This window comes from Camelus dromedarius, chromosome 12 (assembly GCF_036321535.1).
Source record: "Camelus dromedarius isolate mCamDro1 chromosome 12, mCamDro1.pat, whole genome shotgun sequence".
NCBI classification, from domain to species: domain Eukaryota; kingdom Metazoa; phylum Chordata; class Mammalia; order Artiodactyla; family Camelidae; genus Camelus; species Camelus dromedarius.
This window is the reverse complement of record NC_087447.1, coordinates 18,036,201-18,108,289: the sequence shown is the minus strand read 5'-3', so window position 1 is coordinate 18,108,289 and position 72,089 is coordinate 18,036,201.

Genomic DNA, 72,089 nt, shown 5'->3' with positions numbered 1-72,089 from the left:
TGACCTTTCAACTGTCATGGTCAGGGAACTCTCCTTATTTCAACAGATCCCTCCCCTTACTGCAGTAGTCTTTTCGAATAAGACTTTCCTTATCCAAGTCTGGATTTATTCTTTCTTTGACACAAGTAGGACTGGGAGAGCCAACACACTGGGATAGTGGAGCAGAGAGGGAAGGAAAGAAGGATGGGGGAAGCGTCCTAGAGTTTTCTACGGTCTGAGGAACATTTGTCACCAGAGTAGGCCATGCCTCCCAGTAACAAGCCTGCTTTGGGAACCAGGCTGTGCTCAATCATTGGCTGGGAGCAGCTGTGGGAGGCATGTTCAAACACATAAATGGAATTCAGAGTGCATAGCTGGGCCCTTGTGAGTCAGTTATGCACCCTGAAGTTGAAGGCCTCAAAGCACATGCTCATGGCTGCTACAACATGTTTCAAACTATAATTCCTGAGCCCTTTAGGACTCCTCTGTCCTCCACATCCAATACAATAGCAGCAGCGAGTCACTACCAGAGATAGTTGTGGCCTCAAACACGTAGAGCTGGCAAAAAGCGAAGGGCCTTTCAGTATGGATTCTTGCTGATGTGAGTCTGTGACTATGCGACGACTAGAAGGCAGAATGGGCAATATATTGTGAGTTTCTAATGGGAAAATATCAAACAGATGCTTCTAGTAATTTTAAGTTATCTTCTGAGGCTGAGAATACTATGGGGAAAGATAGTCCAAAGTTTGTTTGGACTTCTGTCTCTACTCAATACGCTCACTTTGAGAAAAGCATAAATGAGGAAACAAGGTAATAGAGATGGGCAGTGACACTGCTGGTGTCCAGCTTTTGTAAACCTGGACAGCTCACTTTGCCTTGCTGGGAAAAAGAAGAGTACGCATCTATCACTCTGCCTCACAGGGATGTTGGAAAACAACATGACGTGTCTCTGAAACATTTCAATATTCTCAGGAAAAAGACACAGCCTAGATGCAGATTTGAAATCAGCTTGAGTTTTTCCAGAGATGAAAGCAAGACATTGTTTTGAGACATTGTTTTGCAGTTCATAGAAACTATAGGTCGTTTTTGAGTTATGCTGTGAAGTTGAAGTTTTAAATGTAGTAGCTAGAGATGGAAGGAATATAGGAAGAAAAAGAGGACGGGAAAGAGTGCTGAAAGAGGGGGACAATTAGGTTTCTAGATTTCCTACTCTGATGTCCTCACCTGTGCAAAGTACAGACTTGACTGCACATAATGCCAGTTCCGTTAGAGAATGAGCACCACCTTGATAAGGGATACTGCTGTTTGGACACTGACTCCCTTGTTTCCAGTATGGAGATGTTTTTCTTCCCAACACACATTAAGTAAATACAGTATAGAAGGTAATACTTCAACCTATGATTTCAGGCAAAGACATAGTCACCAGTTTACTTGACACCGAAGTTTCCAGTTAGAGAATATCATAAGGAGTAAATTTGATGAGTTACATTTTGAATAAAGTTAAATGGGTTTTCTTTGCATATAGATGCTGAGTCAGTGTGATGACAAGACAGCACTAAGACTCTCCAGTTTACTCTCAGTTTACTCAACATACACTCTGTGTGTATGTTGTTTCTATGTGTTTCAAAGTACCATGGTTGTAGCTTTTTATTTTGGTATAAAATAGTTTTTTTTTTCCTGTGCTATACACTTATTAAGTGTAGTTTAAGGGCAAAATCACCAAAATCCCCCAAATGGTAAAAATTCATTGAAAAAAATAGTTTTAAAATAATATATTTGGATATATATACCCAAAGGAAATGAAAATAGGATAGCAGGGAGATATCTGAACCCCCATGTTCACTGTAACATTATTCAAAATAGCCAGGTTATGGAAACAACCCAAGTATGCATCAATGGATGAGTGGATAAAGAGGATGTGAGATATGTATCTCTCTATGTATCTATGTATCTGTGTATCTATCTATATATAAATTTATATAAATACATGTTATATGTACACATATAATATATAAATGTATAAAAATATATTTAAATATGTACATATAACTCAACCATGAGAGAGAAGGAAATACTGCCACTTGCAACAACATGGATAGAATTCGAGGGCATTGTACTAAGTGAAATAAAGCAAACAGAGAAAGACAAATACTGCATTGTATTGCTTATATGCGGAAACTTAAAAAAAAAAGTCAAACTCATAAAAACACAAAATAAACTGGTTTCCGGGGGCTGAGGGATAGGCTAAATAGTGAGATAGATAAAAAGGTTCAAATTTTCAGGTAAAAGATGAATAAGGACTGAGGATCTAATGTAAAACATGGTGACTATAGTTTACAACACTGAACTGCATAGTTGATATTTGTTAAGAGAGTGTAAGTTAAATGTACTTACTATAAATAAATTAAGTAAGTAAATAAATAAATAAATGAGTGAGTGAGGTGAAGGATGTGTTAATTAATTAGATGGGGGAACTCTTTCAAACTGTATATGTGTACTTTAAATATCTTACTATATTGTATGTCAATTATGCCTCTCAATAAGGCTGAACTATAAATACATATATATATGAACAAATATAATGCACTTCTGAAGATCAACTTTTTGCACCTTCTTTTACAACTATCCGTTGCCCATCCACCTTTCCCTTACTTCTTCAGTAAGTAAACCTTTGTTACATTAAACTTTACATACAAATCATGTTAATTTACTTTCAAATAGTTATTTATTATTTTTTTCATTATGCAATTGACATATTTTTCTATTTCTGAAAATTGTCTGCCTTAGATTGGGACCAAAATCATCGTAACTTTCCCATTAAAATGAATAGAACTATATTTATATTTAATAGAGGCTATAATAGCTAGAGGCAGGGTTATCAAGAATGAATTTAGGTTATTAAGAAAATGACCTGTCATGAACACTCTTTCATTTAAACCTCACAGCAACCCTGTGGGTATATATTACCATTATTACCATTATTGTTACTATCATTATTGGCATTATTATCATCATCACCATAATTACTTTACTTTTTACCACAATTCCCAGATAAGGAAACTGACACATAAAGCAGTCCTGGGACTTGCCTAAGACCTCGCAGCTAATGAATCACGGAGCCACAATTCCATCTCAAATACACCTGACTCCAAGATCAATAGTGAGAGCAGACAGATCAATGTGAGCAAAACCTAACAGGGAGTCAACCAAGACCTTTAGTGTCTGTCTCATAAAAAGCTACATGACATAATTCATACTATGAAAAGTAGCTAACCAAATGCTGAAATACACAACAGATAGTGTAGAAAAGGATATAAAAAATAAAACAGATATGTGGCCTATAAACAAAATAAAACTTTGGGTGGCTCTGTTATCTGTGCTGTGTGGGGGAGTGGGGAAGAGGTGGAATGGGAACAATCTAAGGTGACAAAGGACCAAAGCAGTTTCTTTTCTGTATGTTTTATATGTCAGGATTTTCCCGTATTTTATTTGAGAAAAGGGTTGCATTGTTTTTGTTTTTTTTTTTTACAGAAAATAAATTTGGAAATTACTTGTAATAAATGAACTCTGAACACCTGCTCTGAACGTCTGTGCTTCTCTGATTCTGTGCAGCTTCCTAGAGCAGCGATTCTCACCCTTGGTAGCTACACACTGGAGGCTAACAATCAACTTTGAGGTCTTTTATTAAGAATAGCTAAAGCTTCATATGAGTGAAATATTTAAAATTTATTCAAGATTATCACATTCATTATGTCAACAATCATTTAGTTGAATTTTCATATACTTTATTAAATGGGAGAAAAACATGGAAGAATAACAGCTCTTAACTTGTATGAGTGACAGCCCTTTGAGAATCTAATAGGAGCTATAAATTTCCTCACCAAAAGAAAGCACATATTCCAACACACAATTTGTGTTAGTGTAAGTGTGTGAGTGTGTGTGCACTCATGCACATGCAGCTAACTGCTCAGGAACATCCACAAGTGTAGGACGTATTTGTGAATACCATCTCTGGCTACCACTGGAATATAAATTTATACTTTGCACATATATCTGATGGTTGAGATGAAAATGATCTTCCTAAACAGGTATAAATTGCTAGTCTCATTTTAGCCTATGGCACAACTTTGTCACCATGAACGATTTCATTTACCATCTCCCAAGTAGCTTATATTTGGGGACTGCAAAGTGAAATGTGCTCATAAGCATCTAATTCCCCAAACTTTTCAGCAGTTGTGATTTCAGACTCCACCATCTACACAAAACTGTGCCATTCTTCTCACGACTGATAATGACATTGTGCCAAGAGAGACACAAGAGTAGATTTTTTGTCAGTTCATTATTACCCTTGAAAAATATCTCATTAGTGTCATTTCTAATTTCTGGGAAGAAAACCAGGTGGGAATCCTTTTGTTGTTCTTTCTTTCTAATTTGGTGTGAATGTGCTATTTCACTGATAAACAGATTTACCAATGAAAAAGAATAGAACATGACCATACTCAGGATGCAAAAATACATCTAGTGAGGAATTCCCACTAGGAGCGAAACACTGTGGTGGACTTGGGGATTGGATCAAGGCATTGGAAAGAGGATATGTGGTTCCCTCATCCAGAGAGAAAGGAAAAATATTGAAATGAAACATGTTAACCATATGGTATTAGTTGGTGTCATCAAAATCCAAAAGCTACCCTTTTTTTTTAGTTGCATGTGTTATTCATACACATCTTGGGAAACATATCATTAGACTTTTACTCTTTCTACTTATATTTCTCATACCCCAAGACAAAAAACAACTACATCTTTCCATTATATCAGGTAAGATCCTTAAGCTTTTCCACTTTTCAGTAAGTCTCCTACAACTGCATGGGGCAAACACTGTTACTCCTTTCAACTCTTACTTACACCCTCATTTCCACATCATCAACATAAGCATTCGGTCACATTCTGTTAGGCCCATACAGAACACATCCATTCTGTTTTCTTACTTGAACTTCACATCAACATGATATGTATTATTATTTCCCCTGTCAAAGAGAAAATAGAAGTTAAGTGACTTGCCAAGGTATTGGAGCCATCGTTTGCTATACAAGTCCTTTGTACAAATTATAAACTAGACTTTTTAATTTGAGCTCTTGCAAGACACAGCTTCCATCTATTGGGAAATTTCCATAATACTGAATTATTTTCTAGAATAAGACACTCTACTGCCATCATGCTATAGGAAAAGACTGAAAGAGCATTACTAACTCTGTGATCAATCTAAACTCCAAACATTTTCTCCATTGTGTTCACTAACTCAATGTTTAATGTCCTGTGGGCAATTGTCTGTTTGGCCAAGTTTATGTCCCTTGCTCACCCTCAATAAAAGGTAAAATACGTACAGGAAAAGTCAAGCTTCCCACTAGTCCCTTACAGTGAGTCATCAGGAGTCGTCGTCAGGAGGAGGCAGGGACCAGCACATTAAGAGAAAGTACCCCAGAAGGGATATCAGATAGCTAGTAGGCCAAGGGTTAGATGCTGAACAGTTAAAAGGAAAATATCAAACGTCTTTCAAAAGGAGTAGGCTAGCTGACATTTTCACATACATATTTCATTTTATCTCACTGCAACCCTTTGTGATCAACATGAGGAGGAGGAAACTGAGTTGCAAAGAAGGAATATGTTCAAGGTAGCAGAAATATCATCTGATCAGGTCATGATTTAAATCCAGACAACCTTGACTCCAGGGCCTATAATTTTCCCAAAATTCAACAAAGAAAAGAACGTGTCTTAAGTTCCACATACGTGACTCATATTACCCTTTAGAATTTTCATTTCTTGGAAGCAGGGAAAAAAACTACAAGTGTCTTCCTAATTATCTAAAGTTCAGGGTATACACTATTTGCTTAATCAATGTTATTTATTCTTTAAATGATCTATTCAGGTATAAAATAAATGCATAAATCTAACCAAAAAGTAGAGTATTATTTTTCCTCCATGTAATACCTTTTTTTTGTTCCAGGATGTTCTGAGATACGATGAGAGAGGTTAGTAAGCATACAAAGAAAATGACCCCACAACTTGAATCTATTAGAGACTAAATGGAAGACAAAAGGTCTAGGAATGCAGCAAAAAGAGACATCATCATTGGAAGGGCTGAAGAAGGAAATAAAGCATAATGGCCAAGACTAAATTGTAGAGAATTTAGAAGCTACTTGGTCTGGAGGAGATGATCCTGAGTCTTTCAGAACTTAATTAATGAACTTAGCAAATCACTAGCAATTAATGTTTAAAAGGTTATCTTGATACATAGCAACAGGGGGAAATTGGGTATAACACCAACAGTTAAGGGATATAGTTCATGGACTATTCATAAGAATATGACAGACTATTATCAGTGAAGCAGGAAGGTATAAAAAAACATTAGACTGGGGAACACCGTCATATTTCATAATCATACATACCTACAGATTTTTCCTGGGAGGACTGATACATTCTCTAAATATAAAATATTATGAATCCTTATGTCACGGCCATTACTTTTATGTGTCACTAAATTAGGCTTAGATGTCTCTGCTCTATAGACATGCAGAGATAAATAGATGGAATATCATGTCAAATGCGTACCCAAAATGGCTTCAGCTAAATCATCCCAGGAAAAATCCTGAGTTTACAGTTTAGCTTACGATTTTTTACTCTACTGTTCCTACCTGGCCAACTCTACTTAATGCTTTTTAAAATCCCTGAAAAGAGTTTGGCATTTATTTCCCATATCAGTTGGAAAGACAGTCCTTTATGGTGGCCTTTAGAATTAGATCTTGGGTGGAATCTCAACTCAGTTATTTCATGTCTATGAGATCTTGGGCAAGTTACTTCTTAGATTTTTGGTTTTCTCATTTGACAATGGGAACTATTATTACCTATGTCATAGAACTGCTCATAGGTCCTATATCATAGGATTGCATAATGTATTACATGCAAAATCTTAGCCATAGAGATTTCCTGGAGTTAAGGAAAGAGTTCCAGACTAGGAGACAGGAGACCTGGGTTCTAGCCTTGGTTATGCTTCATGCAAGTTATCTAGCTTCATGATACAAACTTTGTTAGCCTTGGTGTACCCACAACTAAAATGGAACTGACAGCATCAACTTTATATAGTAGCCAGTGGTTCTGATAATATACTTAAATGATGGATGTGAAAGCCTTTTGTAAACTGTAAAAGTGTTAGTCATTAATTCAAGGCAACATCATGCAAAGAACAGTTGACTATTCAGCTGACAAACACCTCAATGTCTATGTTCTCACCAGAGTTCCAATTATTACATCTCTATACTTATTATCCTTAAATCAACATTTTATATATATTTTAAGTGGAATTATGATTCTTTGCTCCTTATTGCATCATCACCAAATCAATAAGACAAATCCTAAAACGATGAATGTCTGCAACTTATGGAATATTAGAGTTGGAAAGACTGTAAAATACTACTTCTATGTTGTTATTTTTCTTTAATGTATGAGGATATTGAGGCCCAGGGACTCGTTTACTCAACAGAGCAACATAAGGGCAAGACCTGAATTAGAAGTCCCAGTTATATGTAACTTTCCTTTATTATACTATTCAAAAATCTGGGGTTTTGCCCCCTATGGAACTCCTGTAGTATGAAATACATCTTAAAATAATAGGACATCAGTCAGGGTTTAAAAAGTAATTTTTGGAAATAAAAAAAAAAAAAACCTCTGCAAGATTAATGTACTAGGTAATAGGACATGACCTGTACTCAGGGGCATTTAATCTTTTCTCTTAGGATGACTTGCTCGCCTCCCTCCAGTTAGCTTGCTTTTTAAGCTAATTTTGTAGCATCTGAGGTTACTATTTTCATTTTCCAATTTGTAAGCCCCTTTCCATTTTCCAGATCATTACCATTTAAGATGTTCTGATCATTCTTCTTGAGAATTCCTGAGGTAATTAAAAGAAACCCTCTGCACAGGTCCCAGACCTTTGGTGGTACTCATCAAATGCTATAGGGCTGGTGCAAGGCTCAAAGGCCTTATTTATACCCCTCCATTGCAGTGGCGCATAAGGGCATGCTCTTACTCATTCATTCAACAGAGATTTATTAAATGCTGACACTGTCAAGCACTTCGTTCATCACTGGGTTTACTTCCTACTTAGAGAAAGGGAAACAACAATTACAATACGTTCTGATAAATGCTGTGATAAAAGTATTCATAGGCTTCTGTGTAAGCCCAACATGATAGGGCCAGGCAAGAAAGGGTTCTCAGCAGAGCTGAGTGACCTTTACAGGGCACATCGAGTATAAGTCTTAGAAGAGGAGTGTTCAGGAACTCCATGATGTTCCAGGTGCCCAGAGAAAGGATGCTTGCCACCCTCTGTCAAGAAAATAGCAAACCTTCTATACTTTATGCCCTAAATATATTCAAAATTCACTCACTTCTCTTCCCCAATATTACCACTATTGTCCAAGCCTCCATTATCTCTCACTGAATTTTTTTTCCTTAGCATACTAATTGTTTTCTGTTTCCACTCTTGCTTAGTCCAATTTATTCTCCTCTTAGCAGCCAGAATTATTGGTTAAAACACAAATCAGATCATGCTAAACCCTTCATTGGTTTTCCACTGAACTGAGACTAAAACTCATATTCCTTGACATGACCTAGCAGATGCTGTGATCTTTCCTCTTGTTTTTTCTTTCCCTTACTGACACGCTCAGCATAAACAGCCTTCATTCTATTTCTAAAACATAACAAATCCTTTCTTTCACACCATAGGGACTTTATACTTATTATTTTCCTTTCTTGGAATGACTTTATCCTAAATATTTGCATGGGTGAGAATTTCTTGCTTGTAGTGTTCAAGTCACATCACCTTCTCAATGAATCCTTATCTAAAAATCCAGTCTAACCCTATCTGCCCAGACTATGTCACATCACCCTCTTTTTCTTTTTTTTTAATAGCAATTACCACCATACAGATTCATTTATTAATTTGTTTACTTATTGTTTGGTTTTCTGTGCTAGAATACCATATCTTATTTATGTTGTTTTCCAACATCTCCCAAATGCCTAGAAAGTACATGGCTTATAGTAGGTTCTCAGTAAGTCTTTGCCGAATAAGAATGTAGAAAGTAGGCTGGCACTAAATAGAAAAGCCTGGTATATGTTGCAGTCACACTGATAAACAGGATGGACCCTCAATGAAAATGTGGTTCAGATGTCAAAACTGATGATGCCACGCACACACCAAGAAGGTATGAAACTGTATCTTAGTTATATAATGCAACTTCTGAGAGAGAACAGAGAAAGCTTCCCAAGCTGGTCCAACATGGCTTGATAACTACAGTAAGTAAACTCACTTGAGGTTTTCATTGTGATTAGGATGCAGGGCTGGGGGTAAGGATTCTTGTACCTGGATTGAATCTTACATCACCAAAGGAGGTAGAACCCAGGCTTTCTTATAAGCTTGACTGGATATGAGCAGAAGGAGAAGAGGGAAGGATGAGGCTTAAATTTTATTAGTAGTCCAACCCCCCAAAATGGAATCAGACTCTATTACAGAATGCCATGGCAAAGCATTCAAACTGTATTAAAAGGTGTGCATATGAGACTCTTGAAGTATTTTAAGCATAATTAGGTTTATATTTTAGAAATACTGATTTGGCTACACTTGGGATAAAGTAACAGCGGCATGAGACAAAAAATCAGAAGAATATTTAGGCTATTGCACTGATGTAGATGAGAGTAATGGAAGCTCCAAAATGGAGGTTCTAAAGAGACAGTGTGGAGACATACGGGCAAATTTGAGAGACATATAATCCTTAGTGGGAAAAAGGTTATATTACCAAATTACATTTCATCAATATCATAACTGACTTGGATTTTGACAAAACAACCACAGTAAGTTCAATAAGTAGCATAACATAAAAATGGCTCCTCAACATGGAAAACACTGAACCCCATGGACCACTTTTGAAAATGGAATCTGTGACAATTATTTGATTACATCAAGTAGATCATACCTAGGAAGATATGTGTCACGGGGAAGTAACTCATAATTCAGGTGAAATTTTGAGCAGGCTCCAGAGACTTTTGAGATCCATTATTAGTGTTGGAATATTATTTGAGATGCTTAGATCCCATTTCAAGCTCTGCTTCCTATTGAATTCAAATCTTAGACTGCTCCACTGAAATATGCAGAGCTGTCCCTACACTTGCAATTGGTAGATAAGGAATTCTTAGAAGCTTGATTCAAACATTCAGTATGCTGGGAAGGGAAGAAGTCCCTATTGACTTTCTCATAGTGGTATGTTGTCAAAGATGACAAGAGCAATAAAGTTTAAAAAATATTCTGTTTATTGGCACTGTTGTGCTATTAATGTATGACTTTATAGCTAAGAGCCATGTTTCTTAAGGACTAGGATTTGTAGGTGGTCCCTCCCTTTTGACATCTACTATTCAAATAAATTGTCTTCTTTTCTCTGGACCATCCCTATAACACTTCTGTCCCCGTGGCCAGAAATCTGGCCGGTGTTGGTGTTTTCAAGTTAGTTTATTGGTTCACTTTATGGAGTCTTTCTCTTAACTGCAACGCTATTGTCTTATCATGGGGCTGCATCGTTATGGTGATAATAGTAAAACAATCGGTATAGATTAAGAGAAATCTTATCTGCTCTTAAAGTTGGCCATCTCTGGTTAGCGTAACTTTAACCCCAAGTGTGTCCTCAAAGACTATAAAGTATTGACCGTCCCCACTACTACTTTGCTGGGCTGGCTCTTCTGTAAAGCAATGTACGAGTCAGTGGAAAAGAAGCATGTCACAAGGCCAAAGGCAGAGGGAAGATATATGTAGCCAGTTTCATCTTGTTCTCATTAAATGTATTTTCAGATATTTTACTTCACAGATTCATTAAATTTACTCTCATCTTCAATAGCAGAAACAGGTACAAGCCATTTCACTATTCTGTAATTTTTTGCTTCTACCTTAAAATAAGTCACCTGTCTTAGACCAGAAACTTCCAAACACTTTACAACAAAGACAGCTTTTGTTGAAGTCACCACATTCTCCATATTTTGAAAGATGAAAACTACTAAGAAAACTCCATTTACTAAGCAACTATCTCACTTCATAATTTTTTATTCATCAAAATTGTATTTGTACTTTCAAAATGAAAGCTTCTAATAAGCTATGTGGGGTCTTCTTGCTAGATTTTTCAAAACACAAAAACTCAAATGTTATAAAGGAAAAGTATACATATATATTAAAGTGTATATATATGTATACACACACACACACACACACACACATATATATATAAAGTACACACAAATATAAGGACAAAATAACTATGTGTGCTTATGCGTATAGAAAAAAATAATAAAAAGTCATATCCACATATATTATTAGCCTAGAGAAAATTTGCAAAATATGTAACAAAGAAATTATTTATCACTCCATAATATACAAACAACGTGTCCAAACTGATCAGAGAAAGACAAACAAATCAATGGACATCTGATGAAAGAATATGTATTTGCAATTCACAAAAGAAAAATTTTAATTGACAATAAAAATAATATATTCAACTGGAATAGTCATCAGAACAAAGCAAATAAATAATAAAATTACATTTCCACACTTAAAATGGAATACTACATCACATCTTTGAAGATGTAGAGAAAAGGCTATTCATATATATATATATATATATATATATATATGTTGCTGGTTTGAAAATGAATTCCTACAACTTCTTTGTAAATTATCTAGTGGTATCTATTAAATTTAAAATAGATAAAATCTTTGATAGATAAGGCAGAGTTTTAGGACTCTGCCTTATTAAAATAAAAGTACAAATTGTCAACCCCGAAGTGTTAAGGAAAGTTTTATTGGAACATTGTTTGAAAAGGAGAAAAACTGGAAAGAATCTGAACAACATCAATAAATGAATGGTTAAAGTGTGGTACTTTATTACTGTGAAAACTTACACAGCTCCTTGAAATATAATGCTTTAGAATTATAACGACTGACATGCAGGGATGGTCATGACATATTATTCAGAAAGAAAATCAATTTTCAAAGTAACATGTAAAATATGATACTGTTCTGTCAAAAGAAATACCCCAAGGTGTCTCTATAAAATTTCATCTTTCTGTGATGGGAGAGGCAATGAAAATGGGGCGGGGGAAGATTTTATTTACAGCTTTGTGTCATATCAGCAGTTTCAGTAAATAAAGGTTTGTTGTTGATACTGTTGCTGCTGTTTGTACTGTGGGAGAGAAATTTAACAGAAAAATATGTTTAAAAAAATAGTTCATAGAAAACTCTCCATTTCCAGGATTCTGAAGGACCTAGACACCCTAGTTATAGGAGTAACTGGAGTAAATAATCCTGGGCCCCTTTTTTCTTTCTAAAATTCAACTTTACAGGTTATTGGTTTAATGTTAGCCTCCCAAAACTCTTCAGATTGATGCCATTTGCTCCATTTTTTGTTTGTTTTTTAGCAACCCTTCCATGCAGTTTGATTTCAGACTTTCCTCTAAGTGTATACTTCCCTCAATTATCATTTGATCTTTCTCTGTAAACACAAACTCTGTGATTATGGGTTTCAAGTAGAGGATATATTGATTCATCTAAACAGCACCTGCTTTTACGGGAGATGCAAGCTCTCAACCGTTTGGCCTCCAGGGAAGCATCAGCTTTTGTACAATATCGTCCTACCACATCTTTCACAGAGGGAAGCAACAGACCTTGGCGAGGAGGATGAGACCCTTCCTCCAGGTGTATATAGTATTTGGGCCAAAGAGAATAGCAGGATAGTCTCCTTTCAGGGATAAAACCATAAAATATAAAATTTGTGAGTTGTCTAAAACTAGGTTGCCTACCATGTGAATAAAAGCAAAACTGAGGAGAAAGAAAATGAAGCAAAATTCCCAAGAAAGGCAAAAGTATAAAATGAAGAGAGGAGTGATGGGACTTGAGTCCCTAGTTAAGTTGTGTCTGAGGCCCAGCACTGCCCTATACAATCAACTGATTATTCAACTTTCTTTTGGGTCTGCTATCAGTTACAGTTAAGAAAGCCCTAACAAATATAAATCACACATTTTATTTCCTTTGGAAAGTCCCCCAGAATCTAAGACAGAGTTTGATACACTGAAGACGTCTAAACCATTAGTATCTAATCCACAAATCTGGATTAATCTAAAATGAGCAAGGAGAAAGGCAGACTTCAGAAGACCCAATACCATCAGAGGAAGGAACCCATGCTAAGGGCAGATAAAGTTCAATATGAAATTTAAAAAGACAGGAGGATTTTTAAAAGCCATAAAATGAAGGGAATCTACAATGCAAAGAAGAAAATTTTAGCGAGGAAAACTGATACTCCATACAAAAACAAAAAGAAAAACGTTAAAGAGCTAATTGTGTAAGACTAAACTTCCCACTAAGGTAGCCTAATTTAATGAAGCATAAAAACTCATAAAGAAGGCAAAGATATTGGAGAGTTAATTACAGACATTTCTTGAAGATACTGTGGTTCAGTTTCAGACCACAGCAATAAAGTGAACATCATAATAAAGCAAGTCACATGAGTTTTTTTGATTTCCCAGGCAGTGCATACAAAAGTATGTTTATGCTCTACTGTGGTCTATTGAGTGTGGTCTATCATTATGTCTAAAAACATTATATACAAACCTTAATTTAAAAATACTTTATTGCTAAAAAATTCTAAACATCACCAGAGACTTCAGTGAATTATAGTCGCTTTGCTGGTGGAGGGTCTCGCCTCAATGTTGATGACTGCCAGCCAGCCAGGGTTGCGTTTGCTGAAGTCCCAGGCGGCTGCGGTAGTTTCTTAGAATAAGACAACAATGAAGTTCGCCACGTTGTTGGACTCTTCCTTTCACTTGAATACTCAGAGGCTATTGTACGGTCATTAATCAGCCTAATTTCAATATTGTTGTGTCTCAGGGAATAGGGAGGCCCGAGAAGAGAGAGACTGGGGATGGCTGGACAGTGGAGCAGTCAGAATACAAACATTTGTCCGTTAAGTTCACCATCTTATATGGGCACAGTTCTGAATGCAACAGAACGATGATAATAGTAACATGCAAGATCACTGATCACACTGCAGCAAATATTATCATACTGAGAAAGTCCGAAGTTTTGTGAGAATTACCAACACACAGACAGAGAGACATGAAGTGAGCAAATGCTGTTGAAAAAAATGGTATCAATGGACTTGCTTAATTCAGGGTAGCTGCAAATCTTCAATTTGTTAAAAAAAAAAAATCTGTGAAGCACAAAAAGCAAAGTGCAATAAAATGAGGATTGTCTGCCTGCAGAGGTGGTTTGATATAGTCTATCCCGGGGTGTACATGGCTAGTGCTATAGATGTTATTTCTTGTCTATTAAAAAAAAGTCCAACATTTTCCTCCTTTTTTATCTGCAGTGAGTTCAGATCAAGGTTTAGTTGTATGTTCCCAAAGGGATTAAGAACATATCATTGCATCCTCCAATAAATATTAACACTTGAGCATAGAATTACTTATATATCCATTAAAAAATATTAAGCACCTACTCTGTGGCAGATAATGCTCTAGTTATTACTTTGGAAGATACTAGAGAACAAACCAAAATGAACAAAACTCTCTTTCCTAAAGGAGCTTATCTTCTAGCCGACAGAGATGAAAAACAAGCAATAAACATATGACTAAAGTGACTAACATGTTCAATAATTATAACCGCTTTTGAAAAATGGGAAAAGTTCAACAAAATAAGGAGAATCAAGAGAGTCAGGTATGTGGAGGCCAAAGAAGTTCCAATTTTAAGAAAGGCAGTTAAAATAGGCCTTATTGAGAGAGTGGCATTTAAGGAAAGATCTGAAGAAACTGAATTAGTGAGCTATGTAGATGCTTAAGGGAAGAAAGTTCCAGTAGTATGTGTCCTGGGTGAGGGCTCTACTCCGAGTTTTTACAGAAAAGGGAATGACCAAGAGAAAGAGTGAGCGGTAATGAAGTCAGAAAGGTCATGGATGGGTAAAAAGCTATTACAAACATTTTGACTTACTCTTTTTTTTTTTTTTTAAATGGGGAGTCGCTGCAGGACTTTGAGCAGGAGAGTGACAAGATTTGACTTAGGTTTTTTTAAAAGATCTCTTTAGCAGTCACATGAGTAGACTGTGGGGGACACAGTAATAATGTAGTGAGACTACTTGGAAGACAAAGATAATAATGGCTCAGAGCATATTGGAGGCAGAGGAGACCGAGAGAAACAGAGAAAAGAGGGGGACACAAGGACAGAAGCAGAGAGATATAGACGTCCAGACCTTGGAAAAGAGGTTTTAGATAAATATATAAATTTGAGAGTAATGAGTATAGAACCATTGATATAATCCTGGATGAAATCATTAAAAAAGAGAGTATAGAGAATGAAGGGTTGATAAACAAGTAAAGTAAGAAGATAAAGAAAATGCTCAAAGAAGAGATTTTTAGAAATAGATGTTTTGCTGATGATAGACCACAAATTTCAGATGTCATAGTGGAAAACATTTGGCATCTAGGGAGGGTAAAGAGTTAGGTGGGAAAAGGAGGCTATGCAGAGCCTGAGAGGGAACAGAACAGGGAGGTAGAGAGTAACCAGTTTGTTTGGGGCTTCTTGTTATGACCGATATAAGGGATAAGGTGTCGGATGAAATCAGTGCTGGTCAGTGGAAAGCAGACAGTGTGGTAAGGCTCAGAGCATTGTGCAGTCAGGAGCTGTGATGTCTGGAGTTTTCCTTTTGTCCTTTTCCTTGGAGAAGTGGGCTTAGTCAGTCCCAGACTGTATGCTTACTACTGATCTATTATCATGGAAGGCATAAATCAAACAGACATAATCTAACAGTATGTACTTAGAAGGCATTAAAGTACCAAGGTGAAACAACATGAAATGACTGACTAGCTAAGCAGCCTCCAGACTGAAATCAGGGTCATCTGACATTTCCTAAAACTATGTTCCATTAATAGAAAATATCAACATTTAATTAAGCTTTTTACACAGAGGTACTAAGCACAGACTGACTTCATCTCTATGTAGATCAGTTTCCTGATTAGTAAAATGCAGGTTAAAATAGAATCTACCACAAAAGGGTCATTGGGAGGATTATGAATTGGTATTCACAAAGAATTTAGCACAAAGCCAGAAAATTTAAAGAGCTCAATAATGGTTAGTATTCTTGATGTTACATATCCCACCAAAATAGTTTTCAAATCTGCCACTTTTTCAATTCTATCTATTTCTACTGTTACCACCCTAGTCCTGGCCACCATCATTACTTGCCCTGAATTGCTGCAATTTGTCTCTAAATTGGCTCTCAGTATGTACCCTCTTGCCTCTCCAAACATATCCATGAAGTATATAAAGTAGTATTTTTGATAACATCTTTGAGATATCAAAATGCCAGAAGACCCACTGTTTTAAATTGTACAACTTTCTGGGTTTTGGTACATTTGCAGAGATGTGCAAATATCACCACTGTACAATTTTAGGACATATTCATCACCCTCAAAAGAAACCCCATACCCATTACCAGTCACTCCCCAGTCCCTTGACACAGTCCCTGGCAACTAATAGCCTACTTTCTATCTCTATAGATTTACTCATTCTGGACTAAACGGAATCATATGATATCCGACTGACTTTCAAAAATACTGTTTTCAAGACTCATCTGTATTCTAGTGTGTATATTAGTGTGTATTTAGCACTTCATTCTTTTTTATTATTGAAATAATATTCTCTTGTATGGATAAACCACATTTTGTTTATCCATTGATCAGCTGAGAGACACTTAGGATGTTTCTGCTTTGGGGAACTTACATATAATGGTGGTATGACATTCATCTACAAGTTTTTGTGTGGGCATATGTTTTTATTTATCTTAGGTATGTACCTAAAAGTGAAATTTCACAGTGATATAACTTTCTTAACATTTTGAGGAACTATCGAAATATCAAACTGTTTTCCAAAGTGGCAGCACCATTTTCCAATGCCATCAAAAATGTATGACAATTCCAATTTTCCTACAGTCTTGTCAACACTTCTTATTGTCTGACTTTTTGGCTTTCGCCATCCCAGTGAGTATGAAGTGGTATCTCATTGTGCACTTGATTTATATTTCCTTAATGACTGCTGATGTTCACCATCTTTTTATGAGATTATTGACCATGTGTATATATTCTTTAGCAAAATGTCTATTTGAATTGTTGCCCACTTTTTTGTAATTGGGTTAACTGTCTTTACTGCTGAGTTGTAAATATCCTCTGTATTTTTTGGATCAATGTCTCTTATCAGATTTATGATTTACAAATATTTTCTTCCAATCTGTGGGCTGTCTTTTCGCTTTCTTGGTGATATCCTTTGAGATAGATATGTTTTTAATTTTTATAAAATCCAATTTGTCTATTTTCTCTCTTGTCATTTGTACTTTTGGTATCAGAAGTAAGAAATGATTGCCTTCCAAAGGTCATGAAGAGCTACTCCTATGTTTTCTTCTAAGAGTTTTATATATTTAGCTCTTATATTTAGGTTTATGATCCATTTTAATTAATGTTTACATAGAATATAACATAGAGATCCAAATTCATCCTTTTGCAGTTGATTATCCAATTGTTTCCACACTATCTGTTCAAAAGACACTTCTTTTCCCTTAATGTGGTCTTGGTATCCTTGCCAAAAATCAACTGACCATAAACATAAAGATTTATTTTTGGATTCTAAATTCTACTTCATTGATCTGTATGTCTACCCTTATACAAGTATCACACTGTCTCATTTATTGTCACTTTTTAGCAAGTTTTCAAATTGGGAAGGGTAAGTCCTCAAATTTTGTTCTTTGTCAGAATTTTTCTTTTGTCTATTCTGGGTCCCTTACATTTCCATGTGAACTTTAGGATCAGCTTATTAATTTCTGTATGAATGTTAGCTGGGGTTTTGGTAGGGATTGCATTGAATCTGTATATCAATGCCATCTAAGTAATATTAATTTTTCTTTTCCATGAACATAGAAAGCCTTTATATTAATTAATTTTTCCTAATTTTATGTTTAGATTTTTCATAGTGTACAAAATTGCAATCAATTTCTGTATATTAATCCAGAATCTTCCAATGCTGAACTCATTTCTTAGTTATAATAGTTTACAATGGATTTCTTAGGATTCTCTATGCACAACTTCATGTCATCTGTGACTCAGGATAATTTTACTTCTTTCTTCCTCTTTGGGATTTGTTTTATTTCATTTTCTTATTAATTGCTCTGATTAGAATCTCCAGTTCAATGATAACATGTGATGAGAATGTACATCATTGTGTTTCTCTTGATTTTAGTTGGGAAATATTTAATCTTTTACTATTAAGTATGATGTTAGCTGTAGGTGTTCTGTAATTGAACTTTATTAGGTTCTAGAAATTCCCTTCTATTCCTAGTTGACTGAGCTTTTTTCTCATGAATTTTTTCAAATTTTTTTCTGCATTTACTGATATGATCATATGATTTTTTTCTTTTATTCTATTCATATAATATAGTACATTAATTAGTTTTCAGATGTTAAATCAATCTTTTATCCCCAGAATAAATATCACTTGGTTGTGATATAAAAATTATTTTACATATGTTGCTTGATTTTGGGTTTTCCAGCATTTTTCAAAGGATTTTTGCATCTAAACTTAAAAGAGATATTGATCTGTAGTTTTCTTCTCTTATGATGTCTTTGTCATGTTTTGATATCAGGATAATACTGACCTCATAGAATGAATTATAAAGTGTTCCCTCTTCTATTTTTGTAGGAGTATATGAAGGATTCACATACTTATGCATTTTCGAAATTTCTTTTTGTATTTGATTTCATTCTTTTGTGATTTTACATTTTATAATTTTGATCCTTTTCAGTTTATTGATGTTTATATAGTGATCTGACGCATTGTCTATTCTGGAGAATTTTCCCTATGCACTTGAGAAGAATGTGTATTCTGCTGTTGTTGGGCAGAGTCTTCTATAAATGTCTATTAGGTACAGTCAGGTTACAGTGTTTTATGAGTCTTTTATTCCCTTGCTGATCTTCTGCTTACTTGTTATATCCATTATTGAAAGTGTGGTATTAAAGTCTCCATTTATTACTTCCTCATTTTCTCTTGTTCAGTTTAAAGTTTTCTCAACTTCACTGATCTTTTCAAAAAACCAACTTTTGTTTTTCATTTCAATTCTGTCAATTTTTGCTTCACATATTTTGGGACTCTGTTGTTAGGGACATATACATTTACAATATTTTTAGTTTTGATTAACTGATCCTTTTACTATTATAAAATGTTCTTCTTTGTCTTTAGTAATCATTTTAGTCATAATGTCTATTTGTCTGATATTATTACTGCCACTTAGCTCTCTTTTGGTTACTGTGATGACATATCTTTTCCATTATGTTACAATCCAACCTATTTGTGTCTCTGAATTTAAAATGTATCTCTTGTAGAAACCATTTCTTCCATTGTTCTTATACTTCAATTTGTTAGACATGGTTTCCTTGGGTTCTTTGAACATATTCATAATAGCTGGTTTAAAGTCTTTGTAGTAAGTCTATTATCTGGACTTCCTCAGGGACAGTTTCTATTGACTGCTTTTTTTCCCCCTTTGTGTATCTTCTAATTTTTTTTTCTTGTTTAAAACTGGACACTACAAATAATGCGGCATATAAATAAATATACTGTGGCAACTCTGGAAATCAGAACCCTCACCCCTGCAGGGTTTTTGTGTTGCTGTTGCTGCTTTTGCTACAGTTTGGTGAATTTCTTGATCTAATTCTGCAAGCTCTGTATTCCTTGTTATGTCTGACCACTGACTGAAGTCTCTGCCTGGTTATCATCTCAGTGGTCAGCTAATGGTTAGAAAGAAATTTTCTTAAATGTCTTGAAGCACTAAGTCTCTCATTCTTTTCTCCGGGGCTCCATGTGTGTGGTAGGGCTCATCTGCAACATTCCAAAAGTTTACAAATCTGCCTTAGCCTTTACTTCCTGCTTGCACAAATCCTTAAGGTCAGCAGAGGTAAAAGATTAGGGCCTTCTTAGATCTGTTTTGGGTACGTGCACAGCCCTGTATATGTCCATGGCCTTCTAAATCCCCAGGAATATGTCAGTGCTTTTCAAAGCCCCCATAGACATCTTATTCCCCAGATTTACCTTTAAGTTTTTTGGTCAGTCTCTTGTTTGCCTCAACTGGAAAAATTGCCTTACGCAGCTGTGATTTTTTTTTTTTTTTTTAATGCCAATGATTGTCAGCAGATGCCCTGAAAAAACGGGGCTTTTCCCACTGAGTGATCTCTGAGTCAGATCAAATAAAACAAGCCCTGTGATTGTTTTTTGGGGTTTTTTTTTTTGTTTTGTTTTGTTTTTCCCAGGGAGATTCTAGGCAGGTCAAATAGTGACAACTCTCTGAAGATAAAGCTTTTTGAGAGGCTCCATATCCTGTGTGCCCGCTCCATTGGCTACCAGCCTTCTGGATTTCATAGCTACCATCATTGCAAGACTGCTGCTCTTCAGAAGTACTGAAGAGCTGGGGAGTGGTAATAGGAATAAGGCAAGTTAAAATACCACAATCTCACTGTTCTTACTGAGCTTCAATCATTTTTATTAATAAAACATTCCTCAAATTTTTTGCAAGCTTTGGTTAATTTCCACAGTTCTGAAAATGTTGACTTTTGCAATTCTTGCCACTATTGCTTTATAAAGGAGTAGGTTTTTGAGGGTCTTACCTTGTCATTCTAGAAATTCTCCTCCTAAAGTAGTGTCATTAAAAGCACAGTCTAAGCATTTAACTCCTCTTCTTAAAATTATGTAATAGCTTCCCCGTAATTTTCAGATAAAGTCCCCAAAATGACCTACAAAGCCCCGTGTAATCTGGTCCCTCCTTCCCTCTTAGCCCCAGACTTCACATTCTCCCCCTAGACCTCCTTTCAATACCTACAATAAACATTCTTCCCAATGGCCTTTTGCACAGACCATTCCTTCACCTACAACCCTTTGCCTCTTCCCAATTCCCCCTCCTATTCCTATCAATTAATTCCTATCTCTCAGGTCTGCCTGTAAGTGCCACTTCCTGAGGAGCCTTCTCTGACTCTCAAGCTAGATTCAGTCTCTCCATCAATTGCTCTCACAGCATCCTGTATGCTTCCTTCATAGCCGTTATCATAACTGTAACTAAACATAATTTGTGTATTTGTTGAACGTTTAAGATCTTTGATGGCAGAGATTTCATCTGGTTCAGAGGCAAATATTTAATAAATGTTTGTTGAAATAAACAAATGAATGAACAGAAGAATAGAATAAATGCATTATGCAAGTATCTGGCTACGGAAGTTTTTCTGTTCTGGGGAGATGTGACGAGGAAAGGGACAGGCAACCTCACTAACGCAGCCCTGAAACTCCACACACACATTACTGCTTCGACAAGTGCAGCTCCTTGAAATATCTAAGTCGGAAATTAAAGAGGATTATGATTTTACTATGAAAATTGCTTATCTAAGTCCCTCATTTCATAAATGAACATACCAATGCCAGGGGAGCAAGGAACTTTTCCAGAAGTTGTCAGACTGCAAATTACATGAAGAAATTTTAAAGTATCCATGTCCAGACTGCAGCTCCAAAAACTCAGTCATAATTAGCCTTTGATGTGGCCCAAGACCATGGGTGTTTTTTGTAACGCTCTTTAAATGATTTTTATATGTAGCCAGGTTTCAGAACCATTATAGGTAAAAAGGTACGTTTCTCAGGTTTGTTTCTGTCAATCTTCCATTCAAGATGCTCCAGTCCTTACAAGGAATGTAATAAGATTTGGGGGAGAGTCTGATAAATGATCATCTTAGAAAGATAGGAAGATAAGAAGCAACGTGGGTGTCTCTCAACCAAAAAACTAAAGCAAAGGTACTCTTCACATTTGAAGTAACAGTAAAAGCTTGTCACTGGGGAAGAGACAACCTATTTTCTGCTAATGAACTGTAGGTGGCTTTTGTGGCTGCCTTGATTAATTGGTGACGATGAAATAACCGGTGCTCAGGGATACATGAGACAGCAAAGGATTGAAAGTGACAATTTGCTGTTCAAATTCATCGGCCCCGGCAAAGCGCCTTGATTAATGAAGTCGCAGTGCCTGCCTCCGCTCTGAGGAGGGGGCCGCTGTGGGAAGGAAGGGAAAACAAATTTGTAAGGATGCTCTCGCTAAAGGGGTTCGGCACCCGGTTGCATTTAATCTATCCGCTGTTCCATTACGAGAGTACCTTCTCCCTCTCAACCGTTCACTGATGCTGCCATTAATCACAGACCACTGTAAAGAAAAGGAGAGTAGGGAGGAGGTAGGGGAGGCCGAGCTCTCCTTCCCGGCTTGTAGCGGGTGAGGAAGACAGGCAAGCAGGGGGCCCAGGAGGGGAACTGCTGGGTTATGACCAACCAGAGGAACTTAAAACAGTATTCACAGAGTTGAGCCTCAGCAGGCCCCAGCTGGAGGCTCCCCCGCCTGTCACTGTTCTTGGTGTAACATCGCCATCTACAGGTGGCTGTGCGAACTGCTCCGCGGGAGTCGCTGAGCTCCAGAAATGGCCCAGAAATCAGATCACTTGGAAATCTATCGGCTTTAACATGTCTGTGCGCTGGCCAGGGAGGCAGGACAGCATTGGCTTCCATGACACAGGGCTGCCTTCCTTGGTGCTTGGACCTACAGTATGTCATCCTGCACAAGGTTAAACTCGTGCCAATGCCATAAAGAACAGATTCCCTTGAAATCATCTGAAGGAACTCTTTTGTCCCTAGAGAAAAAAACAAGAGCCTGTCCCCGTATTCACAACTTACCCAGTTAGAGAGGGCTGCTGCAGTGTGTTGATCTTTCTTTGAAAACAGTCTTAAAAAGTTTCTAAAATCAGTGTTAAAATCTCTTTCTGTTACTATATTCATTGTAAGGAAATCTCAGTTTTAAAGGTATATAGTTATATTCTCCAAGTTGCATTTTGCTTAACATCTAGATACTTTCTAATACATGATGAATGACATCTCTATATTGGTACAATACAAAATTCTAATATGTTAGAAAGGGAAAGGTCTATTTGGAGTCTCTATACCCCTCCAATGTTCCTACAGTGTCCTAAGAGTTTATAAATATGATCTCATTTAACACACATAAAACCCGTAGAGATAATACAGGTACCCCCATTTATAAATGAGAATAATTCAAATGAGAGGTGTTCAAAAATATCTAGGTAGCTCTCCCAAGATCCCACAGCTAGAAATTACCTTCAAACTTTTGTTCAGTCAGTGAAATACCTCTGTCCTCCTAGGCTCCATGAACCCAGCTATTCCTCTATGAGGACAATGGGACTAATTCACCAGCAGAGGATGTCATCCCAGCTCTGCTGATATTAGCTGTGTGACTTTGAACCAGTCGCTTGACCTCTCTGAGCCTCCATTTTTTTCTGTCTATACATTGATAAGGTTGGGTGACAGGATCAGCTCTGGGATGCTAGAACAGAAGTTGAACATTTTTTTTTTAAAAAGATGTTGAAGTTTGAGGCCTCAGCTTACAAATTGGAAGTGACTCAGTGATTGAAAGGAGTCAGATACAGCCGGACTATTCCACTGTTTATGACAATACAAGGCACTGGTCATCCATAGACCACCCCCAACCCATCTCTCTCATTTGCTGTGGGCAGTAGGCGAATTATTGACCAGTCAAAGTGTCTTTCCATCCTTGCCTTTGACTTGCAGTAGAGGAAAGACCTTGGGTTTTGAATTTGATGGAGTAAAAAGCCTGTCTGCCCACATGGCCCACTTCTGAGAGGACTGCACATCAGGATCAAGACGTGGGGAGCAATTCCTCCCTGGAAATGTTTAAACAAAGAAATCATACATTCTAGGAATTTTAAACAAGATTTTTTAAAAAACAGTCTCTTTAATGAAGCCACCTTGGAATAGGACATGGTTGACAGCATTTCCCCAGACAGAATGTTAAATATAAAATTCAAACCAGAAAATTACTCATTGATTTGCCCTGTAAAAAGATAAACATCTATTCAACTCTGTTCTATTCCAGTGTGGGCTTTATTGTTTTTAGCGAAACAATCTGAGCCAGCTTCCCTAATGAAGCAGCACAGCATGTAAACACAGCAAGCACATGGCACAGGAAGAGCCCTTGCCAACCAAATGTAGCACCCCAGAAGGCCACCCACAGCGGCTGACAGGAGGGTGTGCACACCAGCTTAACAAGGTGGCTGTGCCACGCCAGCACCACAGCGGACACACAGTCCAGGAGCAAACAGACATGGCAGATGAAAACTCTGGCTGAGGATGGAGCAGAAGCAACAGCTTATAATTCACTGCCTCAAGAGCTTCTGAAGTCACTACCGTTTCGGCTTTGGCTAAAGACAGTTTTCATAATGACAGGTGACTGCCATCTGTAAGACCCTGCCAGACCACATATGCCTAATAATACTCTCTCATTTTTACCCAGTGTTTTACAGCTCACATAGGGCCGCCGCATGCCCAGTCTCATTTGATTCTCTTAACAACCCTATTAAACAGGTGGTGCAGGTACTCAGTGTACTGGCTGCACTTTGTTTTTTATAGAGATGCTGTCAAGTAGCACTGTATCCATTTTTTCACTCAACAAGCACATACAAAGACTCAGCTCTGTTCTAGGCACTGGGAGAAGACGGAGGAGCACAGAGAAGGAAGGAGAAATGCAGAGGTGAGTCAAATGTGGTCTCCAGGTTAATGTTTTCAAGGAGTTAAATCTCAAGAGGAGGCAGATGGGTAAACAGATAACTCTAATTCAGTCTGGACCAAGCTGAGGGAGGGATTCATAATCCCCAAGGGAAATGCTGGGGCATAGTGATGTGATTCCGAAGTGTTTTCTGAATGGTGAAAGGAATTTAAATATACTTTTCATTCTGATTCTTAGAGAAAAATGTTATAAAACATTTTTGAATATGTTTTTGAAACATACTATGAAACAATATGCATTTTGAGGTTTTAGATTACTTAATAAGCTTATGAAATATTTTATTATTGCTTATTTTCTTGAAACTAACAACAAAACCTCTAGATAAGACAAACAGGCACTTTTATCCTTATTTTACAGAGGCTCACAGAGGTTGAATGGCTTGTCAAAGACAATAGGTCAGGTATTCAAATCTAGGGAATTGCTCGATACTCAGTTCAAATCTGAATTCTAATCCAGTGCTTCTCAAATTTAATGTACATACAAACCACTCGGGGATCTTGTTCAAGTACAGATTCAGGTTTAGTAGGTCTGGAGTCAGCATTTCTAACAAGCTGCCTGGTGATACTAATGCTGCAGGTCCACAGACCTGGCTTTGAGTAGCAGGGATCCAGAGTGATGCCCTTCCCTTAAAAGTGTATATTATCAAAAAGAGGGGGGAATAATCAGAGTACATGAATGCTAGCAATAGTGAATTGGCTTAGCAGAAATTATAAGGAAGAAAAGTAGAAGCTTAGAGAAAAACAACATTAAAATTTAAGGACAGGTCCAAGGTTTTGAAGACCTCACTTAGCTAAAGGGACATTAGACGAGGCCAGTGGTGCCAAATCTGGAGTTCTCAAATCTCCAGAGGTCCAAGAAAGCATGAGTAAGGATCTTTGAATTACTTTAGATGTTCGAAAAATACCTATTGGGAATTGACTATTTACAGAAAACAAGGCCTCATTTATTAATAAAAACATGGATTTATTAACAAGATTTACTGCTGCTTTGTTTCTGTTTAGTCTTCCTATTTTTGGTCAATTCTTATTGTTTGTGCTGCATACTCAGATATATGCACACACCCATATATATATATATATATGTATCTTTGATTAATTAAGACTAGGAAAACAAATTAAGTATTAATAAATGTAATTCAAGGAATAGATGGAGATCAAGAGAAGGAACACTTGGTAGTGAAAACGTTGGGAAGTAATTCAAACCCCTTATTTTATGGAGTTGTTTTTATTTGTTATTTTCTTTTGTCTTTTAGGGGTTTTATGCACTGGTTTTGCATTAGATTAGGCCCGTCAGTATATGACTAAGCAAAGGTTTAAGAGCAAGCAAACAGAAGAACCAGCATCAGATCCCCAATGTTCTGACTTCTAGCTACTAACAGTCACCATTTACGAACAGCCTATTATGTGCCAGGCACTTACATGAATTATCATATTAAATCATCAAAATAACTGAGAGGAAAGTAATCTTATATCATCATTTTATAGATGAGGAATCTGAATTGCAGAGATGTGCAGTAACTTGCCCAGGAAAACACAGCAGGTAAAATATTTATCCAGAAATTATAAAATTTCAATTTTATAATTGAAATTCCAGTTTCAACTCTCTCATGTTGCTGTTAGATTCTAGGGCTGTCATACCGTGTGTCTGAACACTGAGGAGAAGTTAGTGGTTTAGCTATTGGAACCTGGCCTCTTTCCAAAAACATTTGTGAGGACGAAATGAAATGTAAATAGCGGCCTTGAGTTCCGTCATAGCATTGTTCTCCTCAGCAGCAGATCAGTATGGTGCCATTTCTCTAAAAAACTCTGAAACTTTCACTCCCACAGGCACACACAAAAGAGGGACATCCCTCTCAGAAGGGGACTGGTGAGAACGCAAACCGAATTTTCTACCTTTTGCCCTTTGGGTGCAGCAGAATAAACACAAGTTTAGGAATCAAATAAATCCGGATTTACATCCAACTCCCCATTTACTGTACTGGCTTGTGATCACTGACAGATCACTGGCCTCTCTGAGCCGTTTTTATCATCTGATAAAAGAGGAATAATACCGCCTGCTTCACTGTATTAAATAACCTTGTGTCGGTAAAGCCCCTGGCGCAGGTGAAGAACCAAACAAATCTATCAGTAGCCCTTACTCGATGAGCTAGTTACCGCCTTAGAAGACATAATTTACTCTTGGCATGTCTCAGCCAGATCATGGGCTGCCAACAGAAGTTGCCCTCTTGGCTCGAGATAATCCAGAATGAAAAACTGAGCATTTGTCCATCCAACCTTATTTCAGGCATATTCCAAAATACTGGCCATAGGCTAATGACAGCAACCATTTGGAAAATAAATGTCACTTGGCAAAGACCGCTAATGTGGCCAGGGCAGAATAGTGCAACCAACCAGAGGATGATGTCCATTTCTCAGGTAAAGTATCAGACAGGATACATCCTAATTTGGACTTCTTTTTTAATCTCTTTTGATTGTCAACTAAAAATTGTCACTCGGCATCAGGTTCTACAAGAATGAAGTCACTAGCCACTGTAGTCACTGACCTTCAACACACCCTAAAAGGAATTCAAGGAGGAAATCAGGAATGAGGTGCTCTGGGCTCTGGGATAAACTGGCAGAACAGACCTTTAGACAATTAGACCTTTTCAGGAGATTTTATGAGCCCAATTTCTTGCTTCTTCTCATATCTAGAAAAGCACTAAAGTCATTAACTGAAACATCTGCTCCTCGTGATGAGCAGCAACCTTCTGGCAAAATGCGTGCTTGATTGCATGTATCCCCCTCCACTAAAATCACATATATACTGACCTCCCCTCCTAACCTCTTCAGAGCAGTTCCTCAGAGCTGTCTGAGAGGCTGTCTCCTGGACTATAGTCCTCATTGCCCCAAATAAAACTTAACTCACAATTCCAAAGTTGTACATTTTTTTCAGTTGACACTATCAGGGTGGGAAGGTGAGTCTGATGAAGTAATTTCTTTCTCTCTCCCACAGCCCAATCATATTTTATTCACCTCAGTCTAATTACAAAAAAAAAAAAAAAAAAAAAAAAAGGAAAACAAAACAAAACAATTTTCCCAGCTAGCCCTCCAAAGGAAGAAAGCATGAACGGAAGAGCCCTATGGTGCCAAAGTTCTGAATAACTGAGACGTCTACCATGACTTGACTTGGCTCGCTTCTCCAGTCCCATGACTGCATTTCCTTGCCCTTGAAGCTCCATCCAATTGAATTACTCACAGCTCCTTGAACTAGCCATGCCTGCTCTCACACTACAGGTTTGCTCAAAAATTGCATCCTCCAAATACATTCCCTTTTAGTAGTACTTACTCCATTGTATTATAAATGACCTTTTTTTTTTTAAAAAAAAAACAGTATTGTCATATGGAGAGTTCTTTGAGCATGATATGCTGGATCACTTTTATTCTTGTGCCTTCAGTGCCTAATAATAGGCATTTATTAATACTTTTGACTGAATACAAAATGCATGAATGAATAAATAAAAGAATGAGGAGAGGCAAGAGGCTGCTTCCGACCCTATCACTAGTAGGCTCTTGAAAGCATATTAAGCCATACCACTTAATGAGTTCTCACTTTGTGCTAGGAACAAGTTAAGTGCTTTATATACAGTGTTCCTTTTCATCTTCACACTACCACTGTGAGATAGTAAAAATTACTGGCCTCATTTCAGCAGGAAAAAAAATAATTAGAGACTCGGGAAAACAGAGAAACTCATACAATTCACATATTTAGAAAGTAACAGTAAAGATCTGCACCATGATGTGCCATCTCCCTATGACACTCAAGATCTGAACAAATGCTAGGAACATTCAGGGTATAGAATATTTAATTTCCCCCCTTGAAGCTATTCAGTTTTCCCATTCATTCATTCATCCATCAAGTTTAGTATCTATTCAATAAGTATTTATTTAGAACATACTTTAAATGGGGCTCTGTGTGAGGCTCCAGGGGCAGCAAAAATGAGCAACACCCCTTATTGTCAAAGAGCTTACTGTTTAATTGGAAAGATGATAACACAGAGAGCTGCAATATAAGTTAAATCCCTCAAAAGCTTTTAAATATAATAGAAATTAAAGGAGAAAATAATCTCCATAACAGTAGTTTTTAGACAGACTGTTTTGTCTCTTTCCATTCCCCTAATAGTACCCCACCTGCTCCACCAGCAGGAATCCGAGAATTAGGACATCTTTCAGTTAATCACTTAAAGTGTATTTTGGTCAAGGTGCTGCCGGTTGCCTGGGAGGGGAAAATTTTACCCTCTACCCCTCTTAAATTCTTCTGGGACTAATAACAGAAATGACATAATACAGATTAAAAGGAGAAAAATAAACAAATTTCAGTTTGTGCACAGAGATGTCTCAGAAATAGGACCAAAGAAGTGGTTAAGCAGGCAGCTTTTATATGTTTTAGATAGAGGAACAATAAATTTGTGAGGAATTGATAGGACAAAGAAACTTAGGTTTGGGGTGCTCAATTAGTGATGAATCCAGAGTTTGGGTTTGTGATAGTAAATTAAACAAGCAACAAGGTCTGTTTACATAGCCTTTTCAGCCTGAATTTCCTCTCTGTCAATAAGGGTGTCCTCCTACCTCTGAATGCAGGGAGGGCACCTTTCACATGAAAGATTTATTTCCTGCTTTCAGGGAGACAGAAAGGAGGAATGGAGTGTCCCTTTTGCATTGGCCATTTCTTAAGTAATTTTAGTTCAAAATAACCAATATTCCATTGTGGCATGTTTCAGGGCAGTCCATGCTGAGCCCCAGCACTGTTCAAAAACATTCAGTGACTTCTCATTATTAAGCAAAAAACTCGGAACTCATTGAGATGCTATAGTCTGGTCCCATTTACATTCCCAAGTTTATCCCCTACATCTCTTTTAAAATTCCTGACTGGTTGTCATCATTTTTAAAATCTATCCTGTGCCTTCCTGTGTCTGCATTTTTGCTCCAGCTACTTCCATTGATATTAGATTTATTCTTTCTATTTAGGATTTTTTGCCACCTGTACAATCTCTCTTGGATTCTTCTAAAACACTTTGCTTCATAAAGATATCTCCTTTTTCATACAGCTTTGTCAGAAAATACTGAATTATTCTAGGTTGGAATTAACTGTTTATATCTCAGAGTCCTATAAACATCTAGCCTATAAACATCTTAATAACCACACCAGTTTCTCATCCATCTTTATATCCTCAGTGTCTAACACAATGGCATGTGCTTCATACTCAGTGAATGTCTGCTCTAAGGAATGGACTGACCAGTCGTGTGTAACAGTTACTTGTTCAAACATCTTATTTCCCATTCAGCTGGAAGCTTGGTGAGAGCTGAGACTGTAAATATATCTTTGCATCGTTCACTTTCACCTCAACACACTTCCTAGTACAGCCTTTGTATACAGTAGGTGCCCAGTAAATATTTTTTGATGAATGGAAAAATTGTCCATTTTATGACAGGAATGACTTTATCTAGTTTATTCATTGCTGCATTTTTTTTGTATCTAGATATGATAGATATTTGATAAGCGACTGTCAATTAAATACTTACCAATCCCTAACTATCTAGCCAGGGAATGAGGTGGATATACTGTTTTGCCTGACCTGCCCCCACTCTTCTGGCCCTTCCTCCACTCCCCACATGGTAACCACCCAAGTAGCCACTTTACAAAATGTGTGACTTTCTCCCAGCTGGAGTTGGTGGGTCCAAGGAAGAGAAACCATAATCAAACTGCTAATTCTGGCTCTTTCCTAGGATTTTTGGACTCAGTACACAGTGAATCAAGTTGATTGGTTAGAGCTGTTAGAGGAAGAGATAGTCATGATGAGCTCAAAGTTTTTGAGCGTGATTGTAAGTTGCAAATTTGCCCTTCGTATGACAAAGTTGTTCTGTATGATATCTGGGCAAACAAACGTCTAATGTGTTTTTTTCCCTCAAACTGTTCAAGATGGATTTTTGTCAAATATATACACACACACACACAAATACATATATATATATATATATGTATATATATATATATATATAAAATCTATCACATGCCAGGCATACCACTTAATGCTTAAGTTATAGAGAATAAAGACTCCTTTTCTCTCAAGGCTCTTTCTCATGTCAAAGACATGAGAGTGTGAGAGGCAGAGTACTTTGTGACAGGTATCATAGTCTAGAATTGCATTGTACTGGTTAGGGGAGCCTAGCCAGTGTAAAGGTTCGATGGAAAGTTTCACTGAAAAGGCAATGCTTGAGAAGCCCTAAAAGATGTGTAGCATTTACCTGTGCCAAGGAGAGTGCTGCAGATGGGAGAGGGCATTCTCAGAAGAGGAAACTGCACATGCAAAGGCATGGTAACAGGATAGAACATGGCATATCCAGAAGGGGTGATAAGTTTTCCAAGTTTATGTTTTAGTGGGATAGGTAAGCAAGTAAATTAACAATTGCAATAAGTCCTTTGACAGAAATGAGCATATGGTGCTATTTAAAAACATATAAAGGAGAGCCAACCCAGCTTGTTGAGGTGGCTGAGGCTATGGAAGATTTCCTGGCGGAAGTGACTGTAGCAGTGAGTTCGAATGATAAACAGAGGATAATCAAGTTGAGGAGGGATGGTAAGGGAGGATTTTTATGCAAAATGCACAATCCCTGAACAAACATCGGAAAGCTTGCCTTACTCAATATCCAGAATGAGTAGCACATTATCTCTGTTCCAGAAGCAACAGGGGGAAGGGTGTGATTTTATCAGCACTAAATATTGTCTTCCCAGAGAAGCTATATTCTAAAGCACAGATAGTAGATTCAGCACAGGAAGCATAAAAACAGTGTAAATGGGGCAGACAGTCAAGATGGATGGGGTTAAGCGGGAACTGACCCTTGACGACTGTGTTGAGAAGCAACAGGGAGTGGTGAAGACTGTGGCAAAGCAGATAGTGCAGGGTCTATGCAGATGTACAGCACTCTTCAGTCCAATTGTTGTCATGCAGGAAGACAGCCTCAAAGTTTCTAGATCTTTCTTATTGCCAAGCAGATACAGATCGTGTATGTAAGAAATTTCCTGATGCTAATTTAACACTCCATGAATGTCACTCATTAAGTTAAACATTTCTGCAAGTCAGAAACATATCAGAACCCTATAGCTTGTTTGATTTAATTATATTTGAATTAAAACTTGATGACAGACATGCTAAAAATGTACTTCAATAATCTGTCATGAATTTTTCCCTTCTAAGTTTGAATTAAACGAGTCAATTGGCAAATGGCATAATGACTTACTTTTTTTTCCTAAAGCAAAAACCATAAAACCTGATTTTTCCTGTTTCTTTATGTCCTAAGATCTGGCATGGACTGAGAATTCCATCAGAATTGAACATCAGTATCAACTAGTATGGGCTATAACAATTTTCTTTAAACTCATAAAAGCTGAATTTTCCCGATTCCTTAAGTCCTAGTACCTGAACTGCTCTGAGTATTATATCAGCCACTTGAGAAATGATAGGGTTATTTAGAATGTCGTGTATCAGTTAGTAATGGCATGCCTAATTACAAATCAAAGGAAATAGTTGCAGGGAATAGGGGAGGAGAGGATGAAATAAGAGAAGAATTTGTATAAATACTTCTTCCTGCTTCAACTTTCTGCTTATACTCACTCTCACGCTCCCTGCTCTATCTTGTACTTCTTACCGCTAAATGCCATTCACATGGCAAGGACTGTTAGGTTGTCACTATCACCTGCCTCCATGGAACATGGAAATGTTCCATGTTACTGTGTTAAAAACAGTGTTTAAGTAGAACAACTGTTATGGTTATAAAAAGTAAAGCTCAGTGAGATCAATAATAATAATATCTGGCATTTATGTGATGTTTTTAGTCTCCCAAGTGCTTATCTCCTAACTCATGTGACACATGTGATAACATTTTGGGTAAATGAAGCAGAGATTACCATCTTTATTATGCAGAGCAAACTGAGCTTTCAAGCAAGTCGCTGCTCCACCACATGTGAACATGAGATCAGACAAGATAGCTTACCTCTGTATGTCTCAGCTTCAACTGGGAAATAGGAACATTAAAAGAACTTATAAAATTACTGTTTTGAAGGCCATAAGAGATAGTTCATGGAAACCCAAAGCCTACCTTAATGTAAGGGCTCAACAAATCAGGTGTTCAGTTTAATCCTTATTTAAGTAGGAATCATTATGAAAGTATCATAAATGTTTTCCCTCCTTTAATTTTAGCAGAGAACCAAATATTTCAAATAGTTCAATTTACCCCATAATAATTTCTTAAAAACATGTTATATTCACATGATTTCCCTTGGTTTTTTTTTTTTTCCCTCTTTTCTTCTATGTTACATTCTGAGGTTTTTAAAATCTTTCACTTATTAATTTTAAATCATGTATCCTCTTTCTGAGAATCTGTATTCTGGGAGGAAAAAGGAAACAGAACTGCAGTATAGAAAAGTTTTATGTTAATGCCACCCACATGCTAAAGGGTGGTGTTAGTTGGGGTCGTGGAAGACAAACAGATGGTACAGAGATGTAGAAGAACAGAAAAATATATGGGCTTATTGAGGAAGCATCACACCAGATAAGAACTATGTAGAGATACAAGACTAAGTGATTTATATGTAATTTTTTTCAGCTTTATTGAGATATCATTGACAAATAAAATTGTAAGATATTTAAAAAAATGAGCTTTTCTTATCACCACTGTAATTAAGATGTTAATGCTAACTACTAACAGATATATCCTGAAATCTCAGTGGATTTACCCACTTATATAAAGTCCACTTGGCAGGCTGAGGGTGGTAGGTGAAGTAGGGAGATAAAAATGGTCTTTACTCCATTTAGGAAGCCAGAGTCCTCTGGCAGCCTCTTGGAGTCCCTAGAAAGATGCCCTGTACTTGGCCTCTATGAGGAAAAGGAGAGAGAATGAAGGGAGGTTTTGACAGTCCAGGCCTGTGAGTGACCTCCATTCCTTCCACCCACATCCCATTAACCAGAACTCAGCAGTATGGCCAAACGGACTATAAGGAGCCTAGGAAAAGCAGCCTGACTGTGTTTAGGAAGAGCAGAGAATCATTGTGCATGAACACAGAGCCATCTGTGCCACAGGAAGTGACTTTGCCCAGGCCCACCCAGATGACATGACAACTGTGAGAGCTGAAACTTTAAAGCAAGTCCTCTGCCTTCAGGTCCTGAACTCTTCCCTCTACAACTGCCTAAGGTCCTACATAGAAACAGCAACCAGGCATCCTGATTTGAAATTCTAGGATCTTTTCTCACACCCTTTCTGGATGGCAAAGTCATGCTGATGAACTATAAATGGCCAGGTTCTTTCCAACACTACCCTGTGCTTTATTACAGGTGCCTTGACAACTAGCACATTCACTAACCTAGAAACCCAACCCCTTTCTTTGATGGTTGCGATCACCAAGAACGGTCTTACTCTGTGACTGTTTCATGCCTCCACTGGGTGACAGACAGAACTGACCATTTGTTTCCCTTAGATGAGGACACTTTAGAGCAATGACTAATTGCACAGGGAGTGTTTATGTGTGGGGGATTTATGGTATGAGGTCACATTGATTCATCATTTTTCTGCACACTGAAATTGAGGATAATTGGGCTATTTTTCAAAGCCAATGGAGTGTAATTACTGAGAGGCATTGACCACATCCAGATTCCTTTTTACTTGCTCTGAGTCCTGCTTTAGGTTCTTTCTTCACCTTTGGATAATGCCAGGCTCTTTGCCTGCTTGGAGGTAAATTCAGAGTGATTCAGAGAGAAGCCCTTCTGGAACCCTCAGTACAAGCCCAAAGCATCAGCAGGGTCCATGGTCTGAGCTAGAGAGCCAAGGCCCAGTGAGAGTGCATCTAGCCCTCTGGTGTCTGCTTGTCTTCACTCGATAGGCCCAAACATGCGAGGCCTGCCTGGGAGACACAGCCATTCCTTTGCAGACACGGGAGCCTTCTAATTCAAGGAATTTCCCGAGTTAGCTGTTATGCCTGTTTATAAGCTGTGGTCTTTCTTTAAAGCTTGGAAGCTGAAAACCACCATCTAGCAGATATTTTTTTTTTTTTCTAATCTCAAAACCTGCTAGGGAGAGAGTGTAGGTATTACCGCAGAGCATACAGGCTCTGGAGGCAGACAAGACTCATTTCAGACAGTGGTTTTACCCCATAATTGCTGAAGAGCAGAGTTCTGTACACTTCGATCTGTGAACCAAATCCATCTCACCATCTGCTTTTGAGAAAACAGTTGTATTGGAACATGGCCACACCCATTTGTCTGCATATCATCTGTGGCTGCTTGCACACTACAGCGGCAGACTCGGGCGGGACATACAGGGCCTGCAAAGCCACAAATATTTATCGTCTGGCCTCTTACAAAAAATATTATGGGCAAGTCCAAACACAAAATAGACCCTTACTAAGCACTAGGCCCCCTTTCTCCGGTTATTTTGTATGGGGGTACATTTGGGTGGCTGGAGTGCAGAGGCTCAGGGACACACAAATTCAACGTGACACTCTTCGAGGAATAACCACCCCCTGCTCCCCGTGTGCAACTTACAGACTAAAAGAACAAAGGAAACAAAACATGAACACTTTCTAAATATCAGCTGCACTCCTGCAGAAGGTGGGGAGTCCAGGAAGGGGGACTTTCATTATCTTGCTATCACCGTTACAAGGCAAATCAACCTGTTCTGATGTTCTTTTACCTTATTTACCTGAGAAAGAAGTAAACAGCAATTTTGCATTAAAACTTCCCCCGAACAATCCATCTTACTCTGGAATTTATTATATGCATCCTTACTTCCACAAAGAACCAAATATATTCTGTAATTCAAAGGAAGGCCTAGCATTATTAGTGTTCTAAGACCTATTTATTAGTAATTAATACATGTGGCTCTAGATTAGGCCATTTGTCTATATGATAAATCTCATCCTCTCAACAACTCCTCGAGGCATATATTATCATTCTGAATTTAACTGAAAGGAAACTGGGAGGTGAAATAACCTTCCAAGTTTGTACAACCAGGAATAGGCATAGTTATAATTCAAAGCCATCTGACTCTCTTCTGAGTCTGCCTAATATTTAACAAAGTTGGCAATGTCAGGAGCTGCAAGAGTACTGGACTTCAACTGAACCCAAACAGTACTGTCAGAAAGCCTGGACAGCTGGCAAGAGGACAGAAGAAACAAATTTTACAAATACACTCTGAAAAAACAAGCATCAATATATTTTAAATCCTTTCTCTATAGGTTCTTTATATTTCTTACATGTCTTGAAGAAAAGTGTGGTGAAAAAGCTTTGGATCAGAAGTAGTAAGTTCTGGGCTCAAGTCTTGAATGAGCCATTCGCCTGCTCTCAACTTTTCTATTTGTAAATGGGAAACTCAAAACGGTCTTTCAGGTCACTCTGTCTGAGTGTTTATGACACTTGCCAGGGATCAAGGCCTAGTGTCTAGGCATTGATGCCCATATGTGCAGTATCCTACCGTGAGCCTGTCCCAGAGCCCCTGCCACTGGGAACCACTTGCCCCACCCTCCACCCCCCAAAACACAAGACAGACATTTTCTTTTCACAGTGCTTGACTTAAAACACAGGAGAAATAAAAGAAGTCAGTGAGAGAAAAATGAATTCCATAAAAGTGCAGAGCTGGGTAGATAAAGGAAGAAGACAGAAACAAACAAGGTATTTGCATAAGGTTTCTGACACTGATTGGGAATAAAATATACATGAAAAGACAGCAAAAGAAAAAAAAAAGAAAGTGTGCCAACTGATAAAAGCAAAGAAAAGCTTAATCAAGATATGTGCTTGTATTTATGTACGTGTGTATACACACACACACACATACAAAGACATGTTCCCTCTATGAGCAAAAAAAAAAAAAAAAAAAAGTGAAAATTCTAGGTTCTTTCTGAGTCCAGGCACCTACTTGGAGAAGAAAACTACAGAAGAAAGTGGGCTTGGCTGATATTTATCAAGGAACTACCCTGGGTTAGATCATGGATGTAGCTGATTTCGTAGCAGCATTTACAGAGCAGTCTAGCCCAACTAATATTAGCACCTTTATGAAGAAAGCATGATTATCCCCATTTTACAGAAGCAGCCATTGCTCACAAGGGTGAATATTTTGTCCAAGGCTACACTGCTACTTAGTTGTCAAATCACCCATCAAATTCAGATCCAAAGATTACGTTCTTTCCTCTAATACTACTTTACAGTCCCAAAGCAATTCTTACCTTCAGCATATTATCCTATCCTAATTTTTTAAAGGTAAGAATAAGGAGGGCAGATATTAATTTCTTTGTTTTTATTAAAAAGAGAAACAGATCCTTAGAAAAATGAAGGAAATTGCCTAAATTTACACACCAAGTAAAAGAGTGATGTGAATGCAGATATTCTGGCTGGTCAATCAGTTCCTCAGCTACTATTTTGTGATAAAACTGTTGACCCTCAATGGTAGACTTTTTCTGAGAGGCAGATGTCACACATTCAGAGGGCAGGTCTTAAGAGTTGGGTGAATCTGTGTTCAAATCTGGACTGCGACACATGAGCTATTTGGGAAAACTGTTTAATGTGTTCTTCTGTAGTGCAGGGTTTATGACATCTACTTGTGTAAGAATTAAATAATTTGATGTGACTGGATGTCAGTAAGTGCCTAATTAAAAGTTGGTGGTTGTCTTAGGTGTGATTCTTCAGTAGCAGACCATGAAAAGAAGATGTGTGCTCCCAGTAAAAAATCAGAAAGGAGTGAGAGATGCAGGCCAGGGAAGGGGAAGGAGCCAAGCAAAGGTGCACTTCCAGGAAAAATCCCAGCTATAGCCTAATCCTGCAGGAAAAGACTAGAGAGTAAGTTACATCTCAGATTTGCCATGTTCCCCACCTTTTGTTCTCCTGCACCATCAAGTCATTGAATAAAAGTCAAGGCCAAAGTGGTGAGGGAAGATGGGATGCAAAACCATAAGGCCTTCTGCCTCTATACTCCTGCAGACAAAGTCTCTGAAGTACCCAAAGGACAGAGCAATAGGACAAGATGTAGGGGAGGAGCGGAGTTGGAAAGAAGAATGTATGAACAAACAGAAGGAGATCCTAAGGCCTAGGTTGGATGAGGCAGCGTCTGCTATGTTGGCATTATTATTATTACTACTTTTTGTTTGGATGTAAATGGCATCTTTCTTTTATGTTCCCAATTTTCAGGAATACTGGGAAAAACCCATATATTCTCCTTCAGCCCAAGATAGAAGTCAAGCCAAGGCCAGCAAAAGGATACTAGTTCACAGAAAGATACATACATTCCAGGTGATGGTCAAAAATGGAAGCCCTAAGCTGAAAGCTTTATTAGACAAACTATGGCATCCACTTCAGGCCCTGTTCTCAGCCAAGGGACCAGATCTCACCCTCTGTGACTTTCTGAAGATGAGAAGCAGTGAAATACTGCAGCAAATAGAGACTGGGAGAGACGGCTCTTTTATCACAAAAATAAATGCATGTTCCCAGAACCATTGAAACCTTTTTATTTTAAATTCACTACCCCTTACTTAATACAATTAAGGTCGGAATTAATTACACAAAGGGTAAACAAAGAGATGTATTACTTCCCAGAGACTCAAAAGGAGGTCTAGATCACCTGCCTGCATTAATACTACCTGATAAATAGACCTCAGACCAGGTATAAGTTAGCATTAGAACTTCAAAAACATTAATCTGCCCCCGAATTTTCTGGTTCCAGCTGGTTTCCTTTAATGAGTCTTATAAAATTTTTTTCTGCTTGTTTCTGCTTCACTTTTTTTCCTTTTTCTTTTTTGAACAGGATGGGCTATCTCTCATAAGAATAGGTCACTGGGTAAAAAGTAAGCAGATAGACATGTGTAGATTTTTCCAAAGTAATGACTGAGAAATTCTAGTATACCATGATAGAAAAAATCTGACCCTGGTTTAAAGGAAATAAAAACCCATGTTCTTGATTTTGGGTGCTTTATTCGTGGCAGTGGATTCTTTACAGTGTGAGAAGTCTAGATTTATTACAATTATAACTGGTTCTGGAAAAAAAAAACTTTTAAAAAGGGTATATTTTAAAGATGCAACGTCAACAAGAGACACAAGTTGCCAAAGCCTTCCAACAGGAGAGAAATGGTTTTTGTACCAAGTACAGCTCTAGGATTGAATTCCGAGCCTGAGGTTGACCAGCTGGGTTACTTCCCAGTACCTCAAAGTACCTCAAAGTCTGTGAATCTCCATTTCCCTATCTGTACAATGTTATGGATCTCACGGTTTTATTGTGAAGATTAAGTTGGGTAATTGATTAAAGATATTCTGGGAAGCAATGGCCATAAAAAGCTTTCAATAATTATGAGGCATTATTAAGAGGCCATTTACCTTGTTATATGACTTCGGGTCAGCCTTGAAGGCCTGGAAGAGTCCAAAAATTCACCTGATGTACCAGGCCACCACAGTGGTGGAATAATTGAGTGATTATGAAAAGTAAACCAGCGAGAAAAAATTCATGATAGTGGTATGACATAGATTGGAAAGGTAGTTCTGGAGAAACTGTGTGACAGATTATAGGGTTGGAACGCATATTAGTTTTCTCTTGCTACATAACAAATCCCCACAGTTGTAGCTGCTTAGAACAACACACACATTTATTCTCTCACAGTTTTTGTGGGTCTTGAGCCTGGGCAAGGCTTAGCTGAGCCCTCTGCTCCGTGTCCCAATGCTGTAATCAAGGTTTGGTTTGGGCTATGGGCTCACCTAAAGGTTTGACTGAGGAAGAATCCATCTCCACACTCAGGCTGCTGAAAGAATTCATCTCCTTGTGGCAGGAGGATTCAGGACCTGACTTCTTGTTAGCTTTGGGCTGGATATCACATGAGGTTGTGGAGGCCACCAGCAGTTCGAAGAGGCCACCAACAATTCTTTGTCACGTGGGCTTCTCCAACCTGGTCACCTACCTCATCAAGCCTCTGCAGTGCACTATGATGGAGTCTCATTCAAAGTAACGTAATCAGTGATTTTAAAGACCATCCATTACCTTTGTCACAAATCCCACCTGCACTCAAGTGGATGGGATTATACAAGGATATGCGTATATAAAGAGTCTGACTCCATTTTTTAATATTTGTCTGCTGACAGCTATTTAAGCCTCATCCCTTCCTCCTTCCCTATTGCCCCATATCTGGGCAAGTTGATAAGAAAGCCTGCATGCTCCCTCATTTGACATGGACAGGAAGTTCAAATCACACAAGCCTCTGGCCAAGCACACGATCCCTCACACCAGCCCCACCACTTAACCACCATAAAAACTTCAAGCCATTTCAGACCTTCTTGGGAGCCACATTGGCCTTCCCAGAAAGCTTCATTACATGAGTAATAAACATTTTCATGCTTTCTTGGGATGGTGTAGTATCATAAATCTTTACATCTGAACCAAATTTTGGGTGGGGGTCCACTCCATTCTGTGTGGTGGCTATAACTATGTAATTATCTCAGTGAGGGAGCATGGGGGACAACCTAAAGAGTGAACACCAAAGCATGGTTACTGGTATTACAGACAGGGATCTGAAGCTTTCTAAATGGTGACTCTTCAACTGTATCAAGCAACTATTTAAAGCAATTAGTAGTTTTAAGAGCAAAGGGTTTAAAATGAACTCTTTAACTGCTGGGAGGATAAATCTACTTATTTTGTTCACTCATGCATGATTTCATTCATCCATTCGTGAATCCAAAAGGATTTTTTGAGCATCTGCGTGTACCAGCCCGGTGTTTGATGCTAGGGATACAGTAATACACAGCATACAATATCCCTACTTTCATGTATTTTTCATTAATGGGAAGTATAGAGACGTAAACCATTACATCACTTAAATGTGTTGAACTGAATTAAGAATTGAAAGATGAGTACAAATTAGTCAAGTAAAATGTGTAAGTATAAATACGGGGGAGAGTGTTATGGAAGAGCAACTGGGGGCATGGGAATGGTCCCGAAAGACAGGAAGCACGTGAAAATGTCCAGCAGCAAAGAAAGAACTGGAATATTCAGGGAACTAAAAGTACTTCAATAATTTAGTGTAATGACAGAATGTGTCTGTTATTTTAGTCTCTGAAGAGCTGCTCTGAAATAACATAGAAAGCATAGAACATCCAATGTTATGCATAGAGTCTGTAAACTTTATATTCAGAAAAGTTTTTCTTTTTTTTTCCCCCTCAGTTTTCTGGTATACAAAAGGAAAATCTAGAGATCTTGAATTAGAAACTTTCTAGAAACTTTTCGCTACTAATTGTGGGTTCTAACACATGCCTATTGGATCTCCTGTGTAACTTTTAAGATGCGTTCAATTCTTCAGTTTTCTCTGGAATAATCACAACGTAACCGACACCTACATGGATAGTCATCATGTGAATGCTCCGTATATTCAGATTTATAGTTTACCTCCAACACTTAAGAGCTGTGCAGGCTGGGGTTTCTTTGAGCTCCAGTTTCTTCATTTATGAATAGGCAATAATAATATTTGCAAAGATATCCTATGAGAATATGAGATTTCTTTGATTACATGAACTCTTCTTGAGTTCCATACCTCAGAGCTGTCATTATAACCACTCCGAAGTTGGAAAGAGACAGCAAATCTCCTCAGAGAGAGAAGCTTCTGATCCAAACTTGGCTTAACGCTGACGGATCCTTCAGTCTGAGTGGTGCTGGGCTGCCTCTGTTAATTCATTTTGTGTCAGTGTCTGAGAAACTTAGTGGCTTGTGTTTATAGTTATGCTGGCATTGGGAGTCTCAGGAGGTGTGACTGAGATATGAAAAAAGACAAGAGGAAACAGAACTTTTTAATAGCCAGAGCAAGTGCCAGAGTTTGTCTCTTCACTTTGGGTTGACTTCTAAATAACTTTCTGAGGCGTCTTTCTGCATAATCTCACTAAGGAGAGGAATCCTGGCTGAGAGAGAGAGAGAGAGAGAGAGAGAGAGAGAGAGAGAAAGGAACAGAGAGAGAGAAAGAACAATTTAAAGGAAGTAAAGTAGATTCAAATATAATTTCAACTAATAACTGTTGAATATATGTGTGTAGAGGCTTACTTTCTTAAAATACTATTTAACTTCTTATTTTTCAAAAATAGATCCATGCAGAGTAAAATTTGTCCAAGGACAAAATTAGAGGCAGGAGATCTGGGGTCTTGACAAAACTGTTTCTGTGAGAACCTGATTCTGTGGATCACATACGCCCTCTGAGACTGGCTGAGAACAGGGGGATAGCACACCAAGGTGAACGCAATGGAGCAAATCAAAGCACCGTTTTCATCTTTCACTGAAGAGTCCAAAACACAGCCAGCAGTGAAACCCTTCTGTCCTCAAACTCAATCAAATGAGCATGTTTGCATGCCCACGCAATCTTTACCTTGAGTTTATCCAAAGAGAGAAGCTTAGCTAACAACACAACCTGTTAGCACTTCCGGGGGTCTTCATTTCTTGATCAGCTTGAGGAAGAGGGACCTTGTGGGTGAGGAAAAGACTCTTCAGGTGAAAGGGGGCTGCAGTTGTGAACGCTGCACTTCCATCTCACTACACCAGCTTCCAGTTCAGGGAGGGGAAAGAACTATCACTCCCTCTGTTATTTCCTCCCCTATTCCAGATGGTGCTTCTTGTTGTTCAATATGGTAATCATACATCCCACACACATTTGCAAAATTACCCTCTTGCACACCAGTGATGAATCTATCCCAAAGACTGACTAACAGCCCCCAGAACTGAGCCCATTCTGCCATTTTATGAAAGAACAAAACAGTGATTCCTGAAAGATGACCCAGTAGGCCTGGGAAATTGGTTAAAATGCTTTCAGAAAATAAGGACTGTCAACAGGGTTTATTTACAATAGTGGAGCTGTAAAATCAACCTAATTGTCTAAAAGCAAGGGATCAATTAAGTAAAATATGCTATAACCTTAAAATGAAGTTCCATATAGTAATTACCATTGAATAATAAAGGCATATTTGATGGCACAGGGAACTGCTCCTGCGGTGCTAAGTCACGGAACACAATGTGCAACACTGTGATTCTATTCTTGTAAGATACTAATGTGTATATGCCTAGAATGTTCTCTCTCTCTCTCTGTCTCCCTCCCCCGTGTGTGTGTGTGTGTATGTGTGTGTGTGTGTGTGTGTGTAGAATGCACTCATTCTCACAAATCTCAGTCAGAACTCACTTTCTCTCAAGCCTCCCTGGACACTCCATCTAAAATTCCACACTCTTCTCAAATATTTCAATCCCCCAAACCCTTGTTTATTTTTCCTCCTTAGCATTTATAACTCTAGCATAGCTTTCCAAGGTCCTGGGAAGAAAAAGGTGGCACACAGAGTATAGTTACTGAAAGTAACTGAATGCAGGGACTATTTACAAGGGTGTGGACAGAGTTAAGGAAAATTAGCAAAACAGTGCACAGCTTCTCAGAATGAGAAATAATGGGACAGCCAATGCTATCCTTGGGAATGAAGGAGTAAGAGGGGAAAGTAGTTATCAGAACCTGGGAACAAAGTGGCAACTGCAGAAGAGGGCTGCCGGACGAGTGCCATGGCCTGAGTGAGGGAACAAAGCCACCGTGCATCCACGGCCTAACAGGAATAAACACTCTGGCGTCTCTCACCAGCCAATCAGAATGCAGAGGAGAGAGGGGCTGGCTGATGTGGTCCTTAAAAGTTCATTCTCCCACCGCAGTGTGGAAATATCCAAGCAGAGAATATCCAACAACTGTCAAGTTTACTTATTTATTTGTATATTTACTCATCCCACTAAGATGTAATTTCTAAGAGTGCAGGAATTTTTGCCCACTGATGTATTCCCAGCACCTGGAAGACTGCCTGTGTCCAGTAGAAGTCTTAGTTTGATGAATGAATGAATGTTGAGTGATAGATATAAAATGTTTGTATTTGGGTAGTTCGTTTATGAGTGATTTTAATTTCTTCATGTGAATTTTTATATTTTCCAAGTCTTCTCAATAAACATTTGCTTACAATCAGGCTAGATAGATAGATAGATAGCCAGTCAGGAGTGTGGCAAGAAAGCAGGGAGAAGGAAGGAAATTTCTATTCTAGAATTCATTAAATAATAAAACCAGTGCTGTGTTGTCCAGCTCTGGACCATGTCGACTCAGTCATGTCTAGGAAGCACTGACCAATATCACCTTTCCAGATTTCACAAACTCCCTGGATCAATTGCCTATATATTATTTATGCTGTCAAGATAATATTTAGGTAATGCATAATTAAACAACAGCCAACTCTGGAGACACAAGTAAAGCATTGATCATGAAAGAATCCTGCTTTATTTTGGCAAAAGGAAGGAAAGACGTCCTTTAGGGTTTGACAACTATTTTTTAATAAAACCAGACAAGCAGCTTGGTAGTTCCTTTTCCTGGCAGAGGCCCCCAACCTTTAGCAATGCATGTCCCAAATGAATATCATTACTTACACTTTTATCTAGTTTTCTATAAATTATAGTTACCTATACCACAAGCCCAATTCAGTCACTGGTCCCTAACCACAAGGCCAGTAGTAGATTCTAGCAATATGTTTCCCAAGGCAGAAGTTATTCTGTCAGCAGCAGAAAGGATGATTGGATGATATGAAATTGTATTTTATTAGTTGGCATATGTAGTAAAATCCTATTAAAAGTACCTCACTGTACCCAAGTCTTACTTGCCCGAGATACTAGGTCCTGCATCATACAGCTCTCATGAAAATACCGAAAGCCTATAGCAATGAGTTGTTACCCTGCATGTTCATATCAGCCTGCCCATAGGCGCCACCAGCATTTTAAGTGGAATGGAATAGATACTGATTTGCACACCCAGGTGTGATGTTGTATTCTTCCTTTTACCACCTTTCATCTTGTAAATAAAGGAGTTTCTATTTCTGTTCACCATTGCCCCTATCCTCACTCCAGATGTTACTCCTTTCTTTTGAGTATGGTAATTGCACATCTAAAACCTGAACACTCTTTGAATCCTGAGAAAAAAATGCCAGATTGCATGAAGGTGTTTTGTCAATCAATAGGGAAAAAAAAAAGTCTTAATACAGTTCATAAATATCATTAAATCAATGAAGGTTTTAAGTTGACTTGCCTCATCTATGTTATATATTCATTTATTTGTATATTTATAGACTTCTTTCACATTTATTATGAAATTTTGTGACAATCATCTTCTCTCCAAGAGTCAATGGCAATAAAAATTTAAAAACAAGACGGACTTTTCAGAGGAAGGGATAAGATATAACAGCCACTGCTCTCCTATGTTTCCTGGCACAGCATTAATCCACTGAGAGTTTCTGGCTAAAGACCATTAACAAATGTTCCAAGGTTCCACGGAGCCCTGGCCAGGATTTCACTGGCTCGCCAGCAGTGGCAGCAAGGGTGGCAGCAGTGGCACCTTTGACTGGAGTGGTGAATTGATTAGTAAATGGTAACCAAGTTCGTACAGTGTGACGATGACTGATTGGACACGCCAATTTATCAGGGCTGTATCTTCATGCTGGATTAGCAGTGGCAGTCTCAAGAAAGCGGAAAGATCAGGGGTAAGGAGAAAATACAGTAGCCAAGATAAGAACATGAGAGCCTTTGCTAGGAATTGAAATGGAAAAGGAAAGAGAATTCCTTGGTAAATCCTTTGTTCTGTTCTTTGTAATGGTTCAGCATCATTAAAAAACTAATTTATATGTTTATCTAATTTCCTTTTATTCAGTTAGCAAAAGTCACTAAAAGGCCAAAACAAACAGAGAATAAAACAACAATGAAAAGACACAGATGTGTATACCTAATAAATTAAAGATATATAAAGATATAATATATATAATATTCTCAAGGAAGAAAGCCCCTATCAAATGAAGGATTTGGTTACGGTTTTGCTAATACATGTCATTTCGAATAACCTTCCTGAGTATCTACTAGGTGTTAGGCATTTCTGCTAAGCCCTGGAGATTTAACATAAATGATAAAGCTCTGTGCCTTTCAGAAGCTCAAAGTGGAAGTTAGTCACTTCAACAAAGCCGGAGGCAAGCAGAGATGGCAGAATGTACAAGATAGAATGAGATACATTAAGGGAACTAAAATAATTCTCATAGCTGGTATAAAGAGAGCTTTTGAGCTGGTGGGGTGGTTTGGAGAAGTCACTTTCATTTTGTTTCATGCAACAGAGTAGAGAACATGGCGAGAATTACACCTAAGTCCAAATCCTCAATACATCACCTAATAGCTCATAACTTAACCTACTTGAGACTTAGTTTCCTTATGTGGAGAAAGCAGCTAAAAATAGTAGCCTTCTCATTGGGTGCTGGCAAATAGATTCAGAATCAATAAATTCAATAGTAAGTGTTATTACATATTATTACTATTATTGAAAGCCATTGATCCATGGGTTCTTGGGCCATCCCTTAAAGAAATATAGTTTCCCTTTAGTCTGCTGCCCCCATTCATTTCTGGAGAGAAATGGTCCACATCTTAGGGACAGTAAAGTTCTCTACTTTCAGTAGGATGGAAAATAGTGTCACATTGCCTTGAGTCCAAGGATGGTCAAGTCATGTATTTTCCTACTGGCCCCATGGGTAACCCCTTGTTCTGAAGCAGCTATTGGGAGCTGCAAATGCTGAGGGTACAATAAACTTCATTTCTTTGCCCCCTGCTAAGACTTCCACCTCAGTGCCACAGCTCAGGATCTCCAGCTAGATCCACACAGGTTCCATCATGCCAGTAGTTTTAAGTGCCCCAAATGCCACAGGAAAGAAAGGAAAGAAAAAGTGACTCCTCTTTGTCTTTCTGGCCACAGATACTACTTTTCCCCTCAATTGCTGCAGTGAGAATTAATGATTGAAAGCCAATAAGGCTTCTATTGACTCAGAGTACAAGGGGACTTGATTTATCATGGAACACGGAAGAAAAAAGATAATACAGGTGTGTCCTTTGCCATAAATAATGCAGATTTACTCTCTGCAAATTTCATAACTTCAGTGAGCTGAAAACATACTGACTCAAGTGTGTAAGGCAAAACTATCCTGGCAATCAATTGTTTATAGGGTTGACATTTTTCTAACATCTGTTTTAAGATTCTGACATTTAAAACTGCTGTTTTTCACTGACTGTACTGACACATTCACCAAGCTCTCCCCAGCTAAGCTAGTACTTTGGCTCGTTTAATAGAAAAAGCACAGGTAGGTCTTCAAAGTTTCTGAGGACAGTGCAAAGAGCAATGTACAACATTCCACCTCCCACCCTTTGTTAAGAAGCAGCATGTAGCTCCTGTTGCAGGAAGACTGACTCTTGGAACTTAGAGCAAGGATTTGCTTTGCAATTTCTTTTTGTGAGTACTGTCAAGTCAGTATACTGCCTATTTAAAAAGAAAACAAATCCTGGTTTCCTCTGTGTATATGAACAGAATATGGTATCTGGTTGGCTGAAGATTAGAAAATAATTGAAACTATTGCATTGTTTACTGTTTTTTCTCCTAGGCTGAGGGGCAAAGAAATCATATACAAAAAAATGATCTTGACTTTCTGTAAGATATTTAACAGATACTGTTTTATTATTTTTTGTGAATGAAATAGAAAACATGAGAGCCCAATTAATGAATTCATAATTTCTGGAAGAAAAGAATAAATAAAGGCAGACCTTCAAATAATAGAAGGGTTTCCACGTGGAGTAATAACAATAACAGCATTGTAATATGAATCAGGGAGCCTGGAAAACCCTAAGAAGGCATTGACTGTCTTCTCACTGATGAGTTCAAGGTAATTTCAGACCGATTTTCTAAGTTCTAAAATAGGTAAGTCATCTAGATATAGGAAGAATCTGGGAAGCTGTGTTTAACTATTAGGTCAAACCACATTCCACTGCCTTTTCTCATAGTGAAAAAAAAGTCCACGTTGTGGTCCTTTCAACTTGGCTAGGCTACAGCCACTACCACCCCTCCTACACCCCGTAATCCAAACACTAATGTAGGTGTTGCTTGAAGATGTTTGGTACGTGTGAGTAAGTCTACAACTGGTTGACTTTAAGTGAGAGAGATTGTCCTAGATATTCAGGGTGGGCCTCATTCAGTCATCTGAAAGGCATTAACAGAGGACTGACGCTTCACTGATGAGGACTTTCCACCTATGGACAGCAGCTTCAGCATGTAGTGAGAGTTCCAGTCTGCCTTTCCTGGTTGCCCGACCTATGATTTGCAACTTTCCTAGCCAGCCCCCACAATCATATAAACCATCTTTTGACAGTAAACTTCTCAATTTATATCTCCTACAGGTTCTTTTTCTTGGGGTGGAATCCTAACTGGTGCAATCAGATATCAGCAGTCTCATGTGGTTCAATCTGATATGAGGTCATTTAGCAAAGGAAATATTATATATGAGAAAAATGTAAAGTTTACTGAAAATGAGAAAATGACTTTAAAATGAGTATGAGGAAGCTGCTGTGTTGTAATTGAATATTACCTTCTCTGTATATTACGTTGTTAATATTTTGTACTCCTTTATACTTGTTATTTTAATATAAACACCTGAATATGTGCAATAAATATAAAACATACTTAAAACTTATTAATTACTTATTATTTAATGAGGTTTAATCTATGTCATAATTTTCTAGTCATTTAATAAAAAATGAGATAAAGGAGACGTACATTTTGATAAGAAGGTTAAGAAAAGGTTTTCAAAAGGTCACAACTGCTCAGGAAAGAGTGACCTTGGCAAAGGATTTTGGTGAGAGGGATAATGGAAACGTGGCACTTCCCCTGTTGTTGCAGGAGACATCTCACTTTACCAGATGCATCGTTTTGACAAGAGGCCCTCTTGTTAGCCCAGAGTCTCTACTTCAGATCAACGCTTTTTACCATCAGAATGCTAGCAGAAGCCAGAAAAATGTTAAATATCTGATGATCCATTCTTTTTGTCACCTTTCACAAAATTATAACTATACCTGTCACCTCGAAACACCTAGGAGTCAAGTACAGCCGTGAGCGTGAAGCCGAAAGGCCGACCCTGGCTGTCAGGGGAAAAGTAAAGTCGAGTCATAAACAGATTCAGTGGGAATGATCAGCAGTGTGAGGAGCACAGCTAAGTAAGGCTCTTAAGTGGGTGTTTCAGAAGAGGACAGACTCCCTTTAAATGAGAATTTATGGTTTTACAAACACAGGGCATTTTAAAATAGACTCACATGCAGGAGAAAATAATGAAAAGAAATACTAAAGGTAAGCTGTAAAGACAGCAATGGCTCTCATGCAATTTCTCTAAAATCCATCACAACGGAATCACCAACACGTTCTATGTTTAATAGGAGGTTGCTCTCTGACACCATAAATCCAGCAACAGTTTTTTAGTTATTTACCAAGTGATTAAACTGTAGTAATTTATTCCACTTTTACCGTCATATTTTTCCCTCAGGATCCTAAAAAACTTTACTGCCTCCCATAAAGCATTTTCACTCTAAATAATCAATATGGATTTAACTATATCCTATTATTTTTTAGATTTATTTTCTTATTTTGCATGAAATTCTAACCTCCATACAGTTTATAAAAACGTAAAGTAGCTCACTTCCAAAGACCTTTTCTGAGGTCCTCCTTCTCCATCCTTTCTCCGGCTGCCAATTCTGGGGAAATTACATTTGACAACACTCTGAAATGTGACTTGACTTTGCTGCTCTTCACAGGCATCTTTAAAGAGAGAAGGGATGAATGGATGTGCTTTGTTAAAACAAAATACTGCATTAAAAATGTAAAATCTCAGGCCTCTGAGTAAATATTTGAGGTAATTTTGAGCTAGCTAGCTGGCCAGCATACCCAATAAAACAATGTTTCTCAACACATGTCCCTTTTGCCTCTGGGCAGTGTTGGATATGAGGCTGGGGACGAATCTTCAATAAAAGTAGGAGAAATCACTGGGTGAATTTAATACAATGTCCTGGGTAATCATTTTTCCTCAAAAGTTTAGGGAAAGTATTTTATATCAAACCAATACAAATCATATTATTTTAAATGCTAATGTATCTATATTAATATATTATTAAAATGGTATCACATATTAAAATCACATGCAGTTTTACACAGCTTGGCACTGTATATTGTAGAATATAATTAAATTGTGGTGAGAATTTATAAATCAAAAAATCAGGCTTTGGGATGTACCTTCAGATACCATTAGTGTTACTTTTTATGTTTCTCTCCCGATTTCTTCTGTTTTTCTTCCTCCATCCTATTTAAAACTGTATGTTCACTTTCCTCTTTATTGATGGGTAGTTTGGTGAAACAATTTGAGAAATATTATGCTGGAGGTACTGATCCTGGGGAAAGGTGTTTCAGCATGGTGACCAGGATCAAGCTTGGCTACGCAGGATGAATCAGATGAGTTATTAGCAGGTGAGAGCTTAGAGCTATAGTGCCTCATGGAAGATCTAAACAAATGCCCAGGTTGTTTAAGGGAGCCATGAAGATGGCACTAAGTAAGCAGTCATGCTTCAATGATCCTTGAACTCAGGAACCTCTAAAAGCGATCCAAAGCAGTAATTGCTACAAATGTGTTTCTGCTGACAACGAATACAGAAAATCCAAGCATCAGTGGACAAGCCCCTCATAAGGTGAGAGTCTTCTTTTGGTCTCCAGCTAGTGTACCTTATTGTCAGTGTCTTCAGACAGAGACACATCTTTAAGACAGCAGGCTAGTCTGGAATAATACAAGGGACACGCAGAACTGAGACCAAATGCCTCAACTTCTCACTTTGTAAAAGCTATAAAAGTCTGAGTACTCAACAAGAACTCTGGTCAGAGATACTGTGACATAGTTCCAGCCCACACCTCCTCCTGTACACTGAAATATATTCACATTTTCTCCATGAGAATACTATTCAGTAAGCAATGCTGCTTGGAAACACTATAAAGGAAAAAAATATGCTGGCCAGTGTAAATGGAAGGCCACTGAAATCTGAGGCGTTCTGTTTCTCATTAGCTATGAAATGTTTGCTTTCATTCCTTCTTTGTGCCCATTCCCTAAATCACTAAAATGGAGGACATGACTCCACAAAGCCCCATTGAGATAAAATGCTTGGTGCTTTTCAAAAGACAACTGTAAAATAATATTTATAGATTTATTTCATACACATGTATAAATTTCTTCTTCAAAATCAATGAAACTGTGTATGAAAGAAGTAAGGACATTTGGCATGGTCACTAGTTAGAGTTAAGTCAATAGCTTCATCACACAAGTTACAATTCTGTTAGATGAATTAATACCTAAACTATCTATGAAGAATGATTTTTAAAGAATACCAAGTGAGACCAAGTCCAAAGCAAGATGTAAAGTTTAAGAACACCTTCAGATAATAATATATTAAACTTACTTTGGTTATTGAATTTTGCTCTGTTTGAAAGTAAGACATTTTAATCCAAGTAATCATATGATTGCAACTGATTAAAAAGACATACTTGTCCTTTACCTCTGATCTCTATCCTCTACCTAAGACTGATTCCCTAGCCAGACTCTAACTCCATGCAAATGGTAACAGCTCATAATATGTGTGATTTCTTTCTCTTTGTACAAATAAGAGCATATCTTAAATTGCAACTTTTCTGTGCATTTCCACAATTAAGCACAGTAAATCATAGGTATTGATAATTGTTTCTTAGTTTATTTTCTTAGTCCACGCTAATGTCCCAAATTAACTAAATCACATTCTAACCTAGTAATTCTCTCCTTAGCAAAAAAAAAAAAAAAAAAAAAGTAACTGTTTGAGTTGAATTCTCCAAGATACGAGAATTTCCTAGCATTTTGCACAATAGGCCACTGAATTTCCCATCATTTGCACCAAAGAGTGCTGCATCTCCTAAACCCCCATACTCTGAGCTCAGATAATTCTCTCTCTTTCCCTCCCTCTGTCTCTCTTTCACACTCGCGCACGCGCGCACACACACACACCCCTCCATAATTTTCAATATCACCCTTAAGTAGCCATGTGTTCACAGATAAGGCTCTTTTCTTACCCACACTAATAATCTCATTTTATGAGTTAGGAGCAACAAAAGAAATTTAGTACTTGTGCCCTTATCTAATCCATATTTACTGCACAGATGTCAGAAGTGATCAGATAGAAGAAAAAGGAAATATATTTTTCTGCACTGTAGAAGAAAGGATTTGGATTTGGTTATGAATTTTCTATTTATGCATCCTTAAGAGACAAATGCAATAATGTTGGTATGAAACGACCTGGTCGCATTTTTTAATGCACAGCAAGACTGTTAGCCAGCCCATTTCGCAAGACTATCTTAAAGGTGAAGAAAGAGGCGTTAAAAAATACGACAATTATCTTAGAGCTGTATTGTAATTTTCCTCCGAGACTTTTAAAACATTCTGGAAATTATGGTCCAAATACTGTGCTCAGCTCATAACCATTCTCCTCTGGTCCTCTCAGTGAGAAATACAAGTCTATAACAGTGGGAAAAAATGACCTTCCAAATAAATACAGTTCATCATTCTCTCATGAAATACAACTACTTGGACAGATACACACAATTCAGAAACCCAGAGGTGTGTAAAACCTAAAAGGTCCTTCCCAGGAGTTTTAGACTCGCGGGCCCCCTAAGGACTGAATCCAATTCATAATTGTTTTCTTGGCCTGCAAGTATTTGAAAGATTAGACAATTTCACATAAAGTCTGGGTTTCCATCTTTTCTCGAAAAAAACTCAAGGCATTTGGCAATACTGAGCCCACTTCCCTCATGGCAATAATTTGTTGTGTCTGAGAGCAGCTCTCTCCTCTTTCTGGGTACAGGATACACAGTTCATCTATTTCCTACACTTGCTACACTTACCCTATGCACGTTAGGTGCTCACCTCTGGAAGTAATTAAGCTTGAAACCCTGGTTTTAATCTGTGAAGACATACTACGATCCTTAAATAGGTTGCTTTTCTCCAAGTACTTCATAATCATACCTTAAAATTTAGTTATTAAGATAACCCTGGGATGACAATTCATATTGTAACCTGATCTTAGTTAATTATGTCTTCAAATATTTGTTGTATTTTATGCAAGGGAAAAGGCTGGGACTTGGAGAGTATGTAGGAATGGACTGGACATAGATTCCCATCCTTGGAAAGTTGCTGGTCTACTAAGGAAAATAAACCATGCATAGAAATTTCAAGGCAAAAATGTATCAGTACTGCAAGCGGGGTATCTAAAAGGGCTAGGGGATTTCAGAGAAAGAAAAACTCATGTCCACTGGGAATTGGTGAGGGAGAGCTCTGTGAAGTTGGTTTCCCAGGTCCCCTTCTCTGGCAGTACACTCTGAGATGGAAGTTTGTATGCAGGTGATATACTAAGGATGATCTCAGGATCAGCACCTGTGAGGGAGTGAAAGAAGTAAGACTGGGAAGAGGCGATGCTGAACCAACATGTAATCACAAGAAATAGCTTCAGCAGACCTCATGGGGAGCTTTAGAATTGGGATGGACCTTCAGAGTTGTTCCAAACTGGGGCAAGTGGGCCAATTCATTATAGCCCTAATCAGCTAGCCAATGCGTGTGGTTCACCTATAGGCAAAGATGCTAGTTCCCACTAACTCCTTCCTCTTTTCACTTTCTGGACTCATCTATGGCCCAGCCTGCTTTATTTCTTGCCCCCATGCCATAAGCATACAGGGCTGGGCCTACCCTGCCATTTTTTTTCCTGGTTATGGTTCTGATTGCGCAGATGAGGCAATGCTTCGCCTTTCAATAAGCTGAGTAAGTGGACTCAGGCTGCACTGTATGCTCACATTCACTCACACTTCTCCATCTCGGTCTCATCTCCATCTCTGACTCACTCTTCATTCTTGCTCTCACTCTTTCCTGGGCATGTCTGAATTTTCAGATCCCTAAGTGTAAATTCAAAATGAAAGATAAGGAGTCCTACTTTGGCATTCGGTCTATCATCCTGTTTCAGCCAGCTTTTACCAGAAAGTCCCACACTGGAGTTAGATTTGTGTGTGTGTGCATGACTTTACTAACTCTTTTGTCTTCCATCAGCCAGAATGCCAGAGCACAGGAGAGGTAAGTGGCACCCCATCCTAAGGAATGAATGTGTTTAGATACCATACTAATATCACTCTAATCTATGCCAGTATATTATTGCAGGCATTTTATACCACTGACTTAGAGATTCTCGCCGGCCATTGCCACCTTGATAACAATACAAAATAGTCATAGTTATCAATTGTTGACCACCTTCTATAATGGCAGGTACTAGAATGAGCAATTTGCAAATATTATCTTTAATTCTTGTATTGATTCTTTGAAACAGACATTACTCCCCTTTCACAGACAAGTAAACACAGGATATAAAGAGAAAATTCCTGCTCATGTTCACATAGCTAGTACGTTAAAACCACTGGGTTCAAAGGCTGGTCATCTGGCTCCTCAGTCTTAGCTCTTTCTCCTAAACCACACCACCTTCAGAAACATGAATTAGTTATCAGCTCCTAAAAGGTGTAAAGTTCTTTACATATATTACCTAACTTAATGTTTACGACAACCCCATGACATTTATTATTGCCTACTTTTCCCACATGGAAAATGAGGCTAAGAAAGCTTGCCAAGAATCAATGAGCTGATAAGTGGCCTTGTCAGGATTCTGTCCTAGGTATGACTGTTCCCTGAGCCTATGTCCCTTCTACTCCATCTCATGGTCGGTCTCCTTGGTGAGGAAATAGCACAAAGAAGTTACATGGGAATGTGCATACATCACTACATTCTACAGGAAAAGTCATCACCTACTGTCGATGTTAACCACTATGTAGGCAAATTAACATCACAGGCCAATGCGCTCCTTTCTTTCATCAGTAAACCATATTTCAATGATTGCTACCCTCTCCTCCAGACTGAAGTCAACTTGGAAGTCTTTAGGAACACAGACCTCTGGTCTGTAGACAATCTTCAGAATTCTCAAGGAAGACAGTCTTCACTGCACAGAGCCATTGAAAGACTCACCCACACCCATCAAAGTCCTGTAGGAAAGGACAGGTGGGAGTAGGAAAGTTCAAGGCAACGTCTGTAATACCAACTGAGCCTATCCCTGGGTTTCGGGGAAGAAAGTATAACTCCTTAGAACGACCCCCAATACATGCAAACCTCCACTGGCACCTGAGGAGAGATCCAGAGGAAGTGATATTTATATATCATGGCCCTTCCCAACATTTACCAGGATGAGGTCTCAGAAAGATGACTTCAGAACAGCAATTCAAGGAGCTGGTGAGCCAGAATGAATGGAAGGTTAGTCATGATTTCAGGGTTTTGCCACAATCTGTCTAAAAGCTGAAATCTTAATTTCAGCTTTTAGACAGATTGACTCATTATATGCTACGTGAAATAATCCAGATATGAAAGACTACACATTGTATGATTCTATTTATAGGAAATGTCCTGACTAAGCAAATCTATAGAGACAGAAAGTAGATTAGTGGTTGCCTAGGGCTTGGTTGGGGGATAAGGAGCAACCACCAATTGGCAAAAGGTTTCATTTCAAGGTGTCAAAACATTCTAAAATTAGGTTGTGGTGATGGTTGCACAACTCTTTAAATATATCAAAAACGTCAAATGTACATTTTAAATGGGTGACTTTTATGGTATGTAAATTATATCTACATACAGTTATTCAAAAGGCAAGATGATTTACCACATATTAATGAAGCATCATTAATGACATGTCATAGTAAAAAGAATAATCAAAAAGCATAAATAAGTAAACACATAAACATGATAGAAATTAACAGAAGATTTTATCAACAACCATTCATTAAAATCTAGGTCTGAAGTTCAGTGCACACCTCATCTAATTTGAATTGGTTTTCCTTTTTGAGTCTTTAGTTAAAGTTACTTGAGAAGAGAAACTGAAATCACAAAAGGAAATCAATACCACAGTTGACCAAGGCCGGGTTCAATACTGCTGCCCACATTTGAGTGCAGTGAGGGAAAACAGTGTTCATTAGTCATATAATAACTACAGGGCCTCCTGCTTATCTTAGAAATTTCTCCAAGGAACACAACCATTTCCCACCTATTATTTCCTATTGATTTCCACTATCTGCCAAGAAGCAGAGCAAGGAGTTAAAATCAAAGAAGGTGAGACCAGAGAAGGCAAAAAGCAGTGAGGAAAACTGCACAGCTCTGTGGATGTAATAGCAGAAAGGTACGCAAACTTTCAACTCATAGCTCACTTTTCTGTGTATTCAGTGCTCTGATTCCAAGCGGATTCTGTGAGAGCAGGGACTCTATTTGCTCACCTGACATCTAGGTACAAAAGAACTGGAAGACACTATTAGATTATTAGATAGAGAATTTCATCATTATTGTCTTCATCCTGATGTTACTGTTATTATACATGTTAGCATATACACAAATATTATCACAGTCCCAGCTCACTATTTTTACGATGATTGATTATCATAGTTAACATTTATTTCCATCATCAGGGAGCTCTCCCCTGAGTAGCGAAGGTTTTTCAGAGGATCTTCTAAATATCAAGAACAGACAGGCTCCATTCCTTAAAACATGCTGTGTTTATTAAGTGCCAGGTTCTGTTCTAAGTGCTTTATGTGTATTAACTCGTATAACTCTCGGAACAACTCCATGGAGAAGATATTTTAGTTAAAGCCTCCATTTTACAAATGAGAAACTGAGGCATGAAGAAGTCCAGAAAGCTGTACAAGGTCACAGAGCTCTGAAGTGGTGGAGGGGGACCTGGGGTGAGGCAGTCTGGTTTTAAGTGCTTACTCATAACTGCCATGCAAACTGCTTCATAAGACAAGGAAGCTATTTCAAAGGAGAACATTTTGACCTAGATTTACGTTGCTCACAGAGACCCCTTGTAGCCAAAGTGCAGTAGAGGTAGGGATTCTGATGGCCATCATTTCTGAAGTCATGCGATTTTTATCCTATCATTGACAGATACCATCAAGTTGGCTTTTTCTAAGATCAAAGCTTTTGAGATTAAAAATAGCTTAAATATTATGTATCAGAAGGGATTCTTGATCCTATCAAGGCCTTACAAATCCTATGTTCATACATTTATATATTCAGTAAATATATTTACTGAATGCTCAGTATATGCCTGGTCTTGTCCTAGGCACTGGGCATAGAACATGAATAATCCTGGCAAAGCCTCTGCTTTTTAAGTGCTTTCTTCTGGTGCAGCCACTATGAACATTTTTGTGGGGAGCTACCTAATCCATTGTAGAGTGTTTAGGATGCCTTTAATTATGACAACCAAATATACCTCCAGATATTGCTAAATCTCCCTTGGGGCACAAAACCACCCCTTGTGTCACTGTTCTGGTATAAATCAAAGTGAAAATAAATGAAGAAACCAATCAGTAAAAGATAAAAAGTGTCACATGGTGAAAAAGTGTTCTGCAAGGTATTAAAAGATAGTGATATTTTAGGAAACAATTGTGTGTCTACTTTAGGTTGGGTGGTCAAGATGATTTCTTTGAGGAGCTAGCATCTAAACAGACATCTGAATGTCAAGAACACAGATTATGGAAAATAGCATTCTGAGTACAGAGTGAATCTAGGGCAAAGCCCCTGAGAAACCTGCAAGCTCAGCTTCTTTCAGGGTCAAGAAGGCCAAATAGAACTGGATGGAGTGAGAAAAGAGAGTAGTTTAAGGTGAAGTTGTGGAAGAAAACAGTGGACAGATCAGGCAAACCATGCAATGGGCATCCACTGGAGGGCTTCAGGCAGAGGAATCTACTATGTAGAGGGCGGACTGTAGAGAGCTAAGAGTGAAAGCAAGAAAACTAGAGAGTTGGAACACTGCCTCACTATTTCAATGGACATATGGTGGTTCAAATGAAGATGGTACAGGTGGGGATGGAGAAAAATGAACTGAGTGAATGAATGAATGACATGTTTGGCAGAACTTACTGATGGATTGAATGTGATAAGGAAGACAGAGAAACAGCATCGCTCCTCCCTCCTTTTTTGGTCTGGAACAATAAAATGAACAGTTAGCTGAAAAGACTGAGAACAGAGTGGAGACAAGAGACTCAGAGCTAAGAGCTCTGGTTTGCCTGGGCTAAATTTGAGATGCTTATTAGACATTCAGGTGAAGACATCACATATGCAGCTGAAACTCCAGGGAGAAGTCAGAATTAGAGATAGAGTTTGAGAGTATTAGCTTAGTTATTAAACAGTATTTAAGTCTAAGGTCTGGAGTAATCCATCTAGGAAGACCAAGGTGAAAGACAAAATAAAGGGACCCAGGATAAAAGAGCAGGACTCCCCAAGATTTAGAGTTGGAGCATAAAAGATAGAAAAAATAAAGGAAGAAAGCGAGAAAGAACTAGTCATGAATACTGAGAAAGGGTGGCAAGGTAGCTGAAACAAATATGTTATAGGATGATCAGGAACTCCCTGACATAAACTGCCAAACTTAAGGAAGGTACAAAAGGAAGTGTTTATGCAGGTATCTCATCACTGAAACAGTTCTGCCTGAAGAGAACTATCAGATCCCTAATTTGAGAACAGAAATGGGAGTGAATTTTATAGTGAGCTTGTTAGCCTGTCAATCTGTTTAATATTATGATTCCTTAACTGTAATACAAGTTAACAGAGCACTTGGTGTGTAGAAGCATTATGCTAAGTGCTTTTTAATCAACTAGCCAACACGAAAGTACTAGTATATGAGGAATAAACATGGATATAGGGCTTACTACGAGTCCAGTCTTGTTTTAAGCACTTTACATAAACTCATGACATAGGAGCCGTTCGTATTATCATCCTCATTTTATAGATGAAGAAACTGAGGCAGTGACACTTTAAGATTGTTCAAGGTCACACAGCTAGTAAGAGGTGGATGCAGGGTCTGGACGTAGCAATCCAACTCCATTCTGTGCAATTTACCACTGAACTTTGTTGCTTCTGTTTGACTTACAGGCACTTCCCAAGTGCTATTAACAATTACACTAAGCTAATTTTACAAATGAGAAAAGTGAGCCTTGAAAGGGTTAGGTTATTTCACCAAGAACACTTGAATAGTGAGTGGCAGGCAGATCTATGTTTTGAACTCAAGTCTCTTAAACATCGGTGTTCTTACTCTTAAATATTAAGCAAGTACCTGTACCATAAACAGCAAGATATAGGGAGAGAAACCAAAATTACAAGAGAGTTGACTTTCTGATCACATTTCTCTAAATTAATGGCAGAGAGAGACAGAACTCAGATCAAGTTTTTAGCTAAAAGACAACATGGCTTTCCTCTTAAAAGCAAATGCCAATTCCTCTTTATTTCCCCTGTGGACTTTGTGAAGTTTGGTACAGGTCTCCACCATTTTTAGCACCCGATACTCTGCCATACTTCCAAGGAACCATCTCATTCTTAGAATGAAAACCACTTTCCATTTTTTAAAAATGGCTTCCCTTTTTGAACAATTCAGGTTTTTAATTTTTATTGAGGTATAGTTAATTTACAATATTATATTCATTTCAGGTGTACCACATAGTGATTCAAAAAACTTATACATTATATTCCATTTAAAGTTATTATAAAATAATGGCTACATTCCCTGTGCTGTACAATGTATCCTTGTAGCTTATTTTATACATAATAGTTTGTACCTCTTAATCCCCTACCCCTGTTGTGCCCTTCTCCCCTCCCCTCCCCACACTGGTACCACTATTTTGTTCTCCATATCTGTAAGTCTGTTTCTGTTTTGTTATATTCATTCGTTTTATTTTTTTAAAATTCCACATGTAAGTGCTAACACAGAGTATATGTCTTTCTCTGTCTGACCTATTTCACTAAGAATAATACCCTCCAGGTCCATCCATGTTGTTGCAAATGGCAAAACTTTACTCTTTCTTATGTGTAAGTAGTATTCCTAGAATTCTACATACACCACATCTTCTTTATCTATTCATCTGTTGATGGACATTAAGGTTGCTTCCGTATCTTGGATATTGGCTATTATAAATAATGCTGCTATGAACATTGGGGTGCATATATATTTTCAAATCACTGTTTTCTTCAGATATATATCCAGGAGTGGAATTGCTGGATCATATGGTAATTCTATTTTTAGTTTTTTGAGGAACCTCCATACGGTTTTCCATAGCGGCTTCACCAATTTACATTGCCACCAACAATATACAAGGGTTCCATTTTCTCCACATTGAACAAATCAGTTATATATTAAGATATCTACCTTTCAGGTTATTTCTTAGAAAGCAGTATTTACTCAAAAAAAAAAACCATTTCTTAAGTAAATAAATGAATGCTAGCGTTGCTGACTGGATCAAATCAGATAATGCCTGTAAAGCACTTAGTTCTATACCTGGAACATAGTGACTGCTCAATAAATGGTAGCTGCTGTGTCATTACTCTTATTGCTATTGTTATCATTTTTGCTTTTGTTATGGCCATTTATTATAGGAGAGAAAGATATATAGATATATAGTAAAGCCCAACATATAAGCCTAGTTACTTGAAAGAACTGAGAAAAAAGGGGAGGTTATGTTCCTCCCTCCTAACACGGTGGCCAGTACAGAGCTCAGAGGATGTGACTGCAACTCATTGTGTCATATCTTCAGTTCAGCATCTCTTAGGTATGATCTAGATTAATTATCAGACTTAGATTGGCTTTATATATAAAGTCAATTTAGGAAAAAAATTCACCTAATAGTTTAGTAACACTGACTATTTGGTTTATTTCAAATACACAGTCCTAAAATACTTACTAATTATTTCAATTACAATAGATTGCAGAAACTTTGGAAAATTCATATAAACAAAATAAAAAAAACAAAATTAAAATTATTTAGCATTAAATAACTTTGTGAATTACATATGAATAATGTTTCCATATATGTATGCATATATATAGTTTAGTGTTCCTATTTAGTTCTTAGTATTACTAAATTATTTAGTATTTAGTTACTACTTGGTATTAACAAACTATTACTTGACTCATATATATACTTACAGAATTTTCCTATCAAGTATGTATATTTCTTTCTTCCTCCTCTGTACACATATACATGCACAAACATATCCACATACTCTATTTTTAGGATTGCATGTTTTTGTGGTTCTTAATAATTCTGCTTGTGTGTGTAGACCTCCTTGCTAGCATCTGCTCCAGAATAAAAAGCAGCAAGGCCTGTAGAACACTGTAGAGAACACTGTGTTTTCTAACTACCCAGTAACCTTTCCATGTTTAGTCCATCAACTTCAGGTAGGGCATCGCTCCTGTTTCCAGATAGAGAGCACTCTATCCAGTCCCAGCCACTCAGCAAAAGGACTTCACTTGCCACCGTGATTGGTTCAGGAACAGTGGACATATGACCCACATTGGTCTAATCAGAATGCACCTCAAGACTAGCATAGTAGTCCCCTTCTTCTGTTAGACCGAGGCTACCATTTGGAGCCTGCAAATGAAACTGACACAAGGGCCAGTTTTGATGGGAGATAGTGAAAATTCCAAGAATTTATGGTAATCTTTGAGCCCTTAGATCAATATCTTAGTAAGTTTGCACTCTGGCCTCCTCAAGCACATTAGCAAATAAATTCCTATATCTCAAATAGCCAATTTGAGCAAAGTTTTTTTTTAATATGCAATAGAAATAATCCCAACCATTACAAGCACAAATCATAGAAGCCAAACTTGAATTTTAGTTCTATTGTGTCCCCTATGTCCCCTTTTCTTGAAAAGAAACTCCTTTCAGTATAAACTAATGGGCAGAAGGAGTTGGCATACTCAGGCCAGCCAAGTACATATGGCCCATTAGACAGATCACCCCATCTGTCTCCTGCTGGAAAGGCCTTTCTTTCTGTATGCTTCAAATACCCCTCTGTGTCATGGATCTCTAAATGCCAAAAGTTGTTTTAATTCCTCAAGCTCAACAAGCAAATAGAAACTATAAAATTTTGATGAACATCAATCAGGGAAGAAAATCTTACAACCAGATTATAAAAGTTCCCTCATGAGATGGTTGCACTTGGAAAAGTGACTTGTGGTTCAAAATAACAAAAAAGTTATTTCTCCAACTGTCCTCATCAAGCTTAACGAATACCTAACTCAAAAAATAACCCATTTTGTTACTGAATTCTGTGTCTTGCTAGGGATCACACTCCCTCAGCACATCAAAATGGTCCCTGCTCCTCCCCTGGCAGAGAGCAGTAATATCTCCAATCATCTTTGCCATGGGTCAGTATGACAGAGCCTTTCCCAAATGAAAAGACAAATACGTATCAAAGAAAGGCATCAGAAGACCATGTTTGAAAACTAGAGCAAAGAGAAAAATAGTGCAGTCAGATATACTCAAGAGGCATACTGAACAAACATACACAGTTTTACAGTATTTACATTTTGAAAGGAATAGTTCATATCTATTTTAAAACCTTGTTCGTTCTGTAATCTCCCTAGCCTCTCATACCCATAGTAATTTGTCTGCACCTCTCTTGTGGAATTTATCATTTGCTACTTTTGTTATTGTTCTATGGGTAGTGTAAGCCTTATCTTTTCTACAAGAATTCAGACTCCTTGAGGGGAGGGAGTTGGTTTATCCTTGTATCTCAGACATGACATTACACAGCAGCTTGTAGACAGTGGGCCTTCCATAAATATTAGAAAAATGAAAAAACGTTTAAGTGTGTTTTTTTAAACGCAGTGTGAACCTGGATGGAAACAGAAAGTTTTTTTTTTCATTTGTTAAAGAAGATTGGTTAGAATAAAGCTGTAAAAATTGATAAAGAGTTGTAGCTTAAACTTCGGTGAAGAAATTGGTTCTTCATAGAATCTCAATCATTTATTCATACATATAAACTCATTCATTAACTGAACTAATATCTTTAAAAGCTACTGATAACACTAATCATAGAAGGAAAATTAGGACAAGCTAGTTCCGTGGAGAGATGGAAAACTGCTTCATTTTTACAGATCAGTATTTTACGCAGTCAGTGACATCATGGAGTTTATTTTATCACTGTTCTTGTTTAATTAAGACATAAGAGAAACGTAGGATGTTAAGAGTAGAGAATTTCCAAATGAAAAGTAGCCTTTCCCCTAGCAAGTTATAAAAAGAAAATTAAAGAATTTCTTGTTTGTTTTTGTGGTAGGAAAACTGAAATCTAGAAGAGAAAAGAAAAAAATGAAAGAGAGAGAGAATATAGAACTTCTTTAAATTTCCAAAGAACAAAAGACAGAACTATGAGTGAATCCTGGAAAGACCTCTGAGCTGATATAAAAAGACACTATTTTGACAAAAGAACTATTCTTTTCAAGTCTAGTAGCTTATCTTAAATACATGAAAACCTGAATTAAGAACAGTCAAAAATGAGTGTGATATGAATAGCAAGTTGTACCTTGTTCATTGGTTTCACTCAAACCTAGCTCTAAAATACATAAATAGTTCAAAACATTGATATCTTCAAAGTCTACACTTTTCTACTGGAAAATGTGCTAGTATCTATTTATTATTTTACCTTGTTCACATTCAAAAATAAATTATCAGATTCAGGTGTAATGGAATTGTTAAAGTATAAAATAAGTGGCCAATAACGGTGATAGATGACTAAGAGATCCTGAAATGTTAATGAATGTGCAGTTTGTGATGAAGAACAATTTCATGTCAATTATCCCTTACCAAAGCTGAAGAAAACTCTATGTAAAACTTTTAGAAGTTTTTCTAATATAATTACCTTGTAAAAAGAAAAAAAAATTTCCTTTGAGTTTGCTCCCATTCATATAAATAAATACTACAAAATCACATACCCTCCAGTAAAGTTAAAGAAAAATATGTATTACTTTAATTCTGTAAGTAGAATCTTTAATTCAATAAATGGCAAGTAAATGTATTTGTAGTCAACAAAATAACTGTATTTGAATTCATTCTAATGAAAAAACAACAAAACCTTTTCTTCTATTTTTTTTCCCTTCCATTTCTCTGTGTAGGTGGTATCCCAGTCCACAGTTCAGGGATATAAAAGAAACTCTATTGTTTTTCACCCACAGAAGCACACTTTATCTTTCAAGACCTGGATAATGTCTTGAAATCTCAGCCAGTTTGATATTTCCCTCCTCTTCTCCCTGGGGGAACTCCCAACTGCCAGTTAGGGTTTGTACAGGCTACACAAGTCAAGATGAAGAGTCTATCCCTTGGTGTCATTTCTCCGTGTAGGCATCGACTGATAAGTCCATCATCCTGCGTTATCTTTGGTCATAGGTCCACATAGGCAGCTATGCCTCATTCCCATTCACATGAGCCCCACAGGTAGAGTTTTGGCTGCTTTTGTGCAACACTTGATTTTAGAGGAACCATTCAGCTTCTAGGTGACTCTGGGGCACTCTCTCTGAAGCTCTGGACAGACCCCTTTGTGTTGGACTCAACAAGCAGCTGTTTCTGGAGACACTGCTGCTTCCCAGAGTTCAGCTAAGGTGAATCTATTCTAGAAAAAAGTGAATACTGTGATGGAAGTGATGGGACTGAGGAATGTACAGAGTCAGCAGGGGAGGTGGAACACTCTTCCTCAGTCTCATTATGTTTCTCCAAACATTTTGTTTGGGCTTGGAGCCCTCTCAATTCTATTAAGCGCTTTAGGCTGAAAGCCAAAGTCAGGAAAACACTGGCAGGCTTTTTTTTTTTTTTCTTTCTGGCTTATCACCTCCCTCTCCTGAGACAATGGCCTAGGATGCCCTAGCTGTGTGAATAGGAAGAAAGTTCAGAGGGATAGAGTTATCAGGAGGAGTGAAAAAAAAGAAACAAAATATTGTTTAATATCTCAAAACTTTCCCAGGAAATAGGAAAAATGCCTATGAGGGTATAGGGAAGAAAATTAGCATAAAGTTGAGATGAGGTGAAAGAAATTAGCATAAATTAGAATAAAGTAGTCTGATTTTGCTGATCTCTTTGCCTCCAAGCAATCCTATAGATACGAACTTTGAACCTCTTTCCAACAGAGGAGTTTGTGATGAAGGCATTCTTTCCTATTATATATTCTTCTATAGACTTGGTGGTCCCCCTGCAACATCTCCAGGGATAAAGCTTTGTTTTCCTTAGAAGAAACTTTTCCCTCTGTAAAATATATCCAATATCAATAACTGGTCATCCTGGGCCTGCCCTTGGATGTCTTTCTAAGTCATGCAGATAAACTTCTTTTCAAACTCCTTAATAAATTAATCCTTTCCAAACCAATGTAATCTATTCAGCTATTTCCCTTTAGAGTTTATAAATTCCTTCGCAAAGAAAGTGTCACTAAAAGTCAGACAATGTCTATGTGTATCTCTTGCATCATGAAATACCAGAAATTTCTTATTGATTAGGTCATTTTGTCACACATCCATTACAATAACAATCCAAATTTGCATTAGTCTGGGAGGACTATAAATAGCTTGACAATGCTGTAATTTATAGCTCAGTGAACGTTCCCTTTTATTTGAAAATAGTTCAAATATTTCAAAAGCCCTTTAGCCTCTAATACTGTGTACAGATTGTGCACCTGGACTGCCTCTGTGTAGTAAACACTCATCATCTGTGGCTCTACAACATGCCTGAACACCCTCCTTATATTTTGGCCATTTTCTACTTTTACAAATCTTATCATTCCAAGGTAGAGCCAGAGAATTTGCATAACCAGACATCCTTGTTACTAGGGTACAGACATGTGACGTGGCTCTGCCACTCAACATGTACCTGAGCACACTTGGGTTTTGAAGGGGGTGACAGACGCATACTTCCGAGCATATGAGTATTAATATTCTGGCAATTGTGGTGAAAGAGGCACCTGGTTCCTTGTGGGTAGCAGTGGTGGAGCTTCCGGCGACCAGATCTGAGTATCATGGGGAATCACAGGCCAAGCAGTGATGGGCAGCACTTTCCCTGCAAAAGGTTCTTTAGTGAGACTAAGAATCATCCCTGAATTTGGGGCTCAAGAATCTAGTTCTCACGCCCTCTTGGAGAGTCATAAGTTATAAGTAACCTTTCATAAAATCCTTTTCTGGTTAAACTGGCAGTTGTTTGCAACAAAAAACACTTCTATAGTTACTAAACAAATAATTAATCAGTATTACATTTATATGTTTAAAAAAACTAATTTCATTCATGTTGACATGTTAACACTGTTACTGAGATTCTAAGGGGAAAAAAATCCAAAACATTTAAATACTAGCCATTTGTCATACAGCCCAGGGAACATGGTAACCTGGTCTTAGCGTACTAATAGATTTTTCACTTCTTTCATTCATGTTTGCACTCTTGGTGCATATAGTTTTGAGTTGTTTAAAGGAGGGAGGGCTCGCAGGTACAGTTTTTGTTGTGGTGATTCATTTTAATACAGTTCTATGAAAGATGAAACTGAGCTGCCTAATACAATTACTCTAAACAGCAAGGCATTCATTCTGTGAGCAATTCCTGACTACTTTCTGTGTACAGTGGGTAGCAAAGATGAAATGCAAAAAATTTATAATAGGACATACTCCCAGTTATCAAGTAGTTTTCACTATCACAGTTTCCTTGGAAAAAGAATGATATCCAAACTAGAAAAGCTCTCATTATACTTCCACAATTTCTATTCATTCCTCAAATCAACTGTTCTTTCCCTAGAAATTATTTATTACTATGACTATCCAAGGAAAATGACCTATCCTGTCCTGATAGGCCTCTCTGGTAGTAATGAAATGTTGTGTTACATTTAAAAATTATGTTACTATACTGCTTCCATAGACCATATTACCATACCAATTGTCCTTTGGAAAAACAATCAGGTAAATCACTTATGTTTCTCCAACAATGGCCATGTGCCTGGCGAGAATCCTAGAGCCAGCCACCCACCCTACTCTTATTCTAACTAAGCCCAGCTTTGTGGTATCAATAACTAATTACATTACAGTTCTGCCTCGGTAACATAGATTGATGACTTCATTTTACTGTTTAATTAGAACTGTTTTTAACTTATCAGGGAGAAATGGTGTAACTGGTGAAAGAACAGCTGTTGCAGGTCACATGGAAAGAATATGACTGAGTAACAGAAAACGGCAAACTTTGCTGAGAAATTCAAGTGGCATTTAAGTCTTTAGGAATGCCTATGTGGAGGGAAAGGAGGCCTGCCACCTGTCATATTTCATCTAATCAACACCTCTGAACTTTATCGCTAATGGTACCAGTACAGGATGCCCAGGAACCTGCAAGAAGTACTTGCAGAACGAGGGTCCACTCTGGCTCAGTACATCCTATTTCCTCATAATATGGTATCACTGTAGCTTCGAGGTGTACAAAGGACAACTTTGGTCCCTGAATGTAGTTGCTTCTTGGGTAGTAAATGTTAATCTCCTTGCTTTGCCCTAACTGGTAGCAGGTATAGCTATTTCTTTTATTAAAGGGATAACTGGAATTAGACTTGTCATATTCTAGTCTGATTTTCTCCTTAAGTATGGACCCCCCATTGTATCAGTCAGGGATCTCCAGAGAAACAGAACTAACAAGGTGTGTATATATATATATATATATATATATATATATATATATATATATATATATATATATATATATATATTTATTAGGGTATTGGCTCATATAACTGTGGGACCTTGCAAGTCTGAAATTTGTAGGGCAGGCTGGCAGGAAATTCTAGAAGGGTGGAAATTCTAGAAGGATGTCTATGTTAAGTTTTGACACAAAATTCCTTCTCTGAGAAACCTCGGTTTTTGCTCTTAAGGCCTTCACTTGATTAGATGAAACCTACCCACATAATAGAGAGCAATCTCCTTTACTTAAAGTCAACTGATTGTAGATGTTAATGACATCTGCAAAATACCTTCACAGCAATATCTAGACCAGGTTTTGAACAAACAGCTGGACACTGTAGCCTAGCCAAGTGGACATAAAATTTAACCATCACACCTATTAGCAAAAGAACCTCCCATGGTTCTGTTTTCATACTTCTACCCTTAGCTCTCTAAGATAAGGATGGGATGTTTCTGCATGAATTTAAACTCTCAGTCTTCATGTCTACAATGCTAATGAATTATGGTACCCTTTTCCACTGAGTACAGAAATACTTCTTAACCCAGTGCTCCAAAATGCCACTTCCATTTTACTAGAGCTAGCATGTAAAATAAAACGTATTGACTCTCCTGTCCTAAGCAGTTCAGTCACCTTCTGCTTTTAGCTTTTGTTTCTATGCTGATTGTCACAATATAGTTGGGAGCTGGATATTGAATATATAAGAATCATTCAAAAAGAGGCTGTGGTCAGAGATGAATGCAAGAAGAGAAACGATGGACTTGCAAAGACCCAACACTGACACAGAAGGGCTAGAGGACCCAAAGGATGATGTTACCATAAGTCAAGTAATGCATAGGGTAGGTACAGTACGTGTGAGCCAGCGTAAGAGATAGGAAATTGCTCGAGCCAGTGACAAGAGGGAAGAGCTAAAATTTCATGGATCAAAGGGGACAAGGTTGAGTCAAAGAGGATTTCCATGGCAAACCCAAGGTGAATGTTGGGATGGAAAGGATGTTCTGAGTATGTAAAGGATTCATCCTGGATTTTAAATTGTGTTCTGCCTAGTTGAGAAACCACTATAGTGGTTAGTAGAATGGCCACAATCAATGTTTCATAAACCTTGGTTACCTCAGTCTTTACCACCTAGGAAGACACTGAGCCTGGCTTGTAGGCTTCCTGGTCAAGGTGAGTGAGTACAAATAATACAGTGCTATTCCTCTGCTGCCATCACAGAATTCAAGCAGAATCCTCTGAAAGGCAGTGTAAGAAGGCGAATTAATATATGATTCCAAACCTGTAACTCTATCACCTCCAATCTCCTGCATCAATTTTTATTGGGTTTGATCTTTTAACAATTAAGTATGAATCATATCCTTTATCCTCATGTTTATCTTTTGTTTCCTTATTTCTCTTCATGATTTGAATGATCACTATCTCGTATAATCAAAATGCAGAGTTACCTTTTCCTCAGAATCTCCCTCATGCTCAATGCCATAGCACCAAGTCCTATGACTTCTCTCCATTCTTTTCCTTTGTCTCTTGTCCTCTATTCATTTATCCTCTTTTACCTAGACTTATGTAAAGATCTCTTTAGATGCCTCCCTGCCTCCTACATCTGCCACTCTGATATATATGTTCCACTTTTAATAGATCAAAGGCCCTTGAAACCTAATTCTAGTAATGTTACTCCTTTCATCAAAGGCTTTTGATAAGTCCCATAATCCTATAGAGTAAGATTCAAATTCCCCAATTTAATATTTTGCATCTTCTATAATCTAGACCAGACCCAGCTTTTGAGCGTTGACCCCACCAGTCTCCTACTCTGAACTTTATAATTCAGTAGGTGGTGCCACTTGCCATTTCCAGAAAATGACCTGCATTGTTCATGTGCATACGCTTCCACATGTGTTCTGCCTACGAGTTGGCTTCTATACCTCTGTTAGTCCATTCTTCAAACCCCAGCTATAAAACTACCTTCTTTACAAATATCTTCCCTGACCTCTTCTTACAAGGAATTCTTCTTTCCAATGAACCACTACATCACTTGTAACATATAGCATTTTATTATAGTTATCCAAGAACAGACTATATTCTCCTTACCATACAAATTCCTTGATGAATTATCATGCACTCATCTTTCGACACTAGTGTCTTTCACCACTAAACTAACTTTCACTAAGAATGTTAGATGTACGCTGTATATTTCTAAGTGGAATAATACACTGAAGAGTGTGCATCAGTCCTTGGAGAAAGATCATTCCTCAGTCATCTCTCCTAATCCATGTGAATGAAAGAATCGGTTAGCAGAGATAATTGCAATCTCAAGAAAATCCCTCAACGTCTCAGCATGCACTTCTCTAACAAATCTTTTTACTGAAGCAATTTACGATTAGCAAAAAAAATTCAATATGCGTTATCTCCTTCACTCTCTACACTCAGTCTCATTTATTTTTATATTCCACCATTCCACAAACATTCACTGTGCTTCTAATACTTTCCAGGCCTAATGCTAGATGCTGCAACTATGGAGAACATAGTTCCTTCCTTCAATGGCTTTCTATCAGGGGTGATTTTTTAAAAAGGCAACTTTAATGCAATCACAGTAAAGTAAGACAAGGGCCCTAACAGAAATGAAAGTGGACTTGAAAGGCAAAGGAGGAGTATCAAGATTCAGTGAAGATTTTGCTGAGATAATACTATCTCAGGTGTTAATTTTTAAGGGGAAATAGGAGTTATATAAATGAACACATTTGGAGGAGGTAGCTCTCCCAGAAGAGGACCTGCATATGGGAGAGCACAAAGGCACGGGCAAGCAGGATGGGCTCCAGTATTTGCCAGCCATTGACTCAGAAAACAGCACTAGAGCAGTGCGTTAGTTTCTTACGGCTGTTGTAACAAATTACCACAAACTTGGTGCCCCAAATAGCATAAATTCATTCTCACAATTTTGGAGGCCAGAAGTTCAAAACCAGTTTCACTGAACCTAAATCCATGGGTCAGCAGGACCATATTCCCTTTTGAGGCTCTAAAGAAGAATCCGTTTCTTGCCTTTTCCAGCTACTGGTGGCTGGTGGCATTCTTTAAAACAAAAAACAAAAAACTTCCTTTTATTCAATTTATTTAGACTGAAAAAAAAATTGTTCACCCATTTCTCCCACCACCCACCGTCTGCCATCTGCCAATTTGTTCTCTGTATCTATGAGTTTGGTTTGTTTGTCTTTTAGATTCCACATATGAAAGATCATACAGTATTTGTCTTTCTCTGACTTATTTCACTAGCATAATGCTCTCAAAGTCCATCCATATTGTCGCAAATGGCAAGATTTTATTTTTTATGGATGAATAATGTTCCATTTTACAATTTCTTTATTCATTCATCCATTGACAGGTACTTAGGTTGTTTCCCTAACTTGGCTATTGTAAATAATGCTGCAGTGAACATGAGGGTACATGTATAGTTTCTCTTCCTGCAAATAAATACTCAGAAGTGGAATTGCTATATCATATGATAGTTCTGTTTTTCATTTTTTGAGGAGTCTCCATACTGTTTTCCACAGTGGCTGTACCAATTTACATTCCCACCAACAGTATATAAGGGTTTCTTCTTCTCCACATTCTCACCAACACTTGTTATTCCTAATTATTTTGATAACAGCCATTCTCACAGATATAAGATATCTCATTATGGTTTTTATTTGTATTTCCCTAATGATTAATGATCCAGAGCATCTCTTCATATACCTGTTGGACATCTGTACATCTTCTTTGGGAAAATGTGTATTTGGATCCTCTGCCCACTTTTTAATCAGGTTGCTTGATTTGTTTGCTTTTGAGTTGTATGGGTTCTTTATATGTTTTGGATATTAGCCACTTACCAGATATATGATTTGCAAATATTTTCTCCAATTTAGTAAATTGCCTTTTTATTTTGCTGATGGCTTCCTTCACTGTGCAGAAGTTTTTTTAGTTTAATCTAGTACTACTTGTTTAGTTTGGTTTTGTTGTTTTTGTTTTTGTGTCAGATTTTTAAAAATTATTGCTAAGACTGATGTCAAGGAGCTTATTTTATTCTAGGAGTTTTATGGTTTTCAGGTCTTAAGTTCAAGTCTTTAATACTTTTGAGTTAATTTTTGTGTATGGTGTAAGATAATGATTCAGTTTCATCCTTTTGTATGTGGCTGTCCGCTTTTCCCAATATTTAGTGAAAAGACTGTTTTCTTACAATTGCATATTCTTGGCTCCTTTGTCATGAATTAACTGACCATATGTGTGTAGGTTTATTTCTGGGTTCTTTATTCTGTTCCATTGATCTAAATGTCTGTTTTTATGCCAATATCATATTTTTTGATCACTACAGATTTATTATACAGTTTGAAATCAAGGACTGTGATGCCTCTAGTTTTGTTCTTCTTTCTCACAATTTCTTTCACTATTCAGGGTGCTTTATGGCGCCATCCACATTTTAGAATTGTTTATTCTATTTATGTGAAAAATGCCATTAGAACTTTGATAGCATTTACACTGAATCTGCATATTCATTTGGGTAGAGTGAACATTTTAAAAATATTAATTCTTCCAATCCGTGAGCATGGACTGTGCTTCTATTTATTTCCGTCTTCAAACTCTTTCATTAATGTCTTATAGGTTTAAATATACAGGTCTTTCACCTCCTTAGTGAAATTCATTCCCAGATTATTTTATTTTTTATCTATAGAAATGCAACAGATTTTTGTGTACTGATTTTGTATCCTGCAACTTTACTGAATTTGCTTATTAGTTATAATAATTTGTGATGGAGACTTTAGGGTTTCCTATATATAACACCAT